A 72,089-nucleotide genomic window follows, 5' to 3' on the forward strand; every position below is an offset into this window, starting at 1 on the left:
TTTCTCTCCCTCCCTCCTTTCCTTCATTCGTCTGACTCATTCTTTGCAGTCCTTCTCTCTCTCTCTCTTCATGATTCCTCCTGCCCCTTCTGCCTCCTCCTCCTCCTTGAGGAGTAAACCTCTCAATCACACTGAGCCAGTCACCTTGGACCGTGTCTGTCACCACACAAGCTGGATCATGCAATCACATGCAAAGACACACACACATGCAGGAGATGAATGTGTGTGTGAGAGAGAAGGTAGAGAGACACCATCTGCATGTCAGCCTGTCTGTCCCTCTTTCAGAGGCTGAAATTAAATCAATACAAAGAGGCATCCCTGAGTAACGCAATAGCTCAGAACAGAACAAACACGTACAGAGAGCGACCCAGTGCAAACATCGGCATTAGTGCCAAGAGCTCAGCCATCCACCTGATGCCCTCTCAAACACACCTACACGACAGTTCTCACCCACATTCCTGACAAACAAATACACACCGTTTTTATTGATCTATATGTAAATATATCTATTTAACAGATGCTTTTACCCAAAGAGAAGCAATTTATCATAAATTACTCAACAATATAAAATGTGACAAATTTCAATTATAAACCAGAACACCTCACAGCTAGAGTAGACAAAAACAGAAAGAAAAGAGAGAAACGACTGAAGAAAGTGTTTTGTTACACAGCTGTGTGTGATTGGACTTCTCTCAACTTATTGCTTGTTGCATTCACTCCTGAGACACTTACTTGGGATTGAACCATAAGGTCAGATCATTCATCATTTGGCTACAGTGACAATACTGTTACACTGCTCTGGAATATATATAGCATTACATAAAGACAAGCAAATATATCATATTATATGATTATATATTTTCAAATACATGCATGTAATATAAGCAAATATATCATAATATAATATATATATACATATATATATTTTTTTAATTTTCAAAAATTATGTTCTTTATTATGTTATAATGGTTTTTATTGTGTTAGTGTGTTAGCTGGCTGTATTTTTTTGTTATTTTTTAGTTTAATCGAAATAACCCAACTGCAGTTTGATTGAGATTAACTGGAATACACAATGGAAAAACATGATTTTTCAAAACGGTCAAAAACGTAATTATCTGTTTTTGTAAATTAACTCTTCATATTCTGGCAGTGTCTCCTCAAAACATTGGATGAGACGTCTGTCTCGCCTCCCCTGAGCCCATTGAGTTTAATGGTCACGTGAGAGGAGGCAGTGCGGCGATATGATTGGATATGACTGGTTAAGATCCGCTGTGATTGGATCTTGTGATAAATCCCGCCTCTTGTGTGTGTGTGTGTGTGTGTGTGTGTGTACTTGTTTTTGCTACATTGTGGGGACCAAATGTCCCCACAAGGATAGTAAAACCTGAAGTTTTTGACATTGCGGGGACCGTTAAAAAATTATTATAAATAGTAAATGATGTTTATCTGTAAGTGTAACGATGCAAACATGTTTTCTGTGAGGGCTAGGTTTAGGGTTAGGGTTGGGTTAGGGGATAGACAATATCGTTTGGTCAGTATAAAATCTATATAAGTCTATGGAAAGTCCCCACAATTCACAAAAACAAACGTGTGTGTGTGTGTGTGTGTGTGTGTGTGTTTCGTGTTTGCGAATCTGTCTGAAGGAAGTATACAATGGCGTTAATGGGAAGAGTAATTTAAAAAAGTAAGTAAACAACTTACACTTATTGGTATAACCACTTTGTTAAATCAAAATAACATTTAACATGGCATGAAAACATGATCTGTGGGAGTTTTTAGTGAATAATCAGCTTGGTGAAATTTAAAGTAAATCTCCTGTGACCAGTATTTTCTGAGCTTTGATGACTGATGATCTGACAAATTCAAAAACAGTTAAAAGTATTTAAAAGTTAAAAGTAAACTATTTTAAAAAAAAATGAACATAAATTCTTACTGCCTCGAGTTATTTTGGAATAAAAGTAACATGATTAAAAACACTAACTTGATTGGATTCATACTTGGTTTTAAAAATTAGATTAAAAAAGGTTTAAAAAGTTAAATAGCTAAATAAAAGTTGCTGTTCAAAATATAAAAATATACACTCGCTTAATTCATGATAATTTGATAATGCTTAGTGCTGTGTCTACAGTCACAGATTGACCCTCACTGCTGATTGAAATGCAGAAGACTGTAATTACAGCAAACATATTCCCAATGAATATGTTTGACAGCTTAGCTAACATAACTAGTTTAATGAGGAAAGCTGGTGAAGTGTCATTTCATGCTCGTTTACTGAAAGCTTCAAGAGGGTGTTTCTAGTTTAATACTTTGATTAGTAAATTGCAATTGCCCTTTACAATCTGTCACCAGATTCAGGTATTCCAGTAGTGCCCTTTAAAGGCTGTGGTTGATTCATTACATTCATTACATAGTCTTGTGAGAGGAGCAAAAGCTGTGTAAGTGACTCGAATTAAAAACTCAAACCTGATATATAAAGTTTAAAAATATAATTCAAATACAGTGCATTTGTGATGATCAATGTACACCTAAGAATGCTCCTATTTCTGGCTGTAACAACAATTTGCTTTGTGAGCTCATGAAGTCAAGAATAACAAAAAAAATCGATAACAGGGCCTTGGTTGAGCCATTAAGAGCGTCAGTGCAACATGTTGACAACACATAAATTTCCTCGGCTTACATGAGAAGTGTTTGCTTCACTCAAAATAAGGGGGTGAACAACCACAGGCCCGTATCAGGCACTTGACCCATATTATTTAGCATGCATCTTGTCCTCTCTCCTCTCCTTTTCGGTCACTGTAAAGTAGACACTATTTATAGCCAAACACACTAAATATGCCATCCACGCTCCTCTCTAGAGCATATCAGATAGCTGGCCAATTTCAGTGCCACAACTTGAAAATATAGGAATTTCTGAAGTAAAAAGGTGATTAAATGTAGTCACTCAGCAGGATATAAATACAGGCTTCCCTAATTAGCCAATATGTCCCACTCTGACACTTTCTGCTTTGTTAACATAAAAGAAACCTTCCATCTAGACTCTCTGTTCCTTTGCCATGACAGCTCAATGACAATCAAAGGTCAAATACAGCAGCATTTATTTATTTATCACTCCATCAGCTGCCTGGGTTTGTTTTGATACTGCACTCTCGTCTTAATGGGCGTACAGTATCGTAAAACACGTTTAAGAGGAACAATTCAGTGGCTTCTCTCCAGGGTAGTTAGCCTGCCTGCTGTCTCACGGTTAGAGCAGAATATTAATCGCGCCAAAACACCCGCAATTTGTCATCGACGGCTGCGTAACCGCGTAACCGTTTGGCGGGAACAGGTGCCCACCAGTGCCGTTGACTTTGCAGAATTTGACCTACATGTGAGGCGCATCCAGCCGGCTCCGCGTCACACCTGAACGCTTTTTGCGCGTAAGCGTGTGGACCCTGCACCTCTGATCCCGAAAAACACCCTCCTCGGTTAACCTGCATGTACGTACGCGCTCAAGCCTGTGAACTGCTGCTGTTTTCACACAAACAGCTCCTGGCGTGACCTTAGCACAGTGGCGAGTCTTTGAGACCGTCCGAATGCAATCGCCGCTCTAAAAATTCTACTTTGGTTCCTTAAAACCACTGGGCGAGCGGTCTGTCTGCACCTACCGCATGCACGCGGACACATACGGCTATCAATTCCAGTCGCACTAACGGCTCTTAAAAGCTGACACCTCCATCCCGGCTTTCCACAAGCAGCGTGCCGAATCACTGTCAAAGCCTGGAGGACAAACGGCCTTTAACCAAAAGGTTTCCATAGAAACACACACGTTTTCCCCAAGAGGGGGGATGCGTGCGAGCGTCGCCTATCGCTCCTCTAACCCCGGCTGGTCTCCTTTCAACCTGGAAAAGAAAGGCAATCAAAACGGAGAGGGTCTTACTGATGGTGCGGGAGCCGATACAGCCCATGGTGTCTCAGTGAGGGCCGGTTTGTGAACGAGGAACGAGAGCCACCCTCTCAGCAGACATTCTCTCCTTCTCTCTCTCTCTCTCTCTCACTCCTCTTCTTCTTCTCCGCGTCTCTGACTCTCCCCTCCTGTCTCAGTAAGGCTGTATGAGAGCGAGTGTGTGTGCGCGCGCCTCCAACACGCTCTCGCCGTCATCCACCCTCCCTCCCTCCTTGCCTCGCTGCAACCCCCTCAATACTCTCTGGTGAGCCGAGATATCAGAGTTAGTCAGTCACTAAGTCAGTGTGTCTGTGAAACGGGAGAGAACGGTGTGAAACCGCTCACCGGCCACTTGTGTTCCCATAAATCCCTTTGTAATCGATACTACTGGTTGTAGCATCAAACAGCTGACAATGACATTGAGAAATGTCAATGACAACACGAGGAAAGAGCGTTGATCAGAAGTTGCACGCAATTCCCTGGAGTTCCTGGATCAATATCTTGAGCAATCGTATGGGGCATCTCTTTTCTTTGCTTCTCTCCATTATCGCTTGACAATGCGGCGCATCTGTCTCCCCACCCAACTCTGCTGCCCCTCCCTTGCTCTTATTTTCCTGTTGCGCTTGCACTCTCCAAAGCATGTACAAACATCTATTTATCTCTCTGACTGGCTTTCTCAGCCCTCATGCTCAAATTGAAGAGTTTTGCGCATCTATGTAAACCAGCTCATCATGTTTCCTTGTCATGTCCAGTGTAAGCCGTAACCTTGAATATACCCACACACGCTCATGCTGTCCAGACCGTACATGCGCACTCTCCCCTGCCTCAAGTGCACAAGGTTTCTTCCTTCTGCTTTTTTAAAACAAATTCTGTCACTGCATTCAGCCGGTGTTGCCAGTAGAAGAACCTTTGAAGAGAAATGGAGAGGGCTAACCCAGGAGGTGTGCTCTGAATCATATTAAGGACCATGAGGCTGAATTAGTATTCAGGAGGAAGAGAGAGAGAAAGAGCGAGAGCGATGAGGAGAGGAAAGAAGGGATGACAGGGATGGGAGGAGAAAAGAAAGGATGAAGTATGTATGCGTGCGGTAATATTACAGGGGAGCCGTCCAAACAGATGCCGGGGTTGACAGCTTTTCCGCTTCGAAAGTCTGTTTCGATATGTACGGTTCTCCAAGCGTTTCATTTAACACTTTTCACTTGGTGTTACATAGCTTCATGTCAAATCTACAATATGTTTTCTTTACTAAAATAAACTTTAAGTTTAAATTGAGTGCTTTTGCACATTCGTAGAAACTTATACTTTAAAACACATACTCAAATCATTTGTACAGGAAGAGATGATGTGGACAAACCCAGCAATTTGGTTGTTTTGTTTTGACTCAGCGGTTGGGTTAGTTCTGCTGAAAAAACCTGTTAAAACCAGCTTAAGCTGATTGGCTGATTTTAGCTGGTCATCAAGCCTGGTCTTAGCTGGTCAGCAGTTATGTTTTAGGTGGGTTTTGGTCACTTCCTTAGCTGGTCAAGCTGGGAGACCAGCTAAAACCAGCTACTTACAGCTTAAACCAGCTAAGACCATCTTAGGCTGGTTTTAGCTATTTTTTTTCAGCAGGGAAATGTTTAACTCAGCCTTATGGGTAGTTTTATTGAACTCAACCATTGTTTAAAAATTGCTGTATGGCTGGATTAAAATTAACCCAGAATAGATTGTAAATTGAAATCAGACACATAATTTCTAGAGGCATCAGCAATAATCAAAAGGTGAACATTTTTAAGAAGCAATTTTAAAAAAAATGAATATTATGTAATTATTACTTGTTAAATTGATTGATAAATGTTCATTTATTGAACATATTATTAAATGTTAATTTCCAACCTATTTTGAGTTTATTTTAAGCAAGAAATACAGTAAATTTTAAGCAATAGTTGAGTTAAATAAAACTACCAGAAGGCTGGGTTAAATATTTAACCCAACAGCTGGGTCAAAACAACCCAATCGCTGGGTTTGTCCACATTTTTATGTTTTTAACTAAGCATTTTTAAAAATGTATATTTAGAAAGTTAAACTTTTTTGATAATTATTAATATTCACTCTCCAGAGAATCCTTCTGCACTGGTTTGGTTCCAATCAGGTGAAAAACCTAGAGCTAATTAGCAAAAGTAGTTTTTTCACAAAATGCGAAATACCCAATTAAATCTGATGCATTTTGTCTGGCGTGAGCCACGGATTCCAACAACATAAGACACTTGAGCATGCAACGAATGGTTAAGGAGTTATGAGCAATTTCATACTTTTGAACCCAACTGGGGCGAGCCTTTCAGGTCTCTATGACTTATGGTTTGGTCTGCACAATCAGTTTTATGTGGAGATCACTGATCGGTGACCATTCTAACAATTACAATGGGGCTCAAGTGAGTAAATATATTGATATTAAAAAACTGTTATTTTATATAGTAATAATATTTCACAATATTACTGTTTTGCTGTATTTTTGATCAAATAAGCAGGTGAGCATAAGAGGGTCCTTTAAAAATATGAAAAAAAAATTCTACCCCCTCTCCACCTATACAGTGACAAAAATGTGTTTACTTACCATCAACTAAAATTATTTTGCAACAGACCTTGTTAACAAGTTGTGTTAACACAGCTCAACTTAATCAATGAAATCAGACACAGTCAAGACAACATTGATAGCACATCATCATACCAACAGCTTCAGAAATGCAGACACCCGAAGTGTCAACGCTTCGCACTTTATAAATGACTCTACACAAATCAATGCCTCAACTTTCTCCAACTTAAAATTGGAGGCGTATACCTGACACTGAGGGAAATAAATAGAGAGGAAGAGGGAGGGAGAAGGCTCATCCTGACATCACAAAACCAACATTGGGACACCATATCATCATTTATTTATGCGCCCAACAGCTTGCCTGAAGTTACAGGAGGCTCTCTCAAAGGGTGAGTCATCCTTTTCTCACTCTCTCTTTCTCTATCTCCCTCTCTTTCTCCACCCTATCTCTCATTTTCAAAGCAGCCACTGACATCAAATTCACTTTGAGGCTGGGACTTCCTATGTCTCGCTTGCATATTTTGATTTGTGTGTGTCTGTCTGTGCACATAATAACACAGTAACTGTATATGCCGTCGCTATAATTTGAAGGCTGCATGCTGTTATTTAACTTAACATTATTGCTGCATGCTTTTAGGCTACGTTACATGCTGGCGTAACTTACCACATACTGTCACGCTAATTGCATAACTATAAATAGCACTGAACATGTACTGACCTCCCAATGTGCTATAGAAGACACGATGATGGGGAAAAATGCTCTTAACAATCCCCATAGCAAACTGCAGTACAGCCGCTGCAAATCCGATTTCTTCCCTCTACATTTGCACAGTGTGAGTACATCAGACCTGCGCTGTGCCGACAGAGCTCTAATTCAGACAGAGAGGCAGGCTCCGGCCCGGCTCTATACTGCCCTTGGCCGCGATCAATAACTCCATGTTAGACCAAAGTAATTCAGCAGGGTTTTATTCACTCTGAACATTTCTTTGGCCCTCTGAGAACGTGAATCACCCAGAGCTCACAGCCCTGTCACTTTGTACCTGTGCAAGGGCTTTATAGTTTCCTAGATCTGCAAATGGGTTTGCTTGAAAGGGTCAGTTCTTGTCAACTGTTAAATAAATATAACCTCCGCCATGCATGTACAGCCATCTGCATCTGCCCTAAAACACCTGTTTGGCCGAACAATCAAAAATTCAATGTAATTTGCTTTCAGTCTATCCAAAAGATATTTAGGTAAAAGATGGCCACAGAATTTTCTGATTTTCTTTACTATTGTTTGCAGGGTGAAGCTAGGACAAGAAATTAGAATAAGAGAATGTGAATATTTTGTATTCCAATATAAATATCTAAACATGTATACTATCATATCTATGTCTCTATCTATTTATATATACACTACCAGTCAAAAGTTTTTGAACATTACGATTTTTTATGTTTTTTTTTTTAATAATGTTCTGCTCTCCAAGCCTGCATTTATTTGATCCAAAGTACAGCAAAAACAGTAAAAGTTTGAAATATTTGTGCTGTTTTCTGTTTGAATATATTTTAAAATGTAATTTATTCCTGTGATTTCAAAGCTTAATTTTTAGCATCATTACTCCAGTCACATGATCCTTCAGAAATTATTCTAATATTTTGATTTGCTGCTCAAAAAAACATTTATTATTATGTTGAAAACAGCTGAGTGGATTTTTCAGGTTTATTTGATGAATAGAAAGTTCAGAAGATCAGCATTCATCTGAAATCTTTTGTAACATTATAAATGTCTTTATCATCCCTTTTGATCAATTTAAAGCATCCTTGCTAAATACAAAAAAATTATACTGACTCAAAGTTTTTGAACAGTATAGTGTATAATGTTTCAAAAGCATTTTATCTTTCTATTAATCAAATAATCCTGAAAAAAATGTACTCAACTGTTTTAAATATTGATACAAGTAATAATAAAAATGTCTCTTAAACAGAAAATAAGCATATTAGAATTATTTCTAAAGGATCATGTGACAATGAAGACTGGAGTAATGATGATGAAACATTTAGCTTTGATCACTGGAATAAATTACATTTTAAAATATATTCAAATTGAAAACAGTTATTTTTAATAGTAAAAAATTGTTCAAAATGTTACTGTTTTTGCTGTACTTCAGATCAAATAAATGCAGGCTTGGTGAGCGGAAGAGACTTCTTTAAAAAACAAAAAAAATCTTACTGTTCAAAAACTTTTGACTGGTAGTGTGCATAATAAAATGTGAGCAAAATGGTTGAATCCATGAGCATAAAAGTAAAAAATGTATCATTTTAAGAAATAAAATCTGGCCTACACTGGAAAAAGTCATTTTGGTGATTAATTTTAGCATTTACAATTATCAAAAAAATTCTCATAAACAATATTTTACATCCCCTGACAGTTTTAAGCAGTAATAACGGTGGAAATCAAGTCACTCAAATAATATGATGGCATGCTACCCTTAATGAGCGCTGTGGGCATTGCGATTACTACTCTGTCTAGGAATGAGTGCTTGTCTTCTCCCTTTTTAATTTGCTCAAGGGAGCATAAATGCTTATTAGCATTGCCACAGTAATTTCTCCTTGAGGGAGACCACTGACAACACTCCCTAAACAGAGAGTGTGCTCCCTTAATACTTCATACGATACGTGGGTGTTAGAGAGGCAAAATTATACCAGTCACAGGCAGCTAGAGGAGACTTAGAGAGCTGCTTTGTCGGAACCGACATTTATTCTGTGCCTGCTTTTAAAAACAGAAAGTACTTCACAAAAAAGCGAAAAGAAATCAGCATGCAAATAGCATCTTAAATTGTACTCTGCAAGTGATCATCTCACTAGATCTTAATTATGTTCATCTACAGCTATTTTAGAAAATCTGATTCAGCAGCACAGCTCAGACGACATAGTCCTGAATACTTATGCGAAAACAGGCAAAGGAGGAAGCCTGTTTAGACATGCATCTCGATTGGGAAAGCAGCAGTAATTACGTTCTTTTGGCAGTCCTGTGGGGTGACATATTGTGCCAGCTTTTGCTTAAATGAGATTGAGTATCCTCTCCTTACTGCACAACACAGTCTCAAATCTTAACTGCTGTATTGTTGTCTGGCTGTCAGCTCCACTCCTGTAATGTGTTTATTGGGATAATGACTGTACTGGGAGAGGGACTAGCTACTGACCAACACTCCCACAGGTTCTTGCTAAACAGCTCAAAGACTATTGACTATTGCCCTCTTCTGGTGAAAAGTACAGAGTACATGCTAGGAAAAGCTATAGAGGCTTCAGAGAGGGAACAGATGTTAAAATCTCATTTGTTTATTTACACGATGCCGGTAATGTCTTGACGAACAATAAAGCAATTATACTCTAAAAAATGCTGGGTTCAGCCTGCTGAGTCATTTAATTGGGTTGTTTTTCAGATTTTTACCTAGGCACTGTGTAGTTTTTCTGCACTACTACTGGCTTATTTATTTTTTTATTTTTTTATTTTTAACCCAAATGCTGGATTCAGCTTGTTGGGTTATTTTATTGGGTTATTTTAATATTTTTTTTCCCCAGGTACTGGGTAGTTTTTCTGTAACTAAGCTGCTGGGTAATTTTTAATGGTTTATTAAATATTGGAATATTTTTTTTCTACCCAACCGCTGAGTTAAGGCCTGTACTTTGACAAAATAACCGAGCTACTGAGTTACAGTCAGTATGTGGGCTTTTGCATCCTCTACAGGAGAGCGCGGTTCACTGTGCCACCGATTTGGTACACTTCTTCAGCGAAATAAAGGTTTTTACACATTTTATTTCATTTAAAAATTCTTTACTGTGCTGTTATTTAGATTATTTTATGTAACCCAACCTACAATGATGAGATGTCAGTCAGCAGCGTCATCAGCAGCAGTCATTTTGCATTATGGAAACGCTTTTCGCCTTGGATAACAAATTGATTTTATTCATTATAATACTGAATTAAATTTCATTTGATGTTAAAATATGTCTTCTAATCTCAGTACTGTTTATGGCCAGGTTATGGAGTCAGTCACAGCATCTTTCAGCTACCAGTGAAACGCAAGGCTGTGGTCTGAGGCTCATAGTTCCCCCGGCGAACAGCAGCACGTCACCAACTCGAGATTCAGCACTATTTCGTTGAAAAGTGATTACAGAAAATGGTTGAATACACAATTAAAATGCTACTTTTAAATGTTCCATTTCTAAAATGCTTGTTTAATAAGTTTAAATGTATGTCATATTGTAAACTGTGCTGTATTCATCCAAATAAATTCAATTTGTCTTATATTTTTATCCATGGGTGTTCTTGCTTAATAATGTTCATTTTTGGTTATTGCTGTTGCCTCTATAATTCTGTGTGAGTTGTCATTTCCAGCTCATTTTAAGCCAGCAATATAATAATTTTTAAACAATAGTTGAGTTAAATAAAACAACCCAGCATGTTGGGTAAAAACATTTAACCCAACTAGCTGGGTCAAAATGACCCAGCATGTATTCTGTCCAATATATACCCAGCGCTGGGTTGGCAAATAACCCAATTTGGGTTGTTTTTAACCCAGCATTTTTAAGAGTGTACACTCTAAAAACTGCTGGGTTAAATACAACCCAGCGCTGGGTAAAATATGGACAAACCCAGTGATTGGGTTGTTTTGACCCAGGGATTGGGTTGATTTGACCCAGCGGTTGGGTTACTACCCAGAAGGTTGGGTTAAACATTTAACCCAACCGTTGAGTCAAAACAACCCAATTGCTGGGTATGTCTATAGTTTACCCAGCGTTAGGTTGTTTTTAACCCAGAAGTTTTTAGAGCGTAGGTGATTTTTTTAAAGATTTATTTTTGGCGTTTTTATGCCTCTATTTGGATAGGACAGTGTAGATCAGTGGTTTTCAAACCGGTCCTGCGAGCACTCCCAAAACTACACATTTTCTGTGTCTCCCTCATCTATCACACCTGATTAAACTCATCAGCTCATTAGTAGAGACAGGAAGACCTGAAATGGGTGTGTCAAATATGAGAGACCTACAAAATGTACAGCGTTGGGGGTGCTCGCAGGACTGGTTTGAAAACCACTGGTGTAGATGGACAGGAAGCAAAGTGGGAGAGAGAGGTGGGATCAGGAAAGGTCCACGAGCCGGGATTCGAACTCGGGTCGCCCGCAGCGCAATTGGTGGCTATTGGTGCCAACAGAGTGTAGGTGATTTTGAAAAATATTTTTAGATGAAGGCCCTATGACGAAAGGTCCTATGTGACATAAAAAATATTGTCGCAAGCCTAGTAAATTTTGTGATATTTTTAATGTACACCATATAGTCCAGAATAGCTGCTTACTGCATACTGTGCAGTAGTATGTGAAACTATGCAGCTACAATATTTTGCAAGTGCTGGTCATCATTTCCAAAAAAAAAAAACAAAAACCTTTATTTTTTGCCATGTTCTAAATAAATAAATAAATAAAATTGTAGACGATGCTTACCATAAGAATAATGTGGAATTACTTTAAATTTGTAGGCTAACATAAATAGCAGCAGTATGAATTCAAATTGAAAGACTTCACCCAAATACCCTTTTAATGTTTTAATGAATAGTGAACTACAGTTAAATATTAATTTAATATTTCTGTGCCAATTCTGGGGAGCATCTTACCCTAAGCATCTAATTTTATCTTTTTACTTCAAAATAAAAACAATATTTTTGTACTCACTAACATTAATGTTTCCTCAAGTCCCTCCCTTCAACATAAGAATGTCACAAATCATTATCCAAAGATTAATTACATCAGTTAACCTCAAAACTATTTCGTCTGACAAATATTCAGATGACAAGCTGAGAAAAACAATCCTAAAATCTTACAATTTGTTTCCAGTTTTTACAGCTACACTCATTTTTCTGTTCTCCATCTCTGAACATTCAAAGAGAAGCTTTATCATTCTGTTTCAACACTTTCAAAGTAGATAGAGGACATGAAAGAGGTCAACTGACACCCCCCACTCATGACCCCTCCCCCCATAGCCCCCCAGCCCAGGACTTCCGGTGAAACCGGAAGAACCTTTGTTTGTGTTTGTCAAAATGGCGGCTGGAATGTATCTAGAGCACTATTTGGACAGTAAGGCTATTGTCTTTGTTTCTGTATCCATCCCCTTAAATAAACATCTTCCGCTTTCATATTATCCAGCATGCCTGCATGTTTCACATACACACACGATTTACAATAAAACGATCGCGTAATGAGACAAAACAGCGCTAATAAAAACGTCAGTACGATCATTCTCTGAAGCTAACGGGCTAACTAAGTGTAAACAGTGTTATGATGTTAACAATGGTTATGTAACGTTAGTTTTGTTTGGTCGGTGCGGCACCGATAAACGTGACAGTGTAATATTACTGTTATGTAATTTTAATGAAATGTTGTAAATAAACACCTGGCAAAATTAAAGCGCAATGACAAGCTTTAAATGCTGTGTTTCAGTACAGTCGAGCTAGCTTGCGCTCGAGATTGTGTACTGTGGTGCTGGTTTTCAGATCCGCACAGCATTATGGGTCTTGATTTATGGCTTTGTGATAGTGTGGATTATTCATATGTCACTTTATCTCTTTAGGCATAGAGAATCTGCCCTTTGAACTGCAGAGGAACTTCCAGCTGATGCGAGATCTGGACCAGAGGACAGAAGGTGAGTCTAAACCTGCCTCAATACAGTAATATAGAAACATTTTAAGGAGATTTTAAATGTTTATATTTAATGTCTGATTGATTAGGGTAGTAAGTGTTTGTTTGTTTGCACTTCTTCTTTCTCTAGATCTGAAAGGGCAGATTGATTCTCTGGCTCGTGAATACACAGCCAATGCTCGGACGTTGTCCTCTGAACAGAAGCTCTCACTGTTAAGACAGATCCAGCAGTCTTATGGGAAGTGTAAAGAGTTTGGAGATGACAAGGTCCAGCTTGCGATGCAAACCTATGAGATGGTTAGTGTGAATTTGCATTTACTCCTTACAAACTGGCTTTTATAACTACTGCAAATTCTGTTTATATATGTTCCGTTTTAATATAAATGTACACTACTGTTTAAAAGTATGGGGTCAGTATGAATTTTATTTAGAAAGGATGCATAAAATTGATCAAAAGTGGAAGTAATGTTACACAAAATCTGTTTAGACAATGTTCTTTTGAACTTTATGTTCATCAAAGAATATAAAAATATTAAGCAGCACAACAGTTATGAACATGGATAATAAGAAATGTTTATTGAGCACCATATCAGCATATCGAAATGATTTCAGAAGCATCGTGTGTCACTGAAGACTAGAGTAACGATGCTGAAAATTCAGCTTTGCTATCACAGGAGTAAATAATATTTTAAAACATATCAAAATGGAAAATATGTTGGCACTAATAGCCTCATGGTTAGTGCGTCAACATATAGGGCCATTGCGCTGCGGGCGACCCGAGTTCGAATCCCGACTTGTGGACCTTTCCCAATCCCACCCCCTTCTCTCTCTCCTACTTTGCTTCCTATCCAACTACACTGTCCTATCTGTAATGTACATTTAGTTGCTTTATAACTCCTTACAACAGTTCATGCTTCATTTACTCTGTGCATTTAGGTGGACAAGCATATCCGAAGGTTGGATACAGACCTGGCTCGCTTTGAGGCTGACCTTAAGGAGAAACAGATAGAAAGCACCGATTATGACTCTACCTCCAGCAAGGGTAACAAGAGTGAGTGTTTCTGTGAATTTCATAGCTTCTTAAGCCTATTAGTGCTGTTTTGGCACATGCACGTCTCTTATGTGGATCTCTGTATATCAACAATGTTTCTGATGGTCGTTTGTTGTTTGAAGGTGACCATCGAGGACCCAAAAAGAAGGAGGTGACTCGCACTAGGTCAAAGGTGAAGAACTCTGACGATGACTGCAGCTCAAAGAGCGGACAGAAGAAGGTCAAACTCACGCAAAGGTGAGACTCAGACATTTTAGATTATAATTCTGTTTTAAAGTTTGTCATTTTTGTGCTGCTATTGGCACCAGAATTGCGTATTAGAATGATCATGTGACACTGAAAACTGGAGTAATACTGCTGAAAATTCAGCTTTGCATCACAGGAATGAATTACTTATAAAATATATTAAATAGACTTCTTTCAACAAGATTTCAAACTTCTACAGACCCAAACTTTTGAATGATACAGTATGTGCCACATCTTAAGTTTTGGTTTATTATTCATCTTTTAGTGGAGATTTATATATAGGCTGTATGTATAATCTGTTTGTGATGTTATTTCAAAGTAGAAGGGAACTGGAGCCTCCCAGCTTGTACATAAATATTTTAGTTGTTTTGAAATACATTTTTAATGTTTAGAAATAGCAAAGGGTTAGCACAGTTTGCCCTACAGTGCGGACTACATCATTTTCTTTCACTGTCTAACCGCTTGTGTCATCAGAAGAGGCAAAATGCACTGAAAAAAATAAATCTAATAACATTTTATTAAAAAACGTCTTCCAGCTCTGAGTTTTCAACTCCGGCTGTGAACTTTGGGAACGTGCACCCTTCGGATGTGTTGGACATGCCGGTGGACCCCAACGAACCCACCTATTGCCTCTGCCACCAGGTGTCATACGGAGAGATGATTGGCTGTGACAATACAGACGTGAGTCTCCTTTTTCATTTAATGCACCATGACAGAAGTCAACAAGCTTACAGCCTCTCATACATTATTGGTAACATAGATATTTACAGTTGAGGTCAAAAGTTTACATACACCTTGCAGAATCTGCAACATGTTAATTATTTTACCAAAATAAGAGGGATCATACGAAATGTTTTTTTTTTGTTGTTTTTTTTTAGTACTGACCTGAATAAGATATTTCACATATAAGATGTTTACATATAGTCCACAAGAGAAAATTAAAGTTGAATTTATAAATATGACCCTGTTAAAAAGTTTAGATACACTTGATTTTTAATACCGTGTTTTGTTACCTGAATGATCCAGAGCTGTTTTTTTTTTTTTTTTTTTTTTTAGTGAAAGTTGGTAATGAGTCCCTTGTTTGTCCTGAACAGTTAAACTGCCTGCTGTTCTTCAAAAAGATCCTTTAGATCCCACAAATTCTTTGCTTTTGCAGCATTTTTGTGTATGTGAACCCTTTCCAATGATGACTGTATGATTTTGAGATCCATCTTTTCACACTGAGGACAACTGAGGGACTCATATGTAATTATTACAGAAGGTTCAAATGTTCACTAATGCTCCAGAAGGAAAAACGATGCATTAAGGGCAGGGGGGTGAAAACTTTTTGAATTTGAAGATCAGGGTATATTTAACTTATTTTGTCTTCTGAGAATTTTTTTTTCTTCTGTAACTTCTGAAGGGCAGTACTAAGTGAAAAAAATATTATATTTAGGCGAAATAAGAAAAATGTACACATCTTCATTCTGTTTAAAAGTTTTCATCCCCCGGCTCTTATTGCATCGTTTTTCCTTCTGAAGCATCAGTGAGCATTTGAACCTTCTGTAATAGTTGCATATGAGTCCCTCAGTTGTCCTCAGTGTGAAAAGATGGATCTCAAAATCATACAGTCATTGTTGGAAAGGGTTCAAATACATAAAAATGCTGAAAAACCAAACCGGACCAGAAGGATTTTTCTAAGGAACAGAGAGGCAGTTTAACTGTTAAAACAAGGGACTCATGAACAGCTATCACTAAACAAACAAAAAACAGCTGTGCATCATTCAGGTAAGAACACCGTATTAGGAATTAAGCGTATGTAAACGTTTGAATAAGGTAATTTTTATAAATTCAACTATTATTTCCTCTTGTGGACTATATGTAGACATCTTATATGTGAAAAATCTTATTCAGTTCAGTAGTAAATAAAAATAACATGCATTTTGTATGATCCCTCTTGTTTTGGTAAAATAAAAAACGTGTATGTAAAATGTTGACCTCAACTGCATAAAATGGAGGTTAAGTATTTAGACATAAGCTGTAAATTCCATTCCCAGATGGCAGCTTTATATTACAGCAGATTCCTGTGCATTTATATTCAGAGCTGTGCTTGTGGTAAATGTGTGAATTTCTCTTTCTTTAGTGTTCTATCGAGTGGTTCCACTTTGCCTGTGTGGGTCTGACCACCAAGCCGAGGGGGAAATGGTTAGTAGTCGTGAATTTTTTTTGTTTGGTTTTTTTTTTTTTTTTGCTCTTGAAACTGATGCCAGTCAGTGCTGTCGGGCATCAGTTTAGCAATAAACATTTTAGTCTAAAGTAACTCACATAATAGAGAATATCGGTTTTAGTAAGTACACATGTATATTTCAACATCTGCCTTGTTTTCCGTCTACCTCAGGTACTGCCCAAGATGTTCACAGGAGCGGAAGAAGAAATGAACATGCAAAGCAAGAGAATTCACAGAGAGGGAGGTAGAGGCAGACACAAGGGTTGAAAGGGTTTTTAAGGCCCTCCATAGACACTAATATAGATCCACTCTCTGCTTAATCTGGTGCTTGTCGTCCTCTTTTCCATCTTCACATCCCTCTCTCAGCCAGACAATAAGAAGGGATGACGGGTGAAGATGAAGGAGGTGTAGTTTTTAATTTATGTGCTCAGTAATGAAGATGACTTTTGTTATGGAGTATTTTTGATTTGTTTTGGTTCTGCGTTTTTTTTTTTTTATATTCTTATATTTTCGGTTTGTTTATTTGGATTGTCTTTTTTACAACTCATTTTAAACACACAAACTCAGCAGTCAGGGAGCATATCAGGAGATCTCACAGTTCTTTGCTACGGTTGTGATTCCAGGTGGTCTCAGACTGGATAATTGCTGTCAGTCTCCTTCTCAGAAGGGATCATTTCCTACTAGTCTCAGATTTTGAAAAAGTAGAACAGGTCCCAGATCAGATTGAAACTGATCCCTTATCTAACTTATTTTCTCATTTCAATGTTTATAAAAGGGCAACAGTTATCAACTTACCTCACCAAATCTGAGATGTTTATTTGACAAACCAGCAATTACAAGAAAACAGCTGCTTGAAGGGATTATTTAACTTGATTTTTACACCTACTCAGCCTTTACGCTCTCTCTCTTTCATTGTCTTACATTCACAAAACGTGCACTTGAAGACCACCGCTTCACTTCAGGTCCATTCCACAACTGTAGATTTCAATGCAGACATTTTTTGGTGCTTATGGTCACACACTACTTGGATCGTAATAAACCGGTCATATTCCAGACTGTTGAAAAGCATTAACTCAGCATGTAACATTGTTCACTTGACAGTTGGTCATTAAATGCATTTGGTGTTTTCTTTTGTAACCTATGAATTAACTCTAGGATTGCTGTGGGCTCAGCAACAGGGTTCTTTGCGACTGGATTTTGGTGCTTATGAATATATTAAAGATAATGATGTGTATGGTTCGGTTAAATGCGTGAAGTACACAGTATCGCTTGCAATGGTCATTGTGTTTGACGTCGTTAAAGCAGTATGATACTTTTTGCGAGATGTTGGAATCAAATGTGTTGATATCAACTTGTATTTAAGATTCGGTTGTTTTAATGAAACAATTACAGGTATGTCAGATAATGCAAACCATTTCAAAACCTGGTGCTACGCAGTGCTTGTTGCCGGTTCTAAATGATTCTATTGTCTGGTGTACGATGAAGGGTTTGTGTCATGTGTTTTTTGCCTTTGTCATGTTGCTTTGTGATTTGATTGTTCCAGATATTCTAGAGTACTGTACTAATGTCAGATATTGGGTCTGGTTGTCTTCCATGCTGAATGAACAATGCCTGATTCTGAAAGCGTCATTGTGTCACTTAGTCATTATTTCATTCATTCTGGCATTTTTAAATGCTGTTGTCAGAAAAGTGTCATAAACGTAGTGTAAAATAACTGTTTAATGTTTTTTTAAAGAAGTCTCTTCTGCTCACCAAGCCTGCATTTATTTGTTCCACATACAGCAAAAGCAGTTGTGTTGTGAAATATTTTTACTTTTTAAAATAACTGGCTTCTGTTTGAATATATTTAAAAATGTAATTTATTACATTGTGATCAAGGGTGAATAGAAGGATCCAAAAATCAGCATTTATCTGAAATAAAAAGCTTTTGTAACATCATACAATGTACCATTCAAAAGCTTGGAGTCAGTATATTTTATTCTTTTTTTTTTGAGGGGGGAGGGGGGGAGAAGAAATTTTAGAAATTAATATTTTTATTTAGCAAGGACGCTTTAAATAGATCAGAAGTGATGATAAAACATTTAAAATGTTACAAAAAGATTTCTATTTCAGATAAATGCTGTTCTTCTCAACTTTCTGTTCATGAAATAAACCTGAAAAAAAAATACTCCGCTGTTTTCAACATCATAATAAATGTTTCTGAGCAGCAAATCAGAATATTAGAATGATTTCTGAAGGATCATGTGACTGGAGTAATGATGCTAAAAATTCAGCAGGGATAAGTGACATTTTAAAATATATTCAAATAGAAGTTATTTTAAATTTTTAAAAATGTACAGTTTTACTGTTTTGGCAGTACTTTTGATCAAATAAATGCAGGCTTGGTGAACAGAAGAGACTTTTATTAAAAAAAAACGACTGGTAGTGTTAATGTGGAAGTCACATTTAATAAGCAGAAAATGTGATGAGGTGACAAAGTAGGGAAGAAAACCATTGTAAGTATTTATATATTCATATGTAACATATAAATACAATATTATATAAAATATAGATATACTTTATAATTAAAGTTCAGGGTCAGTAGTCTTGTAAAAAGCCTTTTATGCTCACCAAGTTTGCATTTGTTTGATCAAAAATACAGTGAAATCATTAATACTCTAAAATATTATGATTTTAAAAAAAGTATTTTTTTATTATATTTTAAAATGTGTTTCCAGTGATGATAAAGCTGAATTTTCAGCATCATTACTCCACTCCAGTGTCACATGATCTTCAGAAATCATTGTATTATGCTGTTTTGGTGCTCAAAAACATTTATTATTATTATGAATGTTAGAAACAATTGTGCTGCCTAATATTTTTGTGAAAAAAATGTGATTCGTAAGGTTCTTAAAGAATGATTTCAAATAGAAATCTTTTGCAACATACACATTTTTGATCAATTGAATACATACTTATAGAATAAAAGTATCACTTAAAAAACATACATTTGAACTGTAGTGTATAAGATGGCATAGCTTTGAAATATTTATAAAGGCATTGCACTGTAATGTTAAGTCCATGGCCGTGTGATACTGCATTGCAGTTCTCATATTAACCACTGGAAGCGCCCTATCACTTGTAAGAGATGCACTTTATGCTGCAGTGTTGCTGCCCTGTACTCCTTATGGTCCTGATGCTGCTGAAGTGCCTCCGTGGACTTGTAATTGTAAATCTTTTTAATAGCACATACTGTTGAAAATCCCATATTACATAAAAATATATTCCTCCGTTTGGAAATAGACTGCATGGCAGGATAAACGGTTAGAATGCACCTTCACTAACATAAAGGGGGTGTGGCTGCCGAACAGCATCATTAGTTCCTACTGCCGACTAGTGACGCCAAAGGGAATTGCGATATTATTATTAACTGCAAACTTTTATCTTTGGGTGTACTGACAACAGCATCACTTTAACTAGAAATAAATGAATTAAATGATTTATGTCTGTACACAGGTAAAGCTATGTACTTTTATATAGTCTTTAAGAACATTGTTTGCTGGTTGCATGTATTATAGACTCGCTGATCTTCAGTGAGGAAGTGTGTTGGACTGTGCATTTCTCATTTATTGAGCTGTGCAGATGAGCAAGATGCCAGGCAGAACATCATTCTAGTCTCCATGGGGACTGCCAAGGCTTTGGGCAAAGTCATCTCAGACCTCAGTGAGTATATGGCCACTTATAACAAATGCTTTGTAAATGGGAGCAGTACAATAATGGAAGAACTTTCCTCAGAGGAAGGTCTATGACTGTGCACTTAGCTGCTTTAGATAGATCAACATTACTGGTCAAAAGTTTGAAATAAGTAAGATTTTTTAATGTAATTGCTCACCAAGACTGCATTTATTTGATTCAGAATACAGTAAAACTGTAACTTTGTGAAATATTATTATAACTTTTTTAATTTTAATATATTTTAAAATGTAATTTATTGCTGTTATGGCAAAACCGAATTTTCAGTGTCACATGGTTCTTCAGAAAACATACTAATATGCTGATTTGGTGCTCAGGAAATGTTTATTATTAATGTTGAAAACAGTTGTGCTGCTTAATATTATTCAAAGGTCTGGTGTAAGTAAGACTTTTGTTTTGTGTTTCCCTTTTGAAAGAAAGAAAGAAAGACAGACAGACATTTATTCAGCAAATTGAAACAAAAGGGACAGTAAAGACATTTACAATGTTATAAAAAGATTTCTATTTCAGATAAAAACATTGTTAAATAAAGAATCATGAAAAAATATATCATAGTTTCCACAAAAATACTAAGCAGCAAAACTGTTTTCAGCACTGATAATAAGAACAATTATTAAAAATTGAACACTAATTATAATTCACAATGATTTAGCAGCAAATCTGCACAGAATACTTCTGAAAGATCATGTAACACTGAAGACTGGAGTAAGATGGCTGAGGGAAATTCAGCTTTGTCATCACAATAATAAATTACATTTTAAATACATTAAAATAGAAAACAGTTATTTTAAATTGTAATAATATTTCTCAATATTGTTGTATACTGTATTGCATATTGCTGGTAGTGTATTTATCACATCCAGTGAGATGATTCATGAAATTCATTTATGTTTCACGTATATGGATATATTTGTGACCCTGGACCACAAAACCAGTCATTAGGGCTAGTTGTTGTTGGGTTTTTTTATTTTTATTTTGAGATTTATACATCATTTGAATAAATAAGTTTGTTAGGATAGGACAATATTTGGCTGAGATACAACTATTTGAAAATCTGTAAATAAAAAAATGAAAAAAAGAAAAAGGTGTCCAAATATAATTCTTAGCAATGCATATTACTAATCAAAAATTAAGTTTTGATATATTTACGGTAGAAAATTTACAAAATATCTTCATGGAACATGATCTTTACTTAATACCCTAATGATTTTTGGCATAATCAATAATTTTGACCCATATAATGTATTGTTGTCTATTGCTACAAATATACCCGTACTACTTATGGTTTTGTGGTCCAGGGTCACATGTGAAAACATACTCTGGTCAAGCAACAGACATTATTGTCTTGCGATCACATTCAGCAAGTGCTGTTCACTTTCCATTAAAGTGATTATACCTCTAATTGTTTGCTTAATATAATCTGACACTTGGTTTCTTGGTGTTTCACATGTCAGTGCCTGATGTATCTGTCATGGAGCTGCCAGTGGACCTGCAAAAGACTGTAATCATCCCTTCATCTCCCCTCCTGTAATCTTAGCTCACTTTTCACAGCATCTCATTATGTGTAGGACTAGCTGTGATGAGTCACTGTGGACAGTCACTCTATCCACTTATTTTCGATCATAGAGCACACAGACAATAGCTTCATTCTTTTGTTTTGTCCTAAGAGCAGAAAGTATGGCTTGTTTGTCATAATACTGCTCTTTTATATATCAGTCTACACTAAGATGAGTGTGAGGAGGTTAAGAAGGTAAGGAAACCAGCTGTCGCTCCATGAAGTCAGTAGCAGATTGGCCATCTGGACTGCTGAGAGAATTCCCAGTGGGCCGATCCACCTGTAAACTGCGCCCTTAATAAATAGGAAAAAATATGTATTACATGTGTTTTCATATTTGAAGCTCAACAAGGCCACTTGACTTAGTTGGCCAAATTATGTGACTTCTTTTATGTGAATAGTATATTTTCAATGGTTAATTTTCATAAAGACTGTATGTGACCCTGGACCACAAAACCAGTCTTAAGTGGCACGGGTGTATTTGTAGCAATAGCCAAAAATATATAGTTTTTTTGTTTTTTTTTAAATAAATGATTGATTTTTCTTTTATGGCAAAAATTAATAGGATATTAAGTAAAGATCATGTTCCATAAAGATATTTTGTAAATTTCCTACCGTAAATATATTAAAACTTAATATTTGATTAGTGATATGCATTGCTAAGAACTTTATTTGGACAACTTTAAAGGCGAATTTCTCAATATTTCGTTTTTTGTTTTGTTTTTGCACCCTCATATTACAGATTTTCAAATAGTTGTATCTCGGGCAATATTGTCCTGTCCTAACAAACTATAGATCAATGGAAAGCTTATTTATTCAGATGATGTATAAATCTCAATTTTACCCAAATTGACCCTTATGACTGCTTTTGTGGTCCTGGGTCACATATGGACAACCATATCAAAGACCTTACAAAAGTCTACAAATTAAAATTGACAATTTTGTTTAACCAGTCTGTTCTGACTTGATCTGTTTACTACTTATTATGATGTCATGTTGAAGATGCATATGGTAATGAGGATGAGCTTGCAGTGTTATACAATGAAGACTTCTGTTTGTGTTTGTCTGAGTCCTTCTTGTTTTTCCATTCATCTGGAAAGCACTTTGTAAACAGTGTTTTGAAAAGTGCTGTATGTTTACATTTTACAGTATATATACTAATAATGTGATGTGAGACAAGCTTTGGATATATTAAATAAAAACTTTAATAGAAACACGGCTTTATACATGAGGCCATGTGGTCTTGCATTGCAAAATACAGTAGAGGTCAAAGGTTTACATACACCTTGCAGAAACAGCAAAATGTTAATTATATTACCAAAAAAAGAGGGATCATACAAAATGCATGTTACTTTTTATTTAGTACGGAATAAGATTTTTCACATAAAAGACGTTTACATGTAGTCCACAAGAGAAAATAATAGTTGAATTTATAAAAATGACCACATTCAAAAGTTTTCATACGCTTGTTTCTTAATACTGTGTTGTTACCTGAATGATCCACAACTGTGTTTTTTGTTTTGTTTTGTTTAGTGATAGTTGTTTATGAGTCATGTTTGTCTTAATGCATGGTTTCCTTCTGCTGCATCAATGAGCATTTGAACCTTATGTAATAGTTGCATGTGAGTCCTTCTGTTGTCCTCAGTGTGAAAAGATGGATCTCAAAATCATAGTCATTGTTGGAAAGTGTTCAAATACACAAGAAAACTGAAAAACCAAAGAATGTCTGCATTCTTCAAGGTGTATGTAAACTTTTGACCTCAACTGAATTGCATTAACTAAATGTCATATTTATGAATGTAAATTTTCGGGCAAAAATTGTTTATGATTTTTAAAAAGGAAACTAACTTTGGAATTCTTATTTAGATATTAAGTCATGGTATTTGATCTTGTTGATGTACAAACCCAATAAAACGTCGAAAAAATAATATTGGTACTCTTCAGATTTTGCCTCCTCTCAGTCGCGTTTTGTATCATGCTGCTGTCGCCAAATTACGTCCAGTGACGTAAAGGTACACCTTCATTACCGTAAATCGCAGAAACACAAACGCACTTTCAAAACGGTGATCTTAAAAATTGTACAATAAAATATAATCCAACACAATCCCTGGCGTTAAATGTCTTATTTCACACCATCGATTAAACTAAACACGCTGAATTGAGCTAAAATAAACAAACTGTGGCGATGCGCGCTAGTGAGGCGCTTCTACTAACCAATCACGGTACGAAGGAGCCGCAGTTGCTCCTTTAGTGTTTATTTCTGCTGTGGAGCTTGGCTGTTCCGCTAGGAAGACGCGTTTAATCTCCTCTAAGAAAACAAACAACGTCTGGTAAGGTTTTGTTATAACAAATGGCATGCAAATACGCGTAACGCGTCCTTGTGTTATATTACAGACTGTCATAGTCATAATCAAAGGCTTGAGTTTGATCGGGTGTTGATCGGTTTCATTCATTTGGTCCCACTGAATCGGACAAGTGTTCCTTCTGTTTATTAACTTCAGAGGATCGGCTTCGAAGGCACACGGTTAAATCAGTGTTCATGCCGGACTTTGAGCATTTCAGATTTTCCTACTCCAGAATGAATCCTGTATTGGGGGAGAACGTGTATTCGTTCCAGCAGAACCAGGTGACGGGCTTCGCGGACTCCGCGTCTTCGGGCCACTGGACCGATCCAGCGGGCCTTTTCTTAAGCGAGCACACGAATGGCATCGGACAAGATGGATTGGACCTAGGCGCTTTACCCCCTCCGGGAACACCGTATTTGCACCTGGGCAACTACCTCCACCGGGTATCCCCACCTCCTCCTGGCGCCGCGGCCCTGCGTAACGATCTTGGATCCAACATTAGCGTCCTCAAAACTCTGAATTTGCGCTTCCGCTGCTTTTTAGCCAAAGTACATGAGCTGGAACGCAGGAACAAAGTATTGGAAAAGCAACTGCAACAGGCTTTGGACGAGAGCGCGGAGTGTGTAGAAAATAAAAAGCCTTTAACGCGAGATGTCGGCGTTCAAACCGGCTTCGTCGGACTGATTCCTGTCAGGCCCGACTTGATACCCATTCAGAACGCGAACGACACCGCGTATCTGTCTGGAGCCTTGCTGTCACCAACTCTCAATAACACCATTCTCGAGTCCAGTATCAGGACGACAGTAGAAAACCTGAACCCATCCAGTCTGACGGACTCTAATTCCAATCTCACTCCAAATTTCCTCATTAGCCCGATTGATCCGGGTCCAAAAACATTTAGCAACATTAATGGCAAGTATGTCAATACTGGTATCGGCTGTACCAGCAACCCTCCACCCAGATTTCATCCTGGCACTGTGTGGTCGTATAATCAGAGGTTCAGCACCGGGCGTGAGGCGCGGTTCTCGGGTCCAGGTGTGTCTTCATGGGTGCCTCCAGACGGGGTGGGTGTCCAGATCGACACCATCACCCCAGAGATTCGGGCCCTGTACAATGTGCTCGCCAAGGTAAAGAGGGAGAGAGACGAATACAAACGGAGGTTAGTATGAGTGCAGTGTGAAGTTCTTGTAAATGGATGTACTGTATAAAGCTTCAAAGTGCAACTTTTACGCACACCTTTAGGCAGCACTTCACGCGCTACGCAACTTCTGTTGTAGCCTTTTCGTATCAGTATATTATCTATCTATCTATCTATCTATCTGTTTATCCATGGACGACTCTTTAATTAAGAGAGCATTTAATATTTAATAAATTTCATTTTTACCTTATTTTTAAGCTTATTTATTATAATTTTTGATGATTATCCAAAGTAAAAAAAAATATACCTAATTTAAAAATAACATTTATTTGTTTGTTTGTTTATTTGTGTATTTAATTAAAAAACAAAAATTCTAACTTTTTAACTGACTTTTTAAACTCTTTTCCCCCTGAGTGTTGAAATGTAATATTTCTGTATTGTGGGCTTGTTAACATTTTCAAAACAAAGTTATTTTATATTTTGATATTTTGATTTAATAGTGCCTTTGTTAGGTGTCATTAAAACACATGTTAAGAGAAACTGAATCCATCAATATATTTACCTGTTAGCTAAAATTGTAATATTGTATAAGTTCATGGCTTATCCAGGTTTTTTTTTTTTTTTTTTTTTTTTTTTTCATAAAAACTGAAAAACTCATTATCATCATGTGTCATTACCATAACATAAAATATTAATATCCATAACACATTATATCAAAGTCTGTTAATAAAGACTTGTAAATGTTAGCAGAATCTTTAACAAAGCAACAACTGCTAAAGCGCACATCCTCAGGTTTTTCCTCTGTGAGGTGAGATTGCAGGTTAATAATAGTGTATCACTGAATATTCGTGTGATAGCTCTAACAGGGCCTTGGTTATTCAAGCCTGTGGCCTCTTAACAATCTGATAGATGTGCTTAATGCAAATACATAAAACATTTTTTTTATGATAAATGTGTTTGCACTGCATAAGTGCATTTATTTTTAGGCGAACAAAGTCTGTTAGGGCTAGTTCTCTCTCAACATTTCAGTCCTACTTCAGTTGCATTGAGGCATTATTTAAGTATAAATTCATTTATTACTGTACTTATTTAAAATCACAGTAAAAAAAATAATACAGTGCATATCAGTGCCAAAGTGTGGCTTTTTTACCTTTATGGGGCTTATATTATTTAAAATATGCTTGTGTAAAATGAAAAAAAATATGTTATAATTCATAGTTTTGTAATTTTCAGTGGCATTTTTGCCATAGGCCTCCATTACTTAATAAGCAAACAATCTTAAATATAGTAAAATGCTGAATATAGTAGTGGTTTTAATTGCATTCAGTAGTTTCTAATTTTAAATATTGTAAGCTTTAAGTAAAATTCTACCTAATTCACTTTTATTGTTGTGTCAAAGTTTGTTTGTTTTTTGTTTTGTCTTTTATTTTTATGATTTTTTTTTTTAGGCTAACAACATCATGTTATTCAATGGATCTTAATTTAATCCATTGATATTGTAACATATGAGTAAGTCTTATAAGCATTAAATTATACTTTCAGCATGGTTTCAAAACAAATGAATGAGTAAAACAGTATGTTAATACGGTGTATAACTCCTCCTCCCGATGAATCTCTCTTCATCTCTCCATCTATTTCATTCCAACTTCAGCCGCCTCCCCTCTGCGCCTCAGCATCTGCAATGCAGTACTGAACTGAGTGCTGCTACTGCCAGGATGCCAATAGAGAATAATTCAACAATCTTTCTCTTACCTTCCTGTTCATCCTCCCCAGACAGCTACGAGCTGCCAGAGCCCTTGAATTTCAGCCAAAATAGCACTTTTTTTATGTCAACAGTCAGGATTGTTTCTCAAAAAAACCCTTGGTTGTATGTTGTTTCTGTTATATTTTCTCTTTGTTTCAGATGTATATGTGATGCACTGGCACCTGGTCTGTGTAATCGCTGATTCAGCTGTCTGTATATTCAGTGGTCTGTTAAGAAGAAGGTTACGTTATGTTATCTGAGTGTTACACTAACATAAATCACCTACCCTAACACCTGCAGTGATACTGCAGTAATGGCCTAAAATGGAAGGAGCGTGTATATGAACGGTCCTGCACTTCCTGTCTCAGGCTGTAGTGTGCATCCCCTAAGAGTACAGTCTGGTGACATGTTACGTAATGCTTTCTGCACAAAAAAAAGATGATTTACTGCATGAGTAGAGTACTATCAGCCCAAAGTGTTAGGTCATGTTACATGATAGACTCTATTTTTAGTGAAGATTCACTCACTCTTAGCTGTTGGTTGCATTTTTATGACGCGTGGAAGTGTAGAGTTTCATGTTTGCTTTTGTAAAGCTGTACTGACTCAGTAGTTTTTGTTTTTTTTACAAAGTCATTTTTTATTCTTAAATTAAATTAATATTATTCTATATTTACAGGTTTATATGCAAAGTATACCCCAAGTACGCCACTGTAGGAATGCATACAGTCTGTTTTAATATTAATATACAGTCTGCTTTCTAATATTTTCTTTAGTGAAGAAACAACAGTACAATGCATTTATTTATTTATTGCTAAATTCATTTATTATATTTAATTTAATAAATGTAGCACATTTAATTTAATAAAACATAAAAGTGTAAGTAAGTTATTGTAGGAATTATGTAGTCAGTTTTTGTAATATATTTTTTTTAAATGATCAATATACAACACTACAGCCCATTGAATGGATATTAAAATAAATATGGCATTTACCCTCATTAAGGTTAGTTCTGTTTGTTATGCTAATGGCACAGAAATTTTACATTTCACTTCACAAAATATGTTTGTTTGTTTTGTTTTTGATGACATAAAATTGTAAGTAAGCCACAGTAGAACTGATTACAGTCTTTTTTTAAAATAGTTTCTTGAATGATCAAAACCAAGATATGCAAGAGTTAAACTCACTGAATGAACATCAAAATAGTTTGGAAATCCATTTTGCTAGTGATTAAAAAAATTAAAAAAGGTAATTGCGACTTTATCTTTATTCTTTTTTTCCTCAAAATTGCAAACTCACAATTATGACTTTTTTTCTCATAATTGTGAGATATAAAATTCTGTAAAATAAAGTCACAATTCTAAGAAATAAACTAATTTCTTTAATATCTCGCAATCTATATCTCGCAATTCTGACTTTATAACACACAGTTGCAAGTTATTCAGTCAGAATTGTGAGGTAAAAACTTGAAATTCTGAATTTTGCAATTTGTGGGGAAAAAGTCAGAATTGTATATAAACACAATTCTGCCTTTTTTTCTTACAGTTGTGTGATATAAACTCACAATTGCATGAAAAAGTTCAGAAGAGCAAGATGAAAGACGTCATGCAAATATGAGTTTGTATCTCACAACTTTTTTCTCACAACTGCAAGTTTATATCACACAATTCAGACTTTTCTTCTTTTTTTTCAGAATTGTGAGAGTCCAATTTTGAGAAGGAAAAATATGACTTTAAAACTCACAATTCTGACTTTCAAATTTGAAATTGTGCGTTTATATTTAAACGTACAATTAAACTGAGTAATATTACTAAATTGCGTAATAGTAACTCACAATTTAGAGAAATAAAGTCAGAACTAAGATGAAAAACTTTTTCTTGCAACTGTGAGTTTATATCACACAATTTTTCTGACTTTTTCTTAGAATTGTGATAAAGTCTAATTTTGAGGGGAAAAATTAAGTTTCTAGCTTGCAATTCTGACTTTCTAACTAACAATTGTACCTTTATATCTATACGCCATTTTGGGGAAAAAAGTCTGAATTGTGAGATAAAAAGTCGCAATAAACGTTTTTTTATTTTTTTATTCAGTGGCGGAAATGGGCTTCAATAAAATCGATATATTTTTCTCTGATTACAGTCACACAAAAAAAAGTTTTATGTTTGGCCAATTCTTATTTATTAATTATTCTAGATGGGAAGAGGAATACACAATGCGGGTGGATCTACAGGAAAAAGTTGCAGAGCTTGAAGAGGTAAAACCAAATCAATTTATATTTAAATTAGTTAAAATAGGACTCAAATTAATTTAAGACCTTTTCCACTGTCTAGACTTACTGCATCTGATGACGTGTGTGTCTGTGTGTGTGTGTGTGTGTTTGTTTTTAGGACCTGCAGGAGAGCGAGGTGTGTCAGGATGAACTTGCTTTGAGGGTTAAGCAGCTTAAAGCGGAGCTGGTTCTGTTCAAAGGCCTCATGAGCAATGTGAGTTCATGACAACATTCATATGACCTGACCTGAAAAATACCTCATTTAGCCAATATTGTTTATTTTAATTGAAGCACAAGAAAGTCCAGTCAAATGGTGTCCCACAAATATTACGTCCTCTCTCCTTTAGAATCACTCCGATTTGGACAGTAAAATCCAGGAGAAGGCCATGAAAGTGGACATGGATATCTGTCGCAGGATTGACATCACGGCTCGTCTGTGTGATGTAGCCCAACAGAGGAATTGCGAAGACATGATCCAAATCTTCCAGGTTTGTCTTTCATCATCGCTATTTGTATACATGAAATACATTAGATAAAAGTACGCCTTATTTTCTGTTTACCATTCTTTACTTCCTGCCTTTCTTAGGCTTTTATACCAGTTTTTTAATTTTATATGTGATTTATTTTATATTTAGATACACTGCTGTTTCAAAAGATTTGGCTTAGTGAGAGTATTATTTTTAACGAATTATTTTTAGCAAGGATTCATTAAATGGATTATCAGCGACTGTAAAGTCATTTATAGTGTTATAAACATATTTGACTTCAAATGAATCAGCATATTAGAATGATTTCTGAAGGATGATGTGAGATGTAAGACTATAAATTCAATGTTTCTATGTATTCTAGCAAGTAGCCACTCCTCCATCAACCTTGACTCGCCGTCCCCGAAAACCAGCACCACAGACATTCAAGGGGAACGAGAGCGATGAACCAGTAAGCATCTCTGAAAGCGAGGAGAGCGGGAATAAGGAGGTGGAGCTTTGTTGCTCATCAACCAATCAGATCAATGAAGAGATGCAAAGGATGCTCAACCAATTGTAAGTGGCACCACTGAATGTCTGAAATTTCATAGAATGCTGTGGAGTAATGAGTGCTGTTAATCAGTTTCACTCAAACATAATAAATTAAAATTCAATTAGCAAGATGATATGCACAGCGACTAAATAAATAGGACTTCTAATGAAAAGAAACTGTCTATTAAAATGATAGCGTTGATGCATTCTGGTTTGTGTTGTTATTTTGCGGATCACCCACTTAATTGGATTTGAATACAGAATGTTCCTAATCATTTGATATAATGAGCGTTTGTTCCCGCAGACGTGAGTGTGAGTTTGAGGATGACTGCGACAGTCTTGCGTGGGAAGAGACTGAGGAAACTCTGTTGCTCTGGGAAGATTTTCCAGGATACACCTTCAATGTTGAGAACCAAGGAGAGGTACATTCATCTCTAATAAAATAATAAAAACCCCAGTTATGGATTTTGGAAATTAAATTGGAAGGATACATTTATATACGAGTTTACATAATTATGTACTGCTAGACATACAGAGTCATTTAAACCTCTGATATAAAATTGAAGTTTACATTCACGTAACATTTAAACCAAGTCATCACATCTCATCAAGTTTATACATTTTTATACAGTTTTTATGAAAATGTAGGTTTTGCTGTTACTCTGTTACTAAAGTTGTGATTTATACATTATTTCATCGCATATTTAGTTAAATTTGATTTGCTTTGCTTGATTTTTGTACTGATAATTCGTAACCCTGGACCACAAAACTGCAAAATTTTTAAAATTTAAGTAAGCTTTCCATTGATGTATGGTTTGTTATGATAGGACAATATTTGGCCAAGCTACAACTGTTTGGAAATCTGGAATCTGAGGGTGCAAAAAAATCAAAGAATTGAGAAAACCGCCTTAAAGTTCTTAGCAATGCTAATCAAATATTACGTTTTGATATGTTTACGGTAGGAAATTTACAAAATATCTTCATAGAACGTGATCTTTACTTAATAACCTAATGATTTTCGGCACAAAAGAAAAATCAATCATTTTTACCCATACAATGTATTGTTGGCTATTGCTACAAATATACCCGTGCTACTTATGACTGGTTTTGAGGTCCAGGGTCACATTTGTTTTCCCATCCTAATGTATTGAGAAGGCGCAGGAGAAAAAATGCCTGTCATATATGAAATTGCTCACGCTACACCTATTACAGTTTAGTAGTTTCTGTTGGCTCATCAGTTTTCCTATAAAAGGCAAACGAAGGAGAAAAAAACACTGAGTTGCCATTTTAACTGAATTGATACATTTCATGTAGCTGTCTCTTTCTCTCTCTGCACAATATTATGTTGAGAACGAGACACAAGATATCTTAAACTTAACAGTTTTCTTTTGCGCCCGGTCTCACACAGCAGGAGGAGTCCATAGAGAAAGTAATAAAGGACACAGAGTCCCTTTTCAAGTCCCGTGAAAAGGAATATCAAGACACCATTGACCAAATTGAGGTAAGGAGTTTGTGCTTGTGTCCAAACATCTACATACAGTTTTTTTTTCACTTTGTCAAACACATAATAGCATTTTATCAAGCATGAAACGGTTTCTTGACAATTTTGCATGATCTTTCATAGAATGGAAAGGATGCTTCTTCTACGAGAGACACAGCTCTAAAATGTAACTTTTGGTTACTTTGTGTTGTGTTTATATGTAGTTGGAGTTGGCAACTGCTAAGTCCGATATGAACAGGCATTTGCATGAGTATATGGAGATGTGCAGCATGAAAAGAGGCCTGGATGTTCAGATGGAGACCTGCAGACGATTAATCACTCAGAGTGGAGACAGGTATATACATATACACACACACGATAGTCATTCTGTCGGGTCAGAAGTGCTCAGAAATAATAAAGTGCATCCATCCATCATAAAAAGTACTCCACACAGTTCTGGGGGGTTAATAAAGGCCTTCTGAACCAAATCGATGTGTTTGTGTAAGAAAAATAACCATATTTAAAATTTTATAAACTGTAATCTGTAGCTTCCGCTAATTTTTGTACATGCGTTCACGAGAGTGGCGTTCCAGCGAATGACGTTGGATGTAGCGTAGATGCCAGTGAGAATATGCTAGACTTGCGAGAACCAAGTTTTGCTTACAGCAAAGGAAAACCGGTCTAATCTGGGAATTTTTTTTAATATAACAATAAAATAATTGTATTCGTCTGAATGAAGGAAGTCACGTACACCTAAGATGGCTTGAGGGTGAGTAAATCATGGGGTAAATTTAATTTATGAGTGAACTATCCTTTTTTTTTTTTTTTAAAATTGAAAATAAAAAAAAAAAAAAATGACAATGACAACTATCCCTTTAATGGACTGTTTTCTCCAAAGATTCCTGGCTTTTTATTAGAATCTCTCATAAATCTTGCTAAATATAATGTGAATTAGACATATTATTTTAATAATAATAAAATAATTATTAAAATAAATAAAAATAATAACAAAAAAATGCTTATTCCATTGTTTTTCTAAGAGTGGTGTCATTAAGTAACTAAGTTTTGTCAGATAAATAAAATAAATGATAAAACACACACACACACACACACACACACACACACATATATATATATATATATATACACACACTCCCCTCCAAAAGTTTGGAAACGCCCTAGAAAAGTGGGGTTTTGGACAATGTTGGCATGAATCCTTTTTAATTTGTGATAATTTTGCACTGATAAGGGACAACACAACCTACAAAAACATATTTTATTACAGAAATAGTTTATACATAGAAAAAAACGTACATTTTCGATTCATCAAAATATCCACCATTAGCAGCTATTACAGCTCTGCATAATCTGGGCCTAAATTCATTGTATTCTAAACTCAATTGGCAATCAATTGTTGAAGCTCTTAAGGTGTGCTGACCCAAAAATCTTTGAAAAACCTGGGCCAAGTTTAAACCAGAAACCAGGCATCACAGCTGACAAAGGGACATGTCTGACTTTGACATGTATATATTGCCATTATTATGTAATCAAAATGAAAATTATTATTGCTGGTCTTCAATGATAATGTCAAGTTACTTTAATGTATTTGCACCAAAATATAAGGATATAAGGGTGTTTTCAAACCTTTGGATATATATATAGAATACTGAGTTTTTTGTTTGTTTGTTTTGTTTCAATGCATTTTGAGTGATTATTACAGATGCAAAAATGATGTGTAAAGATTTTAAATTAACTGCGACTGGCAGTGTGATGGTATCAGTGGCAGACTTGGCTAAAAAAGTGAAAAATGACATAAAAGAGCATTCTTAATGTTATTTTTGACCCCTTCACCCTTTGTTACTTTCTGTGGAGGGTGAAGTCATACACACGTTTATTTCTGAATGGAACACACCCACTGTCGTCACTCATTACATCTCTGTTCTTTCACAGAAAATCCCCTCTTCTCGTTTCGGTTGCCATGGAGGAGGGAGAGAATGCGGAGAAGGAGAGGAAAAGAGCAACTGCGGCAAATTCTGACAGTGCTGAACCGTATTATGACACGCCTTCGAACTCTGCTGTCCCGGACCACACATGGAAAAAGGCTTAGGAGCATTTATCTCCCTCCAGCACCACAGAAATAGCTGCAATTATAAATATATGCCAGTGATCATTTCATAATAAGAGACTGTGATGCTGCAGCAAGAATCCACAGTACACAGGTTACAGTTCCCTTCTGAAAGGCAAGTAACCTTGTGTGGTTCCACTAGTGCCCTCTATTGGAATACACCATTAATGATCCAAAAAGAAAATCATTATTTGCACTTTCAGCATGTAGCACCATATAAATTCTAACCAAAAACATGAGGGCTGATATTACTTTCATTTAAAATTCTATATGAAACTATATATGAAATTTACTAAATTAACTAAAAAGATTTTAACATTCTAGTATTGCACAGTATGATTCGCTCACCTCAGCATTAAACAAAGGGCAATTTTGACAAGATTTATTTATTATCGTTTTTTTCTCAGAGTTTTTTAACCTTGGATACTAAATTAATAAAACCAAGTTATTAATCTCTGAACAAGCACTTAGCAGTTATTGCATCAGCTACCAATGCCAGCAATATGATAAGTGATATTTAAACAGATCTTTTTGCAGCTCTGAGTGGACACAATTTTGGGACCAGTAGGCTATTTAGTGCTCAACACTTTGGTGTGAAGTGCACACTGAAGTGTGTGGGTGTCTGCTTTTATTTTCTTATTTATTCTGTGATTTTTGTGCTGTGGGTGAAGGCCGGATGACTAATCGCTGGCCTTGTTATTTATGTTTCTAGGCTGTTGATGTCTAAATCTTTAGCGTTGTGTCATTACGCACTGTATCCTGCCCTTAATCGCTTAACCTCAGTCAATGTCTTTAGCCATTTAGTTGCATTAGCATTAGTCAAATACTTATGCTCGAGTGAATTTCATTAGATTCACTCTTTGAGGGCCAGGGTTACAAAAACAGTTTACCAAGGTCATTCTTAAAGTGCATCCGGCTAAAAAAAAAAAAAAAAAAAAAACCGAAATAGCAAGTGACATCAGTGTAAATAAAAAGCCAAAACCAATCGGTTTTAGTTAGGTCAAAACAGTCAATGTCTGAGTCATTATGCACTTATGCATAAGTGATGACTGAACATGTTAAGTGCTGCTGAGGGCAATGTATTCTACATTATTGCACTCTCTAAGCTGACCTTCTTCTATGCTATTTATCTACTTATTTATTTATTTATTTATTTATTTATTTGAATAAAGAGAGTTCCCACTATCAATTTCACAATTTTAGAGTTAAAAACAGGAAGAGCTGTTCGTTCCAGTTTAAATTTAAGGATTAAAAACAACTTGATTCGCTTTAGAAAACATTATTTAGTCCCAACAAATTACTGACTAATGCAATTTTACATTGATAAATCTAATTGTAAATCAGTATGCTTGAGAATTCTGTCTATTGTTTGCTTTATGTTGTTTTGTTTCTATATCTATCAAGTTATCGGTGCTTTACTGATACAAAACAAACTGTAAAAAGTTTAACTAACATTTGAGTATCAAGATGCCTGAGAGACTTTGGAAAGTCTGATTTTAGATGTGGACTGGCTGGTTTTGAAAATTAATTGCATTTATACTTGAAGACACTTGCTGAGGCATTTACTGGCACACATCTGCTTCACAGCCTTCATAATAACACTAATAATGTCTGTCTACTTAAATCTCATTAGCAGCAACATGTAATAGTTGTAGATATTTTCTTGTGGGTGTAAACCATGGAAACAGTAGAGCTTCTTCTGTGATTATTCAGTCATAGCCTGCAGTAAATTACTATGCCAAATCATGCAGCAGTGTAGCTTTGCACTGTACAGAAAAAAAATGATGATATGCCATTTATTACAATCTAAGGTCATGGGTGTAAGTGTGCCTTAGTTTGTAATATGAGGTTAATGTAAAAAGGAGAAATGTAATTTAAATGAATGTTTAAAATGAATGTTTATCAGTGTGTTTTAAATAGTATGTGAATGAGGGGAATTTTATTCCCCAAAACACAGCGACAAAATTGTTGGTCAGTGTTTAGAAAACATTAGAAAAGGGCTTCTAAACTCTGATGTTGGTTTAGGAATGTTTTGTGCAATAGACTACTATTTATTAAAAATATGAAATTGTGTTGATTCTAGATATCTGATATCTAGATCAATTAAAACTTGTAAAGATGGTCTCTAACAAGAAAATGAAAAACTGTGTACAGATAGTTAGATGCACAAGCTGAAAATAAATTATTTTAGTGAAAACATTGCTCATTCTTTGATCTTATTTGCATGAAGTAGTCTAATGTATTACTAATTAAACAATTACATGAGGGGAAGAATCCATATTGTAGTTTACATATTTTTGAGCAGTGACGGGAGTGCATGAACTGATGTTATTGCATTTATTTTGTGTATAAGAATTTTACACACATTATTATTCTCATTAATGTAATGAACACATCAAATATTTGTATTTTAAATAATCTGTTGCAAGTTTTAAATGGTGACCAGTTGCATCAGTTGCTTTCTTTTTTAAGGTGTTTTTTTTGTTTGTTTTTTTTTTTTTGTTTTGTTTTGTTTTGTTTTGTTAAAAAAGTACAATTTAAAAATGTTATTACAATTTAAAACAACTGGTTTCTGTTTGAATATACACTACCGTTCAAAAGTTTGGGGTCAGTACATTTTTATTGTTTCTTTTTTTTATTTTATTTTTTAAGAAATTAATACTTTTTTTCACCAAGGATGTATTAAGTTAATAATTAAAAGTTTATTAAAAGTTAATAATAAATAATTTACATTGTTATAAAATATTTATGTTTTGAAGAAACACTGTACTTTTTAAACTTGTTATTCATGAAAGAATCCTGAAAAAAAAAAAATCACAGGTTCCAAAAAATATTTGGCAGCACAACTGTTGATATTATCCAACATTGATCATTCTAATAGTAAATCTGCATATTAGAATGATTTCTGAAGGATCATGTGACACTTAAGACTGGAGTAACAGCTGATAAAAATTCAGCTTTTCATCACAGGAATAAATTCTATTTTAAAGTATGTTAAAATAAAAAACATTATTTTATATTGTAAAAACATTTTGCAATATTACTGTTTTTTTTCTATATTTTTAATCAAATAAATTCAGCCTTGATGAGCATAAGAGACTTCTTTAAAGACTATTACAAGTCTTACTGACCCCAAACTTTTGAACGGTATTGTATGTGACCCTGGACCACGAAACCAGTCATAACAGGTATATTTGAAGCAATAGCCAACAAAACATTGTATGGGTCAAAATTATCATTTTTTTCTTTTATACCAAAAATCATTAGGATATTAAGTAAAAATCATGTTTCACAAAGATATTCTGTAAATGTCCTACCGTAAATATATCAAAACTTAATTTTTGATTAGTAATATGCATTGCTAAACACTTCTTTTGGACAACTTTAAAAGTGATTTTTCTCAGTTTTTATTTTTATTTATTTATTTATTTATTTTGCACCCTTCGATTCCAGATTTTCAAATAATTGTATCTCGGCCAAATATTGTACTATCTTAAAGGAGAAGTCCATTTCCAGAACAACAATTTACACATAATGTACTCACCCCGTTGTCATCCAAGATGTTCATGTCTTTCTTTCTTCAGACGTAAAGAAATTGTGCTTTTTGAGGAAAACATTTCAGCATTTTTCCCCATATAATGGACTTCCATGCTGCCCCGAGTTTGAACTTCCAAAATTCAGTTTAAATGCGGCTTCAAACGATCCCAAATGCGGTTGTAAACGATCCCAGCCAAGGAAGAAGGGTCTTATCTAGCGAAACGATCAGTTATTTTCATTAAAAAATACAATTTAAATACTTTTTAATCTCAAATGGTTATCTTGTCTTGCTCTCCATGAACTGTGTATTCTTGCTCCAGGGTGTCGAAAAAATCTCAGATCGTATTTTCTCCCTCAACTTCAAAAATCATTTCAAAATCATCCTACATCACTGCAGAAGTTCCGACCCAGTCTTTGCAAAGTGAACATGCAAAGAAGATCCAACATCCTTAACAAAAAAGGTAAAACGGTGATATAGGATGATTTTGAAGTTGAGGGAAAACATGAGAGGAGTTTTTCGACATATCCTAACTGTCATGAACCGGGAAAAAAACAGAGGTCGGAAAGAGCAAAACAAGACTAGCGTTTGACTAAAAAACGCTAAAAAAAAGTATATAAATTGTATTATTTTTATGAAAATAACTGATCGTTTCGCTAGCTAAGACCCTTCTTCCATGACTGGGATCGATTGAAGCCGCATTTAAACTGCATTTTGGAAAATGGAAAATTTTCAAAATTGGGGCACCACAGAAGTCCATTATATGGAGAAAAATCCTGAAATGTTTTTCTCAAAAACCATAATTTCTTTACGACTGAAGAAAGAAAGACGAACATCTTGGATGACAAGGGGGTGAGTATGTTTTCTGTAAATTGTTGTTCTGGTAGTGGACTTCTCATTTAACAAACCATACATCAATGAAAAGCTTATTTATTTACAACCATTATGACTGGTTTTGGGTCCAAGGGCACATAAAAAAGTAATTTATTCATTCCTGTGATGGCAAAGCTGAATTTTTTAGCATCATCACTCCAGTCTTCAATGTCACATGATCCTTAAGAAATCATTCTAATATGCTGATTTGCTGCTCAAGAAATATTTCTTATTATCACTAATGTTCTATACAATTGTGCTGCTTAATATTTTTGTGGAAACCGTGACTTCTGCTATCATAGTGTACGTTTTTAACCTGAAATCTTAATGTTCATTGACGTCATTAGTTAACTTCCAAAAATACACATATTTTTTCAATGCTTTCTTCAAACCATTAGTGTCTTTGCATTAAATGCATTTACAGAATCCTGCATCCAGAAGTTAGACCTTCACCCAAACATGAGAAATGTTTAATTTGATGACAGAATGATTCATCCACTATACCGGAAAGAAACAGCACTTCCTTGATTGTCCTAGAATCTGTTTCCAACTCATTAAATTTGTTGATTGTCTGAGTCACAGTTTTGCCATTAGTGGTCAGCTCTTTGGCCATAGTTTGGGCACAGGGCCGAATATTTCTCTCATTGATTGCTGCTGTGAGCTCAGCAGTCATTACAGTGATGCTGTTACCACAGCGACCGAACTGTCTGTAGCACTTTGCTGAGCTTTGTTATTGGCTGCACTGCTTCCGTTTGCTGCTTATGCAGCCAAAACGACACTAATGCTAACCTATATGCCTATATGTGGACTATTTAGGCATACTGCATTCAAGATTTCATATTTTCACAGCTCTGATGGATCTGCATGTTAACCACATCCATAAATGAATCTAGCATTGCACAATCCCTTGAAAGTTTGACTGATGTGCAGATCATGTTTTATGCAAGCAGAAAGCTCTGAGATGATGGTGGCCTGCTCTAAAGCATACACCCATTTTTTGTGCCTCTCCTCTTTTCTTACAGTTAAAATCCCAGGCCTGTGAGGGGGGTTGGAAGTGTAGCTACATTATGCTCAACCACCGCAGTGCTGTCCCGTTAACGTTACCGTGAGGGGCGGGAGGGGTGTGTATGTGTGAGAGAGAGAGTCATTGAAAGTGTTCGTGATCTTTCTCTCTCTCTCTCTCTGCCTCTCTCATCCCCTCCCCTTCTCTCTCACTCAGGCATACATACACTTTCATGCGGAGACGGGAGGACTATTATTTTTTTTGTCCAGGTCGTTTTAATCCGTTCTAGAGAAGCGTTTATCATGCTAGTTTACTAACAAAAGTTGAAGCCTGTCATTTTATTTAAGTCGTCACTTGACTGCGTATATATTTTTTTCCAATACGTGCTCTCAGAAGGATATATAGTCGCATTCAGCGTGAAAACAGAAGGAAGCTCTTAATACGCAAGACTGGATTTGTGTTTCGAGGCTTTAGTCGCCTAAGGCTCTTTCGGTAATGCAGCACTTTTTGTGATGACGCGGTCTAGACATCGCTTCACGCTTCCATCATCAGGGGAATATAATATACTGCACTGATATAGAGTTTATTACGAGGGATACTTTGGGGGGTTTCTTCCTTGTGTATGTTTTTATCGTCAATATAAGAAGTTTGGCTTTTGACTACTAATCCTCTCTCTCCCTCTCCATCTCTCTCTCAATCTCTCTCTCTCTCACTGCATCCTTGGTGACGACGGTCTGTTTTATTAAGCACCTGCCAGCAAAATGTGAGTACAATATATTCCCACTATTTCAAACAAAACGTTAGTTTTACTTAAAAGCAAAAACTCTTATTCATTCAGTGTTTCAGTTGTTTTTTAAAACTCTTTTTATGCCTGAGACGTACTGCTGTATCAGTTGGGTTATTAAAACGCAGTTTATTGTGCTCTCTCTATTATATTTAGTCGACGTCTAATGTCGTTTGCAAGTTCGTTAACAGAACCGCAAAATCTCTCAGGTTTTAAGAGCTGATACATCAAAAATTGCGTAGACTTTAGTGCCCTGCTCCATCTATAGGAATTTAGTGGAAACTACATCGAATCCTATTAAATCATGGTCATACATACACAAAACTCACCTGCACTAAACAGTCAGAATTCGACGCCCTCCAGTAATTTTGTCGACGTATGCAGTTAATATTCATCTTGCGCAACCCAAATTGACTTTTGACGCCCGTATGACACAGTTATCCCAGCATTAACTGTCTGCAATGCGTTGTAAACATCTAAAGTCCTGCTAATCGTAATAAAGTTATCAAACAACTAATGTTGCTATGGTTACCTCAGGAGGCGAACGCGACTTCTGTTAGCAAACGCGTATTTAACGTAATCCGACTAGCTTTACCAAAACGTTTAAAAACACAGTTAAATGTTTTCCTAAGTAAAACTATAAAACCTTTTAGTTTTGAATTTATTTTTGGAAGCCTTATAAAACGCCAGAACACCTCACACATTTTAATTTGCACACTGGTAACCACAAATTAACCGTTTTGCTACACTAACCATGGTATTTATATTTAAACTGTAGTCAATACACCAAAAAAAACCAAAACGTTTAAAAACACAGTGTATATAAATAATAATAATAAAAAAACTTTTTTATGGCAAATTTCATTTAAAATGTCTTATCCCACATCTTTCAGACTTTTTAATGAGTTTTAATTGCTTCATGGCCTGAATTGAGGCCCAGTTCTCAATTATTTATTCATGCATTGTTTTGATCCTAGAAATGGAAATTTACTGTAAGATTATTATTATTTGTTTAGAGGTACTAAACTTTCGCATGTGTCTGAGCCTAAGCTGTGCAGAGGAAACCTTAAAGGCCAAAAAATGGAGAGGGTGCTCGCTGCAGAGCCAGATGGGAGGAGCTGGAGCTCCAGCTCCCCCTCGCTGGAGGTAATGGGTGGAGATAGACACCTAACCACACCCTAACCCTACCCCTTACCCTATCCTAACCCTAACTCCACCCATTAGTTCACACAGAGGTGGAGCTGGACCTCCAGAGAGGGGGAGCTGGAGGCCATTCGGCTCTGCAGTGAGCAGTACTTGAAAAAATGTGCATTCCCAACCTCTGTCCCTTCTTCCCTAAGGTCTGCCCCAGATGCCAATGCAAGCCCTGGAGCCCCAGGAGCCCCAGAGGGTGAGGGAGGTCCACCCGCCGCACCTCCCAACCTCACCAGCAACCGTCGTCTCCAACAGACACAGGCCCAAGTGGATGAGGTAAACCTACCAAAATGAACTCAAACAAGCTGGACTAAGTAAATCTTGACCTTAAAAAAAGATTAAAATGTAGACAATAATGGTTATAATGAATTAAATTTAAGATGCAGCATGTACATAAATGCGGCCTTGAGTACAAGGAAGCCTACTAAATCTGCACTTTTTAAAGTTTATATCATATTCCGATCAGTATATTTTTATGGCTTGTAATATATTGGATGTGACATTATATATTAGTAAAAATGTTAATTATAGCAGTAAGGAAGTCAGTAAGATTAAAGGGGCAGACTAAAATTTATCAAAGCTGGATAGATTCTTAGATGGACTTTCCTGGAAGCATAAAAGTTTCATGCAATCACATTTTGCAGTACTAGTCATGCAATATTCATCTTAATATTGCTTCCAATGTTAAGTGTCTATGAAGACATGCAGTAATTTCTATTGAAAAATTGACTTTCAGTTTCACTGAATCTCATCTCATTGAATCTCACTGATGCAATGCAATGATGTCATATTGCTAATTTCTTTTTGCAAATGTGTTCAGGTGGTTGATATCATGCGTGTGAATGTGGACAAGGTCCTGGAAAGAGATCAGAAGCTATCAGAACTGGACGACCGGGCGGACGCGCTGCAGGCCGGAGCATCGCAGTTTGAGAGCAGCGCTGCTAAACTGAAAAACAAGTACTGGTGGAAGAATGTTAAGGTGCGCTCTGGGAAATTTGAGTGCGATTTGACTATAGATGCTGGGTTACAGCCTATTGTCCTATTTTATTTTAATTATTTTAAGATGCTTATTTAAATTCGATGTTAAAATTAAACCACATCTGACCTAATTTGAGAAATATATTTGTGATGTAAATCAGCTGTAAAACCATTCTTATGTAAATGCAGTAATTTACAAAAGAATGGTTTTATAAAGGATTTAAACAGAAATTTGTTAAAAGACACCTTTTGGATCTTTAGATTTTGATAATATTAAATAATAATGCTAAAAATCAAGATTCTAAAGTTTTAAAGATCAACGTATAGATTTATAGTTTATATAAATAAGATAAATAAACTGAAAAAATGGTTTATAAACAGTTTCACAAAAGAATTGGCAAGTAACAGTATGAAACATGGCAGAACATAAAAATTCTCTAATAAACGGTAATTTCCAACTTCAACAAATTTTTTTTTTAACCATAAAATGCCTCCTTTGGTGTTTTTATTGCCAGCAGTAAAGATGGCTCATGGGGCAAAGCTGACTCAACACTAAAGCTGAAGCATTCTCATTTGGATATAACCTGAATGCAGTCTGGCCCATAAGTCACAGCGCTGGCGAGCGTTTGAGATATATTAGGCAAGTTGCAGTTGTGACGCAAGCTTAGGTACTGCAGTAGCAGAATGAGTCCAGCCACTCCTGAGACGTGCAAACGTTACCATCTCGTTTAATTTTTTAACTCACTTATCACCCGTATAATTCCATTAATCATCTATTAATAAAAGGAACTTGTTAGAGCATGATGTGGATATAAATACATAGTTAATTTAAATATTTCTAAATGATAAATGAAGAATTCATATATAATTTAATTTATTCTGTTTTCCTTAGTAGGAAAATCTTGTCTTGTATTGAATGAAGAGGCACTTGAGATGTGTTGTGGACGTCTTGTACCGCATTGGTCCGTCTGGCCCTCTGACAGCCTCACTTTACATATTACATTTTTATCTCTCCATCCAGCGATCTGTCAATCCATCCCCTCTGTGTAGATTTATAAGCTCCCCTTCATTCTCCTCCCCCTCCAGACAGCATAAATTTATTACTCCCTTACCAACCCCCCACCGCCCGCCCCAGATGGCCGAACAGCTGCCCGTCCAATCGCGTCTCTGAGCGGGAGTGGGGGGAGGGGGTTTCTAGTCCCAATCTGGATTACAGCATTTCTGGATTAAAACCCAGATGTGATTTGTGATGTAACCCGCTCTAATCGTTCCCTTTGCTCTCTCCTTCTTTCGCTCCTCCTCCCTCATTCGCTTTTCCATATCACTTTCTTATTCCGTATTTGCAGATCCTCCTTCTTTTACTGAAACGTCTCATTTCTAATCTCTCTTATTGTGTCCTAGTGTTCCAAACTACATTGTTTTATTATTCTCATTACTTTTTAATTCTTTACTCTTACTGCAGCCTTTCTTTTTGTAACATTACTCTGTATTTTTAGTGAAGCTTATCCTTGTGAGTGAAATGTTGATGCTTAAAGGGTCATATGGGTCGATTTTTGTGTCTTTATTTTAGATAGTCCTGTGGTGTGACAGTGAAAAGTGAAGTATAAATATTCCATGTACTTAATATGAGGTTGGAAAAGCTTAATGTATTGTGATATAAAAATAATTTGCAGTGAAGAAATGCAGTTTAATTTTACATGGAGTATAGAAATGTCTTACTTTTTCAAAAAGTATTTATTCTCTGTTCTGAAAGAAATAGAGAAAGTCTGTAAAAATGTTTTAGTATTTATTTATTGATTTATTTATTTAAAAGGGGTCAATAAAAATGTCTCTATTACATAAATATAATGTTACTGTATTATACTAATATATAATTTTCTATCACCTTCTTAAAAAGTAGACATGAACTGCTGGATAACATTTATTTATTTACACTTTTACATAACTGATTAAATGAATACTAATACTGTAGACATAAATACAGAATGTTGTTTTAATTTCAAAAACTAGTTGTTTTAGAGACACTAAATGTATAATAAATTTTAATTTAATTCATTTATCTATTTATTAAATTATTTATTAATTTATTTTTATCACCTAAATCAAATATATAAAAGGTAAACTTTTGACACTGTGCTACAGTATCTTAAGTAGTGGCTGAATAGAGTTAATCATTTGATTAAAACCTTTTTTTTTCTTATGTAAATTCTTAGGTTTTTATTTCTAATGTTTTACACAGTCATATATATATATATATATATATATATATATATATATATATATATATATATATATATATATATATATATATATTAAAAAAAATATATAATATTTTTTTTGAATGTATTGATTTATACATCCTCTGAAAGCTGAATAAATAAGCTTTCCATTGCCAATATTTGGCCGAGATACCACTATTTGAAAATCTGGAATCTATGGTTGCAAAAAAATAAAAATATTACGAAAATCCCCTTTAAAGTTGTGCAAATGAAGATCTTAGCAATGCATATTAAAATTAAATTTTGATATATGTACGGTAGGAAATTTACAAACTATCTTCATGGAACATGATATTTACTTAATATCCTAATGATTTTGGCATAAAAGAAAAATCAATAATTTTGACCCATACAATGTAGTTTTGGCTATTGCTACAAATATACCAATGATACTTAAGATATGTAGAATATTATCAGAGTATTAGAATGATTTCTGAAGGATCATGTGACTGGAGTAATGATGCTAAAAATTCAGCTGTGAAATCACAGGAATAAATTACATTTTGAAATATATTCAAATAGAAAGTCATTATTTTAAATAAGTAAAAATATTTCAAAATTGTTCTATTTTTGCTGTACTTTGGATCAAATAAATGCAGGCGAGCAGAAGAGACATCTTTAAAAAACATTAAAAATCTTACTGTTCAAAAACTGTTGATTGGTAGTGTATGTGTGTGTATATATATATATTTCTTTATATATATCTATATATATCTTCTAAAGAAATATATATTGTATTTATTCATGTAATCTTATCTCTCAAACAGAATTGATTATCAATATTCATTATACTTATGATTTTTTTTTTCTTTTTCTTTCACAGATGATGATCATGATGGGAATTATTGGGGTCATCTTGATGGGCATCGTTTTCAGTGAGCAGAAACCGTCATTTAATTTCACAAACACTAATCAGTGTTGATTGAATTATTTGTAAATCACACTGTAAAAATAGAATATTAGTCTGTATTTAGTTTTATTCCCAGCTGAGGATGTTTTGCCACCTTACAATGAATTTTAGGCATATAAATGCATATATGTAATGATATAGGTAAGAAAAACAAATCTTGCATTGCAGCTGCTACTTAAACGCTAAAAAAAGATCAGCTGCTCTTACAAAGATAAGCTAAGCTCTAGCTGATTTACGCATTAAATATAAAAGCGCAATTTATTCCTGCATCAGCACGGACTAATCAATTGCAATCATTTCTTTCTCTTTTCTTGTCTTTTACGACAGTGTACTTCTACTACTGAGCCTCTCATGGGACGCACAAGGACAGGAGACTCTGGCTTTGTGTGAACTCCACCCCTCCTTTTCTCCCCACCAATGCCTTTCATTGAATCCACAGTGTGTGTGTGTGTGCAGTCATTGACGCAGTGCCTCTCCCTCCCTTTGTCTGTCACTGCATTTCTTTGTACCTCTCTTGAGTGCTTTGCAACAGTGCCCGAGCTTACTCAAAAACTCCTTCAGTTAGAAATATCTACTTATGGTTTTAGATTGAAGATTGCGTTGAAACGTTCAGGCCAAAAAAAAAAAAAAAAAAAAAAAAAAAAAAAAAAAAAAAACAGGTGATGCAATAATATAAATTTGTTGCGCTGGTCCAAATGAACCCATGAATAAGAGGGAAAACGAAATGCAAAGTTAAGGTTGAGTTTAAATCATGCATTTATGCATAGAAGCCAAAGTGTGCTAGTTTACCCTGAAACAACAGCTGTGGTTCCTCTCATTAGGATATTAACAAAGCGCAACTGCAATGAGAAAAAAAAATACAAGAAGTAAAAATTATATTTTTAAAATTGTTTAACCCTCCTCCATGTATAGATTCCCAGCAGCAACTTGTTTTCACTTCTTAATATGGACCTTTAAAAACCTGAATGATTTTAGAGAGGTAAAGACCACCTGTGTCACAATGTAATTTTTATATTTAATTTAAAGGTTTAAAGACTATGAGAAAAATTGTTGTGTTTAAGAGTCTGCAGTTGACATAAGGGGAATATCTGATCACAAATCGCTGTTTGACTTTTATGTCTGTGATGTTAATGTCAGCCAAAAGATCAGTTGAGTCTGGAGGAAAAAACAGGGATGAAAAAATGTAACAATGTTAGGATGTGATCTAAAATTACAGCAGTGACCACAATATAAAATGATTTTTTATATTTATATATTCAAGATAATTGTGACAAATGCAATTCATTTAGCTTTGTTTATTACTAAATTAAATGTTACCATTCGAAAAAAATGGGTGAAATCAAAGGCGAAATTCTGATCCTGATCATATTAACCCCTTGCACCTCCTGACTTGACTGGCACCATGTTGTCTTTGGGTTGAATGAACTATTACTGATATGCAAACTGAAAGAGAAATGATAATGTGACTAGTTTCATGTATTTGTAAATATTTGGAAGTCAGTGTGGAAGCAGATACTCAATCAGCACTGGAGATGACAATGTTCAGGGATGTACCTCTGCATGTGTTTGTGTTAAATATACATGGGCACTTTAACCACCTTCATTAGTGATTGTAAAGACATATTTTGGGTATTAAGGACATATTGTCCAACGCCTAAAACTATCATAATTGATGTGGAATTTAATGCAAGATCATCATGTGTGAATAATATCCCTTACATTACATTCAGCATTAACCCCAAAACGCAAACCTGAAGCAGGGCAGTGAATGTGTTTCCTTTAAAAAAAAAAAAAAAAATGCAAATCCTGAGTACATTGTGTTTTATGCAACCTATTCATTTGTAAATAAGCGCTGCAGAGATGCATAAAATAGCAGTTCCTGTCCCTGAGCATTTGGAGCCAAGCTGCTAACTCGTGGTTCATTTTAAAGCATGTCTGCTTGCCCACCATGTGCTGATTCTAATAAAGTGCTGATGCTGTTACTCGCTCCTCCCGTGTAGTTTTTTTTTTACATTTGTGAGAGTGCGGTGAAACAGAAGCGAAGCGTCTTTTGAAATGAGAGTTTTGAGCAGTTCACACTCGAGTAAATGAAGAGCACAAGACGACTTGGTGAATATGGTATGATTTAATTGGTTATTAATCAGCAACAATGCTCATCCAAATCACAAAGTGAAATGAATCATACAAAGCGGCGATACAGAAATGTTTCGTACTACAGCACAGATGAGTAACCTAATTCAAAAGCGTGTACATGAAATGCACTTAATGCCTATTGAACCATCATGTCTGAACAGTAACTGTTTTATTAACATGAAAGAACATTTCTAGATGCAAGATCTCAGCTAAAACAACCTGTTTTCAGCATCTACTGGTACATACAGATTAAAACTAAATCATACATGAAAATTAATCAAGACAAGATCTACAGTTTATAGCAAGAGAGGTCTACGCTTTTACACAAACTAAGCAAATCAACGAGGGAAAACAAAAACGGTTACATGAGGGGGAAAGAGTTCAAAAAGACAGGAGCAACAAGAAATGTATATAAAAAGCCATAAGTGATATGAAAATTAAAAACCAGGATCCATGAGCCTATCGTCGTAGCAGAATTTGTATGTATTCACATTTTTAAAAACAACGGCATGTCTTAAAAACGAAGCAATCACAATAGTTTAGCAAAATGAGGGGGTGTCGTAAACTAAGCACTCAACACCTATATAGGACTGAACTATCAGACAAAGATCTGATGATACAAAGCATAAAATAAGACCGTTTCACTATAAAACACTGAACTCGGCGGGACTGATTTTACAGAGTTGAAATATGAACGAACCGACGATGATAAAAGAAATAATAAAACTACAGCAAAGACGTACTTTAACCATCATCCTCGAAAAAGCTGCAACCACCACTACATCGACTAAAAACCATCCGGGCGCTTTAGGTTTAAAAATTAGCCTTGAATACTTTAAAATCCTGTGCACACAGACTACTGCACAGGTATGGAGATACTACATCTGAAACAGTCTGGTTTGGTAGTTGCTCTGAAATTATTGGCACAAGCCATTGGTAACAAATAAGGTGTGCTTAGCATGGTTTTCAATGGAACCGTTAATTGTGCATCATCTTTTTGGATCCCATGATGTTAACAGGCTACATACTTGTCCTTCGAGTTTGCATGCTTCAAATAATGCAGACAAAATATTTTTTCCATGCAAAACAAAACAAAAAGTCAGTTGTGCTCAAATGAGCAAATGAGCTTCAAAGTAACGGAGAGAGGAAAAAAAAAAAAAAAAAAAAAGGAAAAAAAAAAAAAAAAAAAAAAAAATACAGTCTGGCATGGCAGGCAACATCAAAAGCACACATTTGTCAGATTTAAAAAAAAAGGCAAAAAAAAAAAAATTATTGACATAGCCTATTAAAACCCTTCGAAAAATATACCCACCAATTTTAACTGAAGCCCCTTATCTTTGTTTTATTTCTTTTTTTTGAATTTGCCCACCATCTCGTTCTCACTCGTGTTGTTCACTTTTGAACAATCAATGGCGTCGTCTTCGTCATCGTCTTCCTCTTCGTCCTCTGGGTCTGCGTCGTTCTCGCTCGCCCTGGTGTCTTCGTCGTCATCGTTCGGATTTTGCGACGAATCGTCAGAGGTGCGGGACTGTTTGGGAGAGGGTGCGTCTGTCTCCTCTTCGTCTTCATCCGTGGGGAGTTTTTCGAGCACGACCGCGAGTCTGACTTTGCTTGGACGTCCCCTCTTGCGACGCGGTGCGCCATCTGCGTTCTCGCCTTCCGCCTCTCCGCCTTCCGCGCTGCGAGCCTTGACTTTGCCGGTACCTGGAGGTCGACCTCTCTTGCGGGGAGAGTCACCGACTTTCTTTTCGACAGCCTTCACCTTTTTGCCAGTACCTGGAGGTCGGCCTCTCTTGCGAGGAGTTCCGTCGGGGTTTCGCTGAATGACCTTCGGTTTGGGGCCGGCGCCGGTACCTGGGGGTCGGCCTCTTTTACGAGGAGATCCGTCGGCCCGCTGAATCTTCTTTGCCTTGTTGGGAGAGCCCGGAGGGCGGCCTCTCTTTTTTGGGGTTCCATCTGAGGCCCTGGCGATTTTGGCAACCTTAGTAGAACCTGCGGGCCGACCCCTCTTTCTCTTCAGGGAGCCCGACGGCCTCCCTCTCTTTCGTGGAGGGCCGTTGGCGGAATCAAGGCTGATTTCCACACTAGCTTGTTTGTCTGCACCAGATTTGGCACCATACTTGGGTGGTCTTCCTCTTCCCCTTTTTACCTTGGTACCTTCGCCTATAGGGTGAATGCGTGGTCTTCCGAGGGGCTTTGACAGTCTCCGCTTGCGCTGTAAACTCAACCTTTGAAGTCTCTCTGATTCTTCCTCAGGTGTGAGCGGGATCTTTCTCGGCCTGCCGGGCATTTTTATCTTCTTTGGTCGACCACGTTTCTTCACCTTGGCTTTTATGACTACTTCGGGAGAAAAGAAGTCTACCTTTTTCGACGGCCTGGCGTTGTGTGTCGGCGCTTTCTCGGTAGTGAACTTCTTGTTGAGTGACCCTCGTGGTCGGCCTCGTCCACGTTTGGGTGGATGGGTGCTGCCGTTAGGCAAAGGGCTCTCGGATCCTTCTTTATTCTCAACCTCCATCGCGTTGCAGCTTCTCGCTCACAACTTCAGGCGTATCAGTGCCACACTCGTCTGTTCGGTGCTGAGATTCTGAAACAACAAGATAAAAAGGGGAAAAAAGTTTTTATTTAAATTAAGTCCTTGAATAGACACCTCATATCATTTTCCCTCCAAAATCAGAATTTACTATTTTCCACAATAAATACAATTTTTTGCTCAAACGTACAACAACAGCAAGCAAAGCTGTTTGCATACCTTGTATTTTCATGGTAAAAACATAAAAAGTTAATCTCAATTTTTTTCCACTCGGTCATGTACGACCTTAATTATCTCATTTTATATTCTTATTTTTAAAAAAATAATTTTACATAAGTGGAAATGTTAAATAAAATGTAAATAAAAGTTAAATACGTTAGCTACAGATAAAAGCAAAACTAAAGCTGTACAATGAAAGGGAAAAAAAAAAACTATTTAATTAATGAAACCTCAAATAAATTAATATAAAACAAACTTTAAATCTAGGTTAAAAAAAATTCTATATTTATTTTAATATATTATTTTATATATTTTTGTATTTAACACCAAAATATTGACCATTCAACAACTTCACTGAACCCATTTATGTAGTTCATTCATAAAGTATATAATTATGTTAAACTATTAGGGTATTGATATGGTTTTAAAAATTGTTTGTAAAAAAAAAAAATGTTAAAAATACAGAGGTAAATTACAATTACTCAACAGAATTAAACGCTGTTTTTGGTTAAGAAACAAAGCGTTAAATCTGCACGTTAAAATTATAAAAACAAACGAATATTTAAATATAAAAATGCACTCAACAAAAAATATTTTCATAAAAATGGAGGGGGTATGAGGTGCATTGGTGATTTTTATAATTTTGTGAGCAATTTATTTTAAACCAGATCGAACAGATTGAAGCGCTGTTTGCAGACTCGAGACAATAGAAAAAGCCATCTCAGTATTGACAACAGAAAACGAGTCGGCTAGAGAAGTTCGAGCACGCTGCTAGCCTACTTCATGCATGCTTAACGAATGCAAATGGACATCTTTATCACAGAATGAAAAAAAAAAATGCATCGTTTTTTACCGCGAGATCTTCCATATTACAAAATATTGACGATAATATTCTACTTGTGTTTAAATTTTTATGGAGCACTAACGCAAAATTCGTCAAAAAGGTTTTAAAATACACACGATTTCATGCAGTATCACAGGAATAAAAGAGCGGATGCTGTAGACTGGCTGCCATCATGTACAGTGAAGCCCGCGAGCTTTTGTAGTTCCAGGTAAAATGTGAGGCACTGGCGATTTTTGTTAGCTGCCTGCTAACCCGACTAAGACAACTTTTCAATGGAAAATGAGACTACTTTCATTCGTTCGATAATAAAAAGCGGCAAATATTCGAAACACAACGCACCTTACTCGCAAAGCGCTTTCACAACAGCAGAGATGATCTTTTTCATGCATTCGACAATATTTTCGATGCAAACAGCATCGGACAGTGGGCGGGCGACTGTGATTATTTGAAAGGCAATGCCAGTTCTTCTTCGTCCCTCGCTCGTCGTCGCCGGTTCGTCGCACAGCGCCGCCTGCTGTGGTGGATTGTGCAAACGCGAACGTGAAGAATGAATGTATGCGTAAAATTAAATAATAATAAAAAAACAACGCAGTTATGTGTGTGTGAATGTAATGTGACAGAGTCAAATCACGTAAGCTATATCAATATATAGCCGAAGAACACAACAGTACAATCATTCCAGTTTTCTGAAATATTTCTGGAAATATGCACATTCTAAAAAGTGTAAAAATGGGGGAAAAGCAATCAAAGCTTCTTTGAGTATTTTTTATTTTAAAACCTCTTTCTTTAATAGCACACATGAAATACCGCTATTGTCTGAGAGATACATCTAAGATGGCTTGAGATACCACATCTGTCTCTGCACAGTTTCAAAAAAAAAAAAAAAAAAAAAAAAAAAAATCATTGCCCGCCCTTTTTAGCCAATCAGAAACGCGTTCTGCTTTTCAATCATTTGCCGCGTTTTGGTTTGCTAACATCCGGTTTGCTGAGCTCTTTGGGGGTGGGATCTCGATGAGAGGACGTTTGGTTGAAAGAGAAAGAACAAAACAGCTTAAACATTAGAAGGGGTAAAACCTTAATATATACAATATATAATATAAATATGGACTGTATTATATATAAATAATATATATGAAATCATGAAATCGTGTGTATTTTTAAACCTTTTCGACGAATTTTGCGTTATTGCTCCATAAAAATGTAAACACAATATATATATATATATATATATATATATATATATATATATATATATATATAAACTATTACGTTATATTTATTATTTATATAATTCAAGTACAGTTTTTGAAACAATAATATATATATATATATACAGTCAGTTAGTAATATATTGTTTAATCCCTACGTTTTATGATTTATCACCATAAGAACTTCTCGAACTAAAAACGATTACGTTATATTTATTATTTATGTAATTCAAGTACGGTTTTTTAAACTAAAAAAAAATAGCATACTGTCAGTTTATTTTTTATTAATTAATTGGTGAGAGGCTACCTTAGAAAAAAATAGATTTCTACTTAAGCATATTCTTAAATACACTTTAAGAATACAATTTAAGAATTCTTAAGTATATTTTTACGGGCTACCTTGTAAATGTACATGTTGCAGTTTTTTTTTTTTTTTTTTTTTTTTTTTTAATAAATATCTCACACAATTACAGAAAAATATAAAAACTTAACTAAACATTAATAAACTCTGTAAGGAAATCAATTTCACCCCAAAGCTGACTTGTTTTCTTTTTTATATTTTTATATATATATATATATATATATATATATATATATATATATATATGAACTACAACTTTTAGTTGGTTGACTTTTTAGTTTTATAAAAGTAACTATTAAGTGTATTTTAAGTGTAACAGTAGTAAACTGAGTACATAACTATTTTACATATTTTTCTTGTATTGCAAATAAGTAAACCTAACACTATACTTATAGTTTGCTATATTTATTTATGGGTTTTGCATTTTTAAGTATGCACTGAAAAGAAATGGAGTATGTTCAATAAAAATATCAGCAGAAACCAATATATTGATATTACATGATACACATGAACTAAAAGTAAACTTCTTTTTTGCAAGGCCAATATGGGAATATATCTAGGAAATACTAATAAAAAAATACTTTCCCTGTGTGAACTATGCTGTTCATTTAAATGTGATGTCAGAAAGATTAAATCATTAATTTTAAGGGAAAGAAAATATTGCTGCATAATAGGATTGAAGAGAAAGTGAGGGATATGCATTTCAAAAAAAAAAAAAAAAAAACTCCACACGCAATTAAAAGTACAACATTTAATTCAATAAAAGACAGATGTACATAAAATTTGATTGCTTTTATTGTACGTTAACCATTCAAATGTAAGATGAACGAGGAAATGCAAATCGTTTGAAATTCTATCAAATAACATGACTAAATTTTTGTATCCTGTTAAGACAGTAAGTCCATCCAGCACAACATAGCGTAGAAAAGCAAACTGGATTTTCAAGATATGTAAAGAGAAAAATAACTAGCCTATCATTTCGGATGGGTGCTTAAGTTCCCTATAATGGTGAAATTCTATCAAAACCTTTAATACGTCATTCAAGCCCCTAGTAAAGAGGCATTGATGCTCATCTCAATCAGAAAGTCTTTTTGAAATGATTTCTTCAGCATTTTCTATTCCCATCTTTTCAAACACCATGTGCATCTGTAGATTTTTTCTCTGCCTTATCCATTAAAACAAGACATTTGGTAAGGAAACAATCGCTTTATGCAAAACATGACTCAATTTTCAAACCGCATCAGACTTGACGGGGGTCGGGCCTCCCTCTTTTTCTTCGCTTACAGCCTTGGCAGAACCTGCGGGCCGGCCCCTCTTTTTCTTCAGGGAGCCTGATGGTCGCCCTCTCTTGCGTGGAGGGCCGTTGTCGGCATTAGGGCCGGTTTCGCCAGTTTCGCCGCTGGCGCCACTGGCTGGTTTCTCTTCGCTGCTTTGCGAACCGGATTTGGCAGCGTACTTGCGTGGTCTTCCTCTTCCTCTTTTTACCTTGGGACCTTCGGAGACGGGATGAATGCGTGGTCTTCCGAGCGGCTTTGACAGTCTCTGCTTGCGTTGCAAACTCAACCTTTGAAGTCTCTCTGATTCTTCCTCAGGCGTGAGCGGGATCTTTCTCGGCCTGCCGGGTAATTTTATCTTCTTTGGTCGACCACGTTTCACCACAGGAGAAAAGTCGTCCCCCTTTTTCGATGGTCTGCCCACTTTATTGGCGGTGAGCTTCTTATTGAGTGACCCGCGTGGTCGGCCTCGTCCAGGTTTTCCACTGCGGCCTTCAGCGACGGGATTAATGCGTGGTCTTCCTCGTCCCCTTTTAGCCTTGGAACCGTCACTGACGGGATGAATGCGTGGCCTTCCAAGGGGCTTTGACAGTCTCCGCTTGCGCTGTAAACTCAACCTTTGAAGCCTCTCCGACTCTTCCTCAGGCGTGAGCGGGACCTTTCTCGGCCTGCCAGGCATTTTTATCTTCTTTGGTCGACCTCGTTTCTTCACCTTGGCCTTTATGGCTACTTCAGGAGAGAAGAAGTCCACCTTTTTCAATGGCCTGGCATTATTTCTCGGTGCTTCCTCGGCTGTGGGCTTCTTTTTGAGTGACCCTCGTGGTCGGCCTCGTCCACGTTTGGGCGGATGGGTGCTGCCGTTAGGCAGAGGGCTCTCGGTTTCTTTATTGTCAACCTCCATTGCGTTGCAGCTTCTCGCTCACAACTTTAGGCGTATCAGTGCCACACTCGTCTGTTCGGTGCTGAGATTCTGAAACAAGATAAAAAAGGGAAAAAAGTTTTTATATTTGAATTAAGTCCTTGAATAGACACCTCATATAATTTTTCCTCCAAAACCAGCATTTACTATTTACCACAAACTATTTTTGCACAAACATACAACAATAACAAGCAAAGCTGTTTGTGTAGCTTGTATTTTCATGAGGAAAAAACAAAAATGTATTCAAATTTCTTCCCCACTGTCTTGTGTACAACCCTAATTATCCTATTTTATATTATTTAAAAAATTAAAAATTAAAAAAAAAAACAATGTGGAAATGTTAAATAAACTATAAATAAGTTAAATAAGTTTACTACAGATAGAGTAAAAATAAATAAATTGTACCAAGAAAGGAAAAAAGCAAACCTAAAACTATTTAATGGAACCTCAAATAAATTAATATAAACCATACTAAATCTAAGTGAAACAAAATCTATATTTATATTATTTAATATATATTTTGGCGCGTAAAAATAATAATATTGCGTTTAAATACGTAAATATTAGCCATTCAACAGCTTCACTACTATTTATGTAGTTCATTCACAAAGAACACAATTATGTTAAAATATTAGGGTGTTGATGTAATAAAAAAAAAAAAAAAAAAATAGTAAAACATACGGAAGTAAATTAAAATCACGCAAATGAATTAAATGTTTTTTTTTTCGCTAAGAACGCGCTAAATCTATACATTAATATAATATAAATACACGAATATTTAAACGTTAAAAAAAAGCGCTCACTAAAAAAATATTTTCATAAGAACGAGGTTCATTTGTGTTTTTATATATACATAAATTTTATAAGCAATTTATTTTAAATCAGATCGAATAGATTGAAGCGCTCTTTTCCAGAGTCCAGACAAAAGAAAAAGCCATCTCAGTACTGACAACAAAACGACTCGGCCAGAGAAGTTCGAGCACGCTGCTAGCCTACTTCATGCAAGCTTAACGGATGAAAATGGACATCTTTATCACAGCACAGAAAAAACCGCATCGTTTTTTACCGCGAGATTTTGCAGATTACAAAGTACTGACGAAAATATTTCACTTGTGTTTAATTTTTAAAGGAGTAATGACGTAAAATCCGTCGAAATGATTTCAAAACACACACGATTTCGTGCAGCGTAAACAGGCATAAAAGAGCGGATGCTGTAGACTGGCTGCCATCATTGTAACGTTACAGTGAAGCCCGCGAACTTTAGTAGTTGCACGTACAATGTGAGAAAATGTGTGCTGTTTTTGTTAGCTGTCTGCTAAACCCAGTAAGACAACTTTTAAATGTAAAAAGAGACTACTTTCATTCGTTCGATGGTAATAAAAAGCGGAAAATATTCGAAACACAACTCACCTCACTCGCAGAGCGCTTTCACAACAGCAGAGATGATCTCTTGCTCGGCGTCGACGGTTCGTAGCACAGCGCCGCCTACTGATATGGAGTGCGCAACCGCGAATGTGAAGAATGAATGTATGGGTAAAGCTAAATAAAGAAATAAAGCGGCTATGTGTGTGAATGTAATGTGACAGAGTCAAATTATGTAAGCCATATCATTGTATAGCCGAAGAACACAGCAGTAGGCCTACAGTAATTCAAGTCATGAGCTGCTAAAAAGAAATATGCAAATTCGAAAAAGCGAAAATATGGAAAAGTCAAAGGTTTTTCCGAGTATTTTCTTTTATTCAAAGACCTCCCTGGTGAAAAAAACAGCATATGCTGGTAGGCATGTTTTGATGCTGGAATGCTGGTTAGGTAGGTTTTGATGCTGGTTTAAGCTGGTTCGTTTGCTGGTTTATGCTGGTCCTTTGCTGGTTTAAGATGGTCCTTTGCTGGTTTATGCTGGTCCTTTGCTGGTTTAAGCTGGTCCTTTGCTGGTTTATGCTGGTCCTTTACTGGTTTATGCTGGTCCTTTGCTGGTTTAAGCTGGTCCTTTGCTGGTTCATGGACCAGTTTAAACCAGCATCAAAACATACCTACCAGCATATGCTGTTTTTTTCACCAGGGCTGTGGCATTTCTTTAATAACACGTTTATTCCATTCAATTTGGCAAACAACAAATGGTAAAAACCGGTCAATATTTACTTTTTCCGTTTTTCTGTATGAACCAAAAGTTGGTGCTCCGTGAAGGAATACACTCGAGAAATGATAACTTTTTTAGATAACTTATATTGGTAAGTCTCTGGCTCAGTAAATAGGCTATATAGGCCTAAAGCCTAATGTACCTGAATTATTGTTTAGGTTTGTTGTTTATATTATTCAAGTATGTTTTTCTAACATAACTTAACTTTCTAACTAACAACAAGATCGTTTCCCAGACAGCACACGTACGTCTGCAAGATGTCTGTTAAAGATCGCTTGATCCGGATACAGATGTCTGTAAGATGTCAGTTTTACATACATTCTAAATCATAAATATCTTAAAGACATCTAATAGACGTCTATTTGACATCTGATAGGAAACGTCCTACAGACGTATTGCAGATGTAAATGCAGCCGTCTCTGTCAAATAGACGTCTCTGTGATGTATGTGTGCTATCAGGGTATACTTTATATTAACTTATCGGAGAGAGGCTAACTAACAACATTATATGTCTATTTAAGCATATTCATTCATTCATTCATTTTTATTTAGATCTCGATCAATGGATTACATAGGCTACAAGTATAGGCCAAATACAGAAAAAGTAGGGCTAATCTATGTTATAATGTTAATCTGTTGACCAAGATGTAATTTTAAAAAGGTGCATTTAAGAATTCTAAGTATACTTTCACATATCTTGTCAATTTACGTTCCAGTTTATTAGTTTTTATATATATTGCTCACACAACTATTAAAAAAATAAAAACTTTACTAATGATTAATAAAAATAACTTTTACAAGAAAGAGCGATTTCACCCCAAAGATGACTTGTTTTCTTATAAGCTTAAAGGAGAAGTTCACTTCTAGAACAACAATTTACAAATAATTTACTCACCCCCTTTTCATACAAGATGTTCATGTCTTTCTGTCTTCAGTTGTGAAGAAATTATGCTTTTTGAGGGAAACATTTCAGGATTTTTCTTCATATAATGGACTTCATTGGTGGCCCGATTTTGAACTTCCAAAATGTACATGAACATCTTGTATGATAAGGGGGTGAGTAGATTATTTGTTAATTGTTGTTCTGGAAGTGGACTTCTCCTTTTAACATATACGTTTACCAAATAGTATGTAAAACATACATACCAATATGTGTGAAATAACACAACTTCAAGTCAAGTATACTTAAATAACTGCTTTTCAAAAAAGTTGATTTATTAATCTTTAGTAAAGTTTCTAGCATGTTTTTCAATATACATTGAGTAGCAAATATATTATTATGAATGCATTAATACTTATTGTTTGTCAACTTTTTTAGTAACAATTAAGTGTACTTTAAGTGTAACGGTAGTAAACTTTGAGTACACAACTATTTTACATCCTTTTCTTGTACTGCAAATGTTACATCATACTTATAGTTTACTATATTTAAATATGGGTTTTACACTTTGTAGTGGGCACTGAAAAGAAATATGGAGTATGTGTTCAATAAAAATATTAGACAATATCCAATACATTGATATAGTACACATACTAGTGCATGTAGTCATACAAGAGAAGATAATAGCTGAATTTATAAAAATGACCCTGTTCTAAAGTTCACATATGCTTGATTCTTAATACTGTGTTGTTACCTGAATGATCCACAGCTGTTTGTTTGTTTGTTTAGTTATTGTTCATGAGTTCCTTGTTTGCCCAGTTAAACTGCCTGCTTCTCTTCAGAAAAATATTTCAGGTACCTCAAATTCTTTGGTTTTTCAGCATTTTTGTATATTTGAACCATTTCCAACAATGACTGTATGATTTTGAGATCCATCTTTTCACAACTGAGGACAACTGAGGGACTCATATGCAACTATTACAGAAGGTTCAAACGCTCACTGATGCTTCAGAAGGAAAAATGATGCAGGGGTGAAAACTTTTAAACACAATGAAGATACATTTTTTCTTATTTTTCCTAAATATAATTTTTTTTTCATTAAGTATTGCCCTTTAGAAGCTACAGAAGATACTTACATGTTTCCCAGAAAATAAAATCAGTTACATTTACCCTGATCACATTAAAAAAGTTTTCACACCTTGGCTCTTAATGCATCGTGTTTCCTTCTGATGCATCAGTGAGCATTTGAACCTTCTGTAATAGTTGCACATGAGTCCCTCAGTTGTCCTCAGTGTGAAAAGATGGATCTAAAAAATAATATCATTCTGAAGAACAGAAGACAGTTTAACTGTTCAGGACAAACAATGAACTATCACTAAAAAATAAACAGGTAACAACATAGTATTAAGAATCAAACATATGTAAACTTTTGAACAGAATAATTTTTTATAAATTCAACTATTATTTTGTCTTGTGGACGATATGTAAACGTCTTATATGTGAAATATCTTATTCAGGTCAGTATTAAATAAAAAATAACATGCATTTTGTACGATCCCTCTTATTTTGGTCAAATAATTAACATTTTGCAGATTCTGCAAGGTGCATGTAAACTTTTGACTTAAACTCTAGGGAATACTAATAAAGAATACACTTACCTCTCTGTAAACTATGCTGTTCATTTAAATGTGACACTAGAAAGATTAAATCATTATTTTTAAAGGTAGGAAATATTAAAAAGTGAGAAACAAAAAAACTATGTAGGCAATAAAAGTACATTTAATTCAATAAAAGACAAATGTACATATAATTTGATTGCTTTTATTATATGTAACCTATTAAAATGTATGATGATAAATGAGGAAATGCAAACTGGCTGATATTCTATCAAATAACCTGACTAAATGTGTTTCCTGTTAAGACGCACACTGGACTTTCAAGATATGTAGAGTGAAAATAACTAGCCTATAGTCTCTGATGGGTGCTTAAGTTCCCTATTATGACAAGATTCTATTGAGACCTTTAAAACTTCCTTCAAGCCCTGAGTAAAGAAAAACATGATATAAGGTTATAAGCATTGATGCTTCTCATCTCGCTCGGGAAGTCTTTTTAAAATGAATTCTTCAGCATTTTATATTCCTGTGTTTCCAAACACCATGTAAAACATGACATTTGGTAAGGAACCAATGGCTTTACGCAAAACATAGGCAAACTAGTTCATGCTTGACAATGGTGAGGTGCTTTCAAAACGAAAATATGCTCTAAAAAAAAAGGCTATTTGGCACCCTGCATGTGTTTGTCTGAAGGAGACCATTTAGGAGACCGCTTGCTGATTTCAATGCTCAATCTCATCAGTTCTTTCATGTTGTTGTGAAACAGTTTTCTGGTATAGCTGTTAAATGAATGCACTGCATACCAGATGGTGGAGGTTGATGTTCTGTATCTGATGTCTCAAAGCACCGGCAGAAAGAAGTGGGACAGTCTCTCATTGCCTACTCAGATCCAAGGGACATTTTGAAGGGATCCTCTGCTCTCCGTATAACTTAATCATAACTGTTTGGTTTCATGGCTTGAGGCGCTGGATAGAACAAAAGACATGAACATATGGTTGGGAGAAAATGTGATGCATGTTATATATAATACGGTTTTAGATTAGATTTTGTGATTTTAGGTTATACAAAAATGCTAAATGAATGCATTGGAAAATGGCTACGTAAGATCACCATCAAGGACGCATGAGAAAAATATGCTCCGTATGACACATACTTTAAGTTCAAATACATATGAATCATGTAATGAATCATACAGCCTACATATTTTACAGATATAGTACCATATTCCATCTAATTGAAAAATAAACAACACATATACATTTTCTCCTTATGTTCACGATGTCTCGCGCTGCAGCAAAAGAATAAAAACACCACATCTCGTATGAGCCGCTCCGGGGCAACATCCATCACCACAGCGTTTGGCAATAATGAGCACAAGATGGCAGGCTAGCCCGTAAAATGGTTTCATGGAACAGATTCGCATCGAAGCCTCGGGAGAAATGTATAGGGGTCGTGAACCTAGGCTGGCTTTGGATTGGTCGCTCCGAGTGGTCAGGGCACAAAGTCAGCCAATAGGTACCGTCCCCGACAGCTGCGTCAAAGTGGTCTGAAGCTGATATCACGGATGTCTGGAAATCTGTGGTGCCGTTTCAGGTAACGTGGGGTAGAGGTAGCCTAGCGAGTTTGAAACCGCAGTCAAACAGCCAGCGCTAATGGTGTGCCTGTGATAACGTCAGTCACGACACAAGACGGGTTCAGAGGAAGGATGAACTACAGGGGAATCTGAGTGTGACTCTTCAATTTATTTTCAATTATGTCATTCAAATCATAATATCATTCCAAAATCCGACTTGTGTCGAGATGTGTCAAGATGTTGACTGATGTCATCATATACACCTGTGTTCCCAAGGACCTCACCTGTGACCTTTGAAGACATCACAGGTTAAGGGTCTCAGGGACACAGACATACACTGGTTCAAATTCTACAAAGTCTTCAGATGAATGCAAAAGCGAGGCTGAAATCCCCGCTTTGGATTCATCTGCATATACCGTTACTTAAAAATAATTAAAAGGATCTGGGCAAAGTTTTTCCACATATTGCATGTCAGAGACAAAGAAGATTTTATTGCAGAGTCACGATTACAGATACAGAAATAATTAAGGCCACAGATTTATGACACAGTTTTTTATTATTTTTATGTAATAATAAACATATAAATCACCATAACTTATGCTGTACCAAAGTTAAATATATATAATAAAAAATGTATTTCTTAAAAATAAACTTATACTTAGGGTATCCAAATAAATCCAAATAAATGCTGTTGTTGTTGGGGTTTTTTTTTTCAGTTTCCAAAAATATTAGGTGTTAGCATTATTTTATGTTTTGTCATTTATTTTTAGAAATTCATATTTTTATTATATAGTTTATATTACACAATTTCTTAAAGATGAATAAAAATACATGATTCACTATATCTTACGCTATAGTAAAAGTTAAATATATAGAATAAAAATATACATTTCTTAAAAAACCTTAAACTTAGTAAATATATATATACATATGTCAATATATGTGTATTATTCAAAAATTTTGCTCTTTTTTAATCAGTTTCCCCAAAAATATTAGATGTTAGACAGCATTGTTTTCTGTTTGTCATTTATTTTTAATAAATGAATATTTTTATTACATAATTTATATTATATAATTTCTTAAAAAATAATACAAATATATGAATCACCATGACTTATGCTGTAGTAAATGTTAAATATATAGAATAAAAATATTACTTAAAAAATATATATATTTTGTGAATATATATATATATATATATATATTTTTTTTTTTATTTTTTTATTTTTTTTTTTTTTTTTTTCTTTCAAATAAATGGTGCTCTTTTTTATCAGTTTCCAAAAATATTAGATGTTAGACAGCACTGTTTTCTGATTTGTGATTTATGTTTAATAAATAAATATTTTTATTACATAATTTATATTATATAATTTCTTAAAAATGAATAAAAATATATCAATCACCATAACTTATGCTGTAGTACACGTTAAATATATAGAATAAAAAATTATTTAAAAAAACATATATTTTGTGAATATATATACAGACACAAACACACACATATTTATTTATTTATTTATTTATTTATTTATTTAAAATAAATGCTGCTCTTTTTTTATCAGTTTCCGAAAATATTAGATGCTGGACAGCAATATTCTCTGTTTTGTCATTTATTTAAAAAAAAAAAAAAAAAAAAATATATATATATATATATATTTTTTTTTTTTTTATTATATCATTTATATTATATAATTTCTTAAAAATATATACCTATACTGTGTTTTCTGTTTTGTAGTTTATTTTTAATAAATTAATTTTATTATATAATTTTATAATAATAAAAATTATATATACTTTTTTTTTTCAAATGCTGCTCTTTTTTATCACATTTACCAAAAATATTAGATTAGTTCTTTGTTTGTTGTCACTATTGATAATAATAAGAAATAATTTTAAAATAATAACATTAATAAATAATAATAGCAATAATAAATTTTTAACTGTATTTTTGATCAAATAAATGCAGTTTCGGTATATACACACACACACACACACACACACACTGCATACTTCATGTATACCGCATACTAATTAATATTACATGACGAAACTCTTTTACCTTCCTCCTTACCTTTGTCGGATTTGCCATAAGAAAAAGTAAATGCATCACTCTCACAACGACGACTTCTTCTCCAAATCGAGTGACGTCTCTCAATCTCCCAAGGTTGCGACCTATGGAAAACAGAAGCATGTTTTAACACATTACACTCATTTTAACCCTCAGGAATTAACACCAACCCCTTAACGAGCACAAAAATTAAGACTTAGCATCAGCGCCATAACCAATTGCGCAGTTAGTTCTGTCCGGCCCCCTGGTGGCAGACACCGAGTAGGACACATGAACCGAATGAACCCAAAAACAGATATGCACTGCCAGCAAACTGTCTCTGCCCTTTCTCTGTATCTCTCTCTGGCTGCCCTCCTTTTCTGCAAAGCCACAGAGGCAGCAACGTTTATGTGAGCGACACACATCGGCGGCGTATCTATAAACGTGCGATGCGTATCACAAATCCACCCGGCCTTTGCGCGACAGATCGTACGACAAATGCGGCGTGTGCCAAGATGTATAGAAAGCATGCGGTAGCAGAAACAGCAAACACTGCTCTCTCTTTCTCTTTCTCTCTTCCTCTCGGTCTCGTAGTGCCCCAGTTTTAGGCTGCCTATCTCTTTCGAAAGAAGAGTGGAGAGGGAAACAGCAGACAAAAAGGCAGATTTAGAAAAACAACAGTTTGCGGTGTTACAAATGTGTAAAGAGCCAAAGACGAAAGTCTCCCGCAGTCTTTTCCTGCTCGTTCCAAACCTAATCGATCAAATTTACGGCGAAACGGACCGGCACGGTACGCCTCGTACGTTATACACTTAAAGAGTTGTCACGAAATCCGCTATAGCGTCTCCAGACGTTCGCTTCCTCAGAGCCATACGATAAACTAGTTTCCTCGGTGCCTGTTTGACTTCTATCTCGCCCTGCGCTCTCCTCTCTTCTTCTCCCTCCTAGCGTGGCGATGATGCTCTGACACTCGTGGCGATCAGAGGCGGCGCAGCTCATGAGATAGGTGCGCTCTGAGCAGCCCACCATTATCTGATGCCGTCCCCTCTTCTCTTCCCTTTCTCTCTGGTTCTCCCTCCCTTCCTCTCTCTCATTACTCCTTCCTCCCGCCCCGACAGAAACCGTGTCTAATCCCCCTCAACATCATAAATCAGTGTCACCTAAACACTAACGCACCCAACCAGCGCGTGCCGTGGACGTTCAGACCCAGTGCTGCTCCCTGTCGTCACTGTCCCTGCCTCGGCGTCTCGCTCGGCTTCCTCTAACCAACCCCCCCTTCGTTTGCTTCTCCTCCTCTCCTGCGTTTTGTCAGTGGAATATCTGCCGCTCTCTCTCTCTTTCTTTCTTTTCTTTCTTTCTCCCCCCCCACAGCAATGTCTGGCACTCGAACGCAAGAACAGTCATAACACCTTGTGATTGATCTCAAGGCTTGGAAGGGTGTCTGTGTGTGTGAAATGGAACAGATGAGACAATATGGGATAGATGGGGAGATTGTGAGTTAAAGATCATTTCTGTGAGAGAGAGAGAGAACGAGATTCCTCTCCCAGACAACAAAAGCTTGGGGGTGATTACCCTGCAGTAATGAAAAGTGTCACCAGCCATCATGCTGCATTATAGCAAACTCCTTCCACTGATTGAAAGATTTGATCTAATGGCAGGTTGGAATGACTCAATTAAGCCCGTATGAGGAAACTCTGCGCATACATGTTGGGATACACGATTTCATTTCAGACTAGCACGTCATATGATACGTTTATAAGAGCCAGCAGGTTACATAATAATCTAAAGACTCTTCAATAATATACTGTGGGGAGCAAAAATCTGAGAGCAAGCTGGACATATGGGATTTAAAAAAATTATGAAGAAATAAAAATTAATACACGTTGTGACCTAAGTTAGTAAATAAAAGCATTCTATGAAAGGATAATATTCTGTAGAATTTCTAGGTCAAAAATGTAAATTTGTAACACTCATCATGTAAAAATAATAACAATAATATAATAAAATTACTACATTTCATTAAAAGGAAAAATGAAGAGAAATTAATAATACTAACAATAATGTAAAATCATTTTAGATTACATACTATTTCTAGGTCATTAATTAAGCAACACTGATGATGTGACTCCTTTGTTCAAAATATTTTTGTCTTTTTATGTTATCTAATAATAATAATATATGATATTATAATAATTGTATAATACTATATATTATATATATATATATATTATATATATATATTATATATTACTTCATAATAACAAGAGCAGTAGTAAAAGAAAATGATCAAATGGTAAAATTAATTAAACAAAAAGGAAGTAAAAATGAGGAGTTTAATTATGTTTATAACATATTAACAATAATGTAATAATTTCAGATAATGGACTATTTCTAGGTCATTCATTAAAAAAGTACATTTGTAACACTGATCATGTGATGTATAATAATAATATTATATGATATAGTAATTATATAATATTACATTATAATAATTATAATTATAATAATAATAGCAGTAGTATTAAACGAAAATGATCAAAATGTCAAATTAAAAGGAAGTAAAAATGAAGAGACAATAAACTATGTTTATAATAATAATAATAATAATAATGCAGTAATTTCAGATTATGTACAATTTCTAGGTCATTCATTGAAAAGGTACATTTATAACACTGATGTCTCCTTTGTTCAAAATATTCTTGTCCTCTTATGATGTATAATAATAATATTATATGATATTTTATATATAACATTATTATATTATATAATAATATTAATAATAGTAGTAGTAAAAGAAAATTATAATAATTAAAAGAAAGCAAAAATTAGGAGAAAATAAACAATGTTTATAATAATAATGATGCATTACTATTTCTAGGTCATTCATTTAAAACGTACATTTGTAGCACTGATTATGTGTCTCCTTTGTTCAAAATATTTTTGGTCTTTGTATGATCTATAATAATAATAATAATAATATATTACATTATATATTATATAATATTATTCGATTATATAATAATAATATTTATTATATAAAATAATATTATATGATATAATAATTATATAATATTACATTATATTATATATTATTTAATAATAGTAGTAATAATAGTAATAATAATAAACAATGATTGTTATTATATCAATAATAGCAATAATATAATCATTTCAGATAATGTAATCATTTTAGATTATGTACTATTTCTATTAATAATTAACTGATTAATTAAGTACATTTGTTACACTGATCATATGACTCCTCTTCAAAATATAAAATATTTATATAAATATAAATGTATTATATTATATTATACTGTTATAATATGATATTATATATATCCATCTATATCTATCTATATATATATATAATATAATATAATATAATAGTAATAATAGAAAGTAAAAATAAAGAGAAAATGGTTATAATAATAACAACAATATATTTTCAATTATTTCTTGACACTGTTTTCTTCAATTTGTTTTTATTGTTGTTTTAATGTAATCACTTTTTGTATTACACATAAGCACGGTTATCTACGATATACACTTAAAATTACTGTTATATTATATTATATTACATTACATTACATTATATTATATTATGAGATCATTTAATAAATAAATAAACAATTATATAAAAGATCTATAATACCTTGAGAAAGCTATACGTCGATTTCGACTCATCTCAACAGCAAATGCCCAGCTTGCGTAGGATCCCCTGAAGTACGTGAGGCTGCCATCTTTGTTTCATGGACATTACGTTCCAGAAACACTTGTCATGTGACTGTCAAACGCAGCAGAAAATCTACAACAATATAAATGAAATACGTGTGATTTATATGTTTGTACATTTTTATTTTGAATACACAGTTTTTTATGTATACGTCTATACCCAAATGGTGCAGTTACGACATCTACCAGCAGGGACTACTTTGATGAAGCCAACCAGTCAATTCGTCACGCGTCTAGTTTCACCTTAAATCCACAGCGAGTATATAATCTCCAGGATCTGAATACCATCAGCCTGTGCACGATAAATATTCATGATCCACATTGTGAATTCACCAAACACACACTGATGATGGAGCTGAATAAACAAACAAACAAAGAAGTTACACAACCAATCAGGGCCGTATTGAAAAGGGAAACAAACAATTAGACTGATTAATCAAAAGATAACGAGCCAAAACACCAGAGACAGACCAAGTGTTTGGGGAAACTGTCGAGTGAGCAAGAATCAGACAACACGATTATGACAGAAACAGCAGGACAACGTGACGCACGTTTATACTGTGAAATACGGATAGAGATCAAGGTCACGCTTTCACAGTTTTAATAAAGTAGCTCTGTTTGCATTATGATGTTAGAGATTTCGAAAAAACAAACATCCCTTGAGACACCTGTTCTAGCACGCAATCAAATTAATGCATCGAGATCGATGGTGCATTCGTTCAAATACATCTCACTATATGACGAAAAGCTGGAATTTTCCATTAAACCGTAGGCTTTCGTCAGGCTACGCATGGGAGGGTTTTTATTTGCGCAGGTTTGTTTATGTGCACAGGACCGTTTCTTTGTTCTCGAGTCTGTCTCGATCCAGTCTCTCCTGAGTGTGATTCCTCTGTTTCTCGTAATGTGAGGCTGAACGTCTTGGTGTGTGTTTACGTGTCTGGAAAAGAACAACGACAGGCACAGATTGCTGATATGTGCTCTTTTTATCTCTTAGAGGAGAAGGGCAACGCAATGCGGATCCTGGCAGACCGTGTGAGCGGCCAGACAGTCAGCGGGACAGACGAAAGAGGAGGAGGAGGAGGAGGAGACTGTAATCATTCATAAGAGTGCTGGAGAGATGATTGAGAGGCTAACTGCAAACACACTGACCACACAACTTAAAACCCATCCTAATATCCTGATATTATTATAATGCGTGTGCTTGAGAAGAAAAGAATGGCGGTTTGCACCTGAAAACACATTAAAATGAGCTAATTAGAAGATTATGAGTAATGGAAAATGGATAATAAAGTGCTGCCTGGTTTTGAACAAAATGCTGATGACAAATGAGAAGAATGACTGCCACAGCAGTTACATTTCTCTATGATCCACATTGTGAATTCACCAAACACACACTGATGATGGAACCATAAATACTTGAGTTGAACTGAGTTATTTTTTTCCGATGATAAAATACCTTCCCCATTGCAGTTTTATCAGCTATTGTGTGCTTATCTTGAGTAAAAAGGTGAGATGCTTCAGCAGCATTTTTGTCTGATTTATCTGCTTCCACAAATGTCTCTCCATTGAAAGCAATTCAGAAGTATCTGTGTACGAAATAAACATTTTATATCAACACAAACTGCTAAACTGTATGGATGCCCGTTTCTGCTACTGAATAAAATATTTTAAAAAAGGTAACAGCGACTTTTTAGCTCGCAGTTCTGACTTTTTTTCTCAGAATTGCATGATACAAACTCACAATTCTGACTTTATAACTCTCAATTAAAAGTTTATATCTCAATTCAGAGATGTAAACTCACAACTGTAAAAAAAAAAGTCTGAATTGTGCGATATAAACTCGCAATTGTGAAAGTCAGAATCATGAAATGAAAACTTGCAATAAACTTGCAATACCTTTTTTTTCATTCAGTGACAAAAACGGGCTTCCATAGATCAATGATATTATATTATATTACATTTATATCACGCAGTATATATCACAATCCTGACTTCATTTCTCAGAATCGCGAATTTATATCTCACAATTCTGACTTTATAACTCGCAATTATGAAATTGCAGCAATTGTAAAACTCAGAATTCTGAAATAAATAAAAAAAATCACAATTACCTTTTTTTATTTTTTATTCAGTGGCAGAAATGGGCTTCCATAGATCTGTTATTATATTATATTATATCACACTATTCTGATAAAAAAAAAGTCAGATTAGCAAGTTTATATCTTGCAATTCTGACTTTATAATTCGCAATTGTGAGTTCATATGACACAATTCTGACTTTTTCTCAGAGTTGTTTGATACAAACACGCAATTATGACTTAATTTCTCAGAATTCCAAGTTTATATGTCATAAAATAGTTTTTATTCAGTGGTGGAAAAGGGCTTCCATATCTATTTCATATTATATTATATTATGTTATATTATATTATATTATATTGCTTCTTCCAGCAAATTTAAACATGCAAACTTGTGTCTATTTATTCACAAATATGTAGAATACATTTATTCTGATTAATACTGTCCCAGATTTTCACTATTATCACAATAATTAAAATCATAGCAAAAACTCATAATTTAATTTTGCAGTGACAAAATATCCACCTTAATGTTTTCAGAAAAATTAATTATATTGCATTTTGGTGTTAATTATGTTTTATTACAACAATTAACTTAATTATATAATATTGAATTCAAATATAATTGAAAAATATAAATTAAGCAAACTTGTATAGGTCGCATTTTAAACATTGATTATTTAATATCATATTTTTGAAAATTACTCATGCTGACGTTTATCAGTAATTCACACAGAAAAAATGAAAAGTAGGCTGTTATTTAAAATTGCAGCAGTTAACTTACAGCAGTTTTATGAATTTGACTTCTAAATTTTCAAATGTTTCAAATTTAAATTCTGCATCCTATTTGCTTCAGGAATCAAACTGGAATTTAAAAAGCTTTCTCAATGCAGTTCTGAAAGTAATCCAACACAATGCACGAGGTACAATTTATCAGTTCATGCATCCCTGGAAATCAAACTAATGACTTGACATTTCTAGCAGCACCATTCTCTACCATTTGATCTATTGTTTAAGGTTGAACAACCCTATCCACCTTATTTTTCAATGCGGAAGTAAGCTGTTTTCGGGTAATGTGTTAGACATCTGGTTCAAAAGCTGCCATAGGGAAATAACGAGAAGAATAATAAGGTGCAGTAAACGGTAAAACTGTTTGCACTACAAACCAGTGTATTTATAATTAGGATAATACATTAAAATAATATGGTAAGACACACCAGTTTGCAATATCAAGCAGCAAAATGAGCTGTTTTTTTATTTTTATCTATTTTTATCTTTTCTATCTATTTTTAGCTGGACACGAATGAGGCCGGAAGCCCATAACCCATAAAATGTACAAATGGCCACGCCCACTCTTAAGAGAAAAATCAGGTGGATTAAGTACACAAAACTCATTTATTCTCTTGTATATATTTAACTTCAATCTGTTACCTCCACCTTTTTTTTAAATAAGGAATTTCCTAGACTTGACTGATTTGTTGGAGCCCTCTTGTGGATAGGGGCATTTGGGCACTCACCCAAACGGTCCATATGGCAGACAGGGGCAACTAACAGCCTGTTAATGATAGCGCAACAAACACTGAAACTATAAAAACAACAACAGTGAAGGTGCTTCCATGCCGATACAGACCATATGTTTTGTTTTCAACCTTCCAGCTCAATTTTAAGGCAAAAATGTTTGAAATTCTTGTCTGTGTGCAGCTGATGGGCATTCATACTCACCTCGGCGTAATGGTGACACCGCAGGGAAAGCTAGAAGGTTGTACAGTTAACTCCAGGCTGATTATGATGCAAAACCATACAACCAACTACCTCAGCCTGCAGCGCACAGACTCGCGGTTCGATTTCTACAGACACAATCAGGTGTCAATAGATTTCATGTGTAATGTCTTCCCCTACTGGACAACCTATGTAAAGCAACACATCATCCACTTGTGAAAAATGACACTACTGTTACAAACAAGCCCTTCCCAGAGATATGTTAACATGATCATATGACACAAAAATCACACTGAAACACTCCCATTAAAAAAGACGGGTGATATTATTAAAATGTAAACCAATAAATGAGCAAATACAAAATAATTAACAGGTAATTCTGATTTATTTGACACAAAAACGAATATTTTGTCATTATCAATACCCCAACAAGACTTTTGCTCATCTTTGAAACACAAATGAAGATATTTTAAATGAAATCTGAGAGATTTCTGTCTCTCCATTGAATGATCACACAACCAAAACTTAGATGTTTTAAAAATTCATTAAGACATGATACCGATCAAGTGGTTTATCAGTGATCGCTTATTAAACATGGTAATTGGAAACTCAAATGTGCTTTTTGATGTGCAAGAACCACTGAGGTTTGTTCTCGCATGTCAAGCAAGTACAAATGAGCTTTTGTTAACCAGATTTGCTCTATGTATGTCCACTGAGCAATGTTTATATGTGAATAAATGGCTAAATTAAATCTTTCCATCATATAAAATGGCTGTGCCTTTTCTATTCTATTCATATAGATTTCTTTTATGATCTCTTTATGACCTTTTTTGAATGGACTTTCAATGGAGGGACAGAAATCAGAAGCATTCATTAAAAATATTTTCATTTGTGTTTTGAAGATGAATAAAAATCTTATGTTTGGAATGACATGAGGTGAGTAATTAATGACTGATTTTTCATTTTTGGACAAATCTTTAATTCTTTTAAGTAGTACATTATGGGAACATTTTCTTATGTCCAGACATATACATCTTTATCCTTTTCATAAGAGCCACAGCCTTGAAGCCAAGAAAATCTGCATTTTCAAAGCCATGTCATAAAAGAGTGTTTTTGAGAACATGCAATGTTACGTAAAGAGACAAAAACTATTATTCAATAATCGTCATCAATGTTGTTTTACATTCAAATTCGTACAT

General features: G+C 35.1%; 5 protein-coding genes across 7 annotated transcripts in view; 3 read left to right on the forward strand and 2 right to left on the reverse strand.

The window, feature by feature from the left end:
• Positions 1 to 4,094, reverse strand: part of fam131ba (family with sequence similarity 131 member Ba) — a 32,415-nt gene extending 28,321 nt beyond the window's left edge. For 2 of the 3 annotated variants that reach the window (XM_051136764.1, XM_051136765.1), the window contains exon 1: positions 3,917 to 4,094. In XM_051136764.1, coding sequence (XP_050992721.1) covers positions 3,917 to 3,944 — 28 coding nt within the window. In that variant the 5' untranslated portion in view covers positions 3,945 to 4,094. The remainder of the gene's footprint in view (positions 1 to 3,916) is intronic. The other variant, XM_051136763.1, reaches the window with a different exon arrangement.
• Positions 4,095 to 12,541: 8,447 nt separating this feature from the next.
• On the forward strand, positions 12,542 to 18,292 carry ing4 (inhibitor of growth family, member 4). Its single transcript, XM_051137607.1, has 8 exons — positions 12,542 to 12,601; positions 13,095 to 13,166; positions 13,293 to 13,459; positions 14,099 to 14,213; positions 14,336 to 14,450; positions 14,996 to 15,140; positions 16,582 to 16,643; positions 16,837 to 18,292. The coding sequence occupies exons 1-8, from the start codon at positions 12,565 to 12,567 to the stop codon at positions 16,874 to 16,876; spliced, it is 753 nt and encodes a 250-aa protein (XP_050993564.1). The 5' UTR covers positions 12,542 to 12,564; the 3' UTR covers positions 16,877 to 18,292.
• A 5,916-nt stretch (positions 18,293 to 24,208) lies between these two features.
• On the forward strand, positions 24,209 to 36,337 carry iffo1a (intermediate filament family orphan 1a). The gene is made up of 9 exons (XM_051137387.1): positions 24,209 to 25,456; positions 29,370 to 29,430; positions 29,564 to 29,659; positions 29,793 to 29,933; positions 30,295 to 30,485; positions 30,766 to 30,883; positions 31,870 to 31,962; positions 32,166 to 32,296; positions 33,892 to 36,337. The coding sequence occupies exons 1-9, from the start codon at positions 24,492 to 24,494 to the stop codon at positions 34,046 to 34,048; spliced, it is 1,953 nt and encodes a 650-aa protein (XP_050993344.1). The 5' UTR covers positions 24,209 to 24,491; the 3' UTR covers positions 34,049 to 36,337.
• Positions 36,338 to 39,660: 3,323 nt separating this feature from the next.
• vamp1a (vesicle associated membrane protein 1a) lies at positions 39,661 to 47,604 on the forward strand. Its single transcript, XM_051137381.1, has 6 exons — positions 39,661 to 39,969; positions 40,225 to 40,240; positions 41,602 to 41,731; positions 42,276 to 42,434; positions 45,536 to 45,587; positions 45,950 to 47,604. Coding segments are annotated over exons 2-6 (360 nt in total). The 5' UTR covers positions 39,661 to 39,969; positions 40,225 to 40,238; the 3' UTR covers positions 45,967 to 47,604.
• Positions 47,605 to 47,728: 124 nt separating this feature from the next.
• On the reverse strand, positions 47,729 to 56,653 carry si:ch211-288g17.3 (serine/arginine repetitive matrix protein 2). Its single transcript, XM_051136324.1, has 4 exons — positions 56,521 to 56,653; positions 54,154 to 55,161; positions 51,693 to 51,862; positions 47,729 to 50,280 (listed from the first exon to the last, which is right to left on the reverse strand). The coding sequence occupies exons 2-4, from the start codon at positions 55,090 to 55,092 to the stop codon at positions 49,098 to 49,100; spliced, it is 2,292 nt and encodes a 763-aa protein (XP_050992281.1). The 5' UTR covers positions 55,093 to 55,161; positions 56,521 to 56,653; the 3' UTR covers positions 47,729 to 49,097.
• Between the last annotated feature and the right edge of the window lie 15,436 nt (positions 56,654 to 72,089).

The sequence above is a fragment of the Labeo rohita genome, chromosome 19 (assembly GCF_022985175.1).
Source record: "Labeo rohita strain BAU-BD-2019 chromosome 19, IGBB_LRoh.1.0, whole genome shotgun sequence".
NCBI lineage: Eukaryota > Metazoa > Chordata > Actinopteri > Cypriniformes > Cyprinidae > Labeo > Labeo rohita.

Bases quoted from the DNA above. Each gene is read 5' to 3' on its own strand.
- si:ch211-288g17.3 (XM_051136324.1), bottom strand. From the start codon at position 55,092: ATGGAGGTTGACAATAAAGAAACCGAGAGCCCTCTGCCTAACGGCAGC. The intron at 51,863-54,153 runs GTTTGAAAATTG...AATCCACCACAG, and splicing joins CCCCCGTCAAGTCTGATGCG to CAGGCGGCGCTGTGCGACGA. The intron at 50,281-51,692 runs GTAAGGTGCGTT...GTGAGCGAGAAG, and splicing joins GTTGTGAAAGCGCTTTGCGA to CTGCAACGCGATGGAGGTTG.
- ing4 (XM_051137607.1), top strand. From the start codon at position 12,565: ATGGCGGCTGGAATGTATCTAGAGCACTATTTGGACA. The intron at 14,451-14,995 runs GTGAGACTCAGA...AACGTCTTCCAG, and splicing joins AAGGTCAAACTCACGCAAAG to CTCTGAGTTTTCAACTCCGG. The intron at 16,644-16,836 runs GTTAGTAGTCGT...CGTCTACCTCAG, and splicing joins ACCAAGCCGAGGGGGAAATG to GTACTGCCCAAGATGTTCAC.
- vamp1a (XM_051137381.1), top strand. The intron at 41,732-42,275 runs GTAAACCTACCA...AAATGTGTTCAG, and splicing joins CACAGGCCCAAGTGGATGAG to GTGGTTGATATCATGCGTGT. The intron at 42,435-45,535 runs GTGCGCTCTGGG...TTTCTTTCACAG, and splicing joins ACTGGTGGAAGAATGTTAAG to ATGATGATCATGATGGGAAT.
- iffo1a (XM_051137387.1), top strand. From the start codon at position 24,492: ATGCCGGACTTTGAGCATTTCAGATTTTCCTACTCCAGAATGAATCCT. The intron at 29,431-29,563 runs GTAAAACCAAAT...GTTTGTTTTTAG, and splicing joins AAGTTGCAGAGCTTGAAGAG to GACCTGCAGGAGAGCGAGGT. The intron at 30,486-30,765 runs GTAAGTGGCACC...TTGTTCCCGCAG, and splicing joins CAAAGGATGCTCAACCAATT to ACGTGAGTGTGAGTTTGAGG.